Raw genomic sequence first — 70,378 nt, 5'->3', positions numbered from 1 at the left:
TTCATGGACTAAATGGAATCATTGAACATTTTATGGACATTTCATTAAGTAGGCCCATTGTGGTGTAAATGCCTGAAGTAACTAGGAAAATAAAACTAACATTCACGTTTTGAACGGAAAGGTACAGCACTGAAGAGGCTTTCAGGGTAGGGCATAACTGCATTATCTGAGCATTCCCTAGGCTCCCAACCTTAGATGCTATCGCGCTGGGGAAACTTGGTGTGCCAGCTCTAAGGAACACCACGGAGCGTAGAGTGGAGTGGAGACACCACGGCTAGGCTCTGTAATCAGGTGGGGCCTCAATTGTTCTTGTGCACAAAGCTGCACTTTTTGCTACCCTAAGCCAAAGACCTGTCATGTTTTGACAAATGCTGTACCCTAGTGTACTTTTTGCTCATTATAATATCATTATAATACCAAAACACACCTCCATCCCAAAAGCTACCCGCCTCCAAGGTGCGACCACCCCTCACTGAGCATGCGCTCTGAATTTCTCGGAGCCTATTACTTTAAACGGAGACGGGAAAACTTTACACCAATCATAACTAAGATATGCTTGACTAGAGCCACTCAAGCTCCACCTAAAAGATAGAAAATAATATAAATTGGCCCAAGAGAGAGGGGATGTTGGGGAAGATACCACCGTCAGGGTAGATAATAACCCGAGGAAATACAACATCCTTAGGACCTCTTGACATCTGGTATCAGTCGACGGGCTGAGCCTCTCTTCCCCCCCCATTGGGACGCCTTTGGGTGAGATCTGAATATTTGCTTATAAATCTCTATAGAGTCTTTGATCCTTTTAGCGCGTTTATTTCTAGGCTGCGCACCTGTAACACCTGTAACACCTGTAACACCTATAACATCTGTAACACTTATAACATCTATAACATCTATAACATCTATAACATCTGTAACAACTGTAACACCTATAACACCTGTAACATCTGTAACACCTATAACACCTGTGTATTTCATGCATACTAGCTTGCTTTTGCAGATAGTCACTATCACCGGCAATCCAAAAGAACCTGATTATCTGTTGCTGTAATAAACCATACTTGATTGCATTGTGATAGCTCTCATTAATGCGACTAGGGTGAGGGTGGTTATTCGTGATAGTTCAGTGTTCTGAATCTAACCAGACCCCCAGACGGTTATGCATTGTTGGTGAATGTCTGAACGGACCCCCAGGTGGTTAATACGTTTTTGGTGAATGTCTGAGCGGACCCCCAGGCGGTTATTACGTTTTTGGTGAATGTCCGAATGGACCCCCAGTTTTGGTGAATGTCCGACTGGTTCAGTACTCTGAATCCAACCGGGCCCGTAACGGTTAATCAGCTACATCCCTTTAACGCGACACCCATAGACTAAGGGAATGATATCTGTGTCTTAATTGCAGGGTGTTGATTAATGAAGACTTATTGGAAAGTCTTGAACCTGTCATTGTATATACGGTAGAGAATAAGAGGTGGATATTTTCCTGGTTACATCTTGGGTGACTTTTTAGGCTCTGAACCCAGCTCAGAGAGGTGGTTTGTTCCCCCCCAGAAGGACACTGAATGGCTAAGTCAGAAGTCCGTATGTGTGCCCTGTATAGATGAGGCTTCAGTGTGTACATTTTGTTCATGTACTGAGGCAAACCTGAGTGAGCACAAATGCCTTCAGCCTGTGTCCATTCCTCCCTCATGCCATACAGTATCTCAGATGAGTGCAGAGCAGGGCAATGCACTGCAGGGCTGGGGTGCCTCCCAGCATCTGGGAGAGGAAGCAGGAGCCAGCGGGACACCACAACCACTGCAATGCCCTGCCTTTGGGTGTGCAAGAGAAAGACTTGTGTGTTCTTGCCTGTCTCCTGCATCACCTTCCCCTGCCTTCCTGGACTATGTCAGCAAATGTGCCAGAGGGATCGGAGAACTTTCTGGAGACTTAGAAGGACTTCAAATCTGTCTTCCAGAAGAAGAGAAAATAGGGTGGGAAGAATTAAGGCTGGTGAGCCTCACCTCAGTCCCTGGGAAGGTGATGGGGCAAGCTTTTCCACAGCCACCTCCAGGCACTTGAAGGACAAAAACAGGATTGCTGAACCCATAGGGGAGGGGAACGAAAGGGACACTGTCTACCTGCACCTTGGCCTGTGTCTTTGTCTCCCAGAGACTCCTCATAGCCTGATTGGTGCTATGTGGACTTATCAAATGGATGAGGCTGTGGGTGGGAATTCTGCTGGACAACCTGGCCCACTTGTCATTTGTACTGCAAAGTTCTCCTGGAGGAGGAAATGTCACTGAAAGGGTAGTGCTGTGGTGCCTGACATCACCCAGAAGGAGTCTGTGGTCAGCTCATACTAGTGTGTTTCAAGCAACTGCCATGGAGGGTGGGGAGACATCAGTGAAAGTAAGGAAATATCTGGATGAGAGCAAGGTGGAGAAGCAAGGTGGGTGCCTACAGCCTGCAGGGAAAAGTGGGAAGGGATAGGACAGTGCAGGACAGCCTTTGGTGGAAAAGACCGAGAGCACTGGCAAGGCTGGAAGGCCCCAGCAGCACCAAGGTCTTTGTCCCCCTGGCTATGGCAGTTGTCTCTGCTACTGAGGCTCACGAGGACACATGCTGTGCTCATGACACTGAGGCCTTGTTGCCTCCTTGCAACCCAGTGGGGAGGCCAGCAGGTGTCATAGCATTGTCCTTCACACAACATCACACACCCCACATCCCACTGCCCCAGGAAGAGCCCTGAGCCATGGGTGAGGGACAGGACCTCCCTGCCCAGGGGCTGGGGGACAGGGCTTGGCCTTTCTGCTTCACCAAACAAACCAAGGCCTTTACTCAGCATCAGAATCTCCTGCCCAGTGCTTTTGCCTACCTGCAATCATGGCCTCCAATTGTCTGCTCTAACAAGTCCATGGGGAGGCTTTGTCAGTAATGACCCTCACTGGGGCCCATTAATACTCCTAGACACTTCAAAGTTTCCTTCTGACTTTGACTTCTCCTGCAGTTACATCATTCTCTTCTCACTACCTGAGGTCCATGGGCTCAGCACCAAATGCACCATGGGGCTCATTACAATTCAGCCATTTTCATCCAGTCTTCCAGACTTCTACAGTTAATTAATAAGTTTTCAAGAGTGTTGCTAAAGAGGAAGTTTTCAATGACCACTTTACAAAATAACATTTTCATATGTAAGCTCATTTAACTTAGTAGCATTCAGTAGTTGACGTGGATCCAAAGTGTCTCCTAAGGAGGTCTGGATGGATAGGAAAAGCAGTCCCTTGAAGTCCTAGACTGTATGGACAACCTTGCTGCTCAGCTCTCCATCCCCACCACTTCTCACATCAGCCAGCGTGACTTGCATCACTTTTAATTACATCAGACTTCTCCACTGACATCTGCAGGTGGATGTTACAGTCTCTTTCCACCAGCTGCTGCCTCCTTCTCTGAGAAAAGCAGATGCAAACATTTTTTTCTTGTTATGTATGTGTGTGTCTTTGCTATTAATACTTAACAAAAAAAAAAAAATCAGCAAAGAAACACACGTTAAAAAAAAAAAAAAAAGTAAAAAAAGTCCACAGCAATGAGCCATTTCCAAGTTGAACCATGCACAGGGGATAAGTGTACAGAAAAACATCTGACTCAAATAGATGGGAAATGGTAATTGAGAAATACAGCTACAGAGTTGTGTACATGGATGACAAGAGAGGCTACCAAAGGACGGGCAAGTTGAATTCCCCTCAAGTCCCAAGAAGCAACTCGATGTATCAGAAGGATCTGAATGACCAAAGAGCAAGTGGAAGAAAACTCTGCAGAACAACAGAAACTGCACATGTCCAGATAGTCTGCTGGAAAGGTGACTTCTGATATGGTCTCTTTAATCAGAGTCCTGCCTGACCAGCATCATCTCCTTCTATGACCAGTGACCTGCCTGGGGGATGAGGGAAAGCCTGTTGATGTAGTCTACCTAGCCTTCAGCAAGGCCTTTGACACAGTCTCCCACAGTATTCTCCTGGAGAAGCTGGCAGCCCATGGCTTGGACAGGTACATTCTATGCTGGGTTAAAAGCTGGCTGGATGGCCAGGCCCAGAGAGTAGTGGTGAATGAAGTGAAATCCAGCTGACGAGCAGTCACCAGTGGTGTTCCCCAAGGGTTGGTGTTGGAGCCCATCTTCTTTAATATCTTTATGGATGATTTGGATGTGGGAATTGAGTGCACCCTCAGTAAGTTTGCAGGTGACACCAAGTTGGGGGGAAGTGTCAAACTGCCAGAGGGTAGGAAGGCCCAGTAGAGGGACCTGGACAGGTTGGATCAATGGGCAGAAGCCAGTGGGATGAGGTTCACCATGGCTAAGTGCCAGGTCCTGCCCTTTGCTCACAATAACTCCAATGCAAGGCTACAGGCTTGGGGCAGAGTGGCTCAAAAGCTGTGCAGAGGAAAAGGATCTGGGGGTGTGGTCAAAGCTTGCCTGAACATGAGGCAACAAAGTGCCAAGGTGGACAAGAAGGCCAACAGCATCCTGGCTTGTATCAGTAGTGTAACCAGCAGGACCAGGGAGGTGATCATCCCCCTGTACTCTGCTCTGGTGAGGCCGTACCTCATGTACTCTGTTTAGTTTTGGGCCCCTCACTTCCAGAAGGACATCCAGGTGCTGGAGCGTGTCCAGAGAAAGGCTACAAACCTGGTGAAGGGCCTGGAAAGCAAGTGCTATGAGGAGCAGCTGAGGGAACTTAGGTTGTTTAGTCTGGTGAAGAGGAGGCTCAGAAGAGACCTTGTTGCTCTCTACAGCTAACTGAAAGGAAGTGATGGGGAGCTGAGTGTTGGCCTCTTCTTACAGGAAACTAGTGATAGGACTAGAGGGAAGGGCCTTACATTTCACTGGGGCTGGGGATTAGATTAGAAATTAGGAGACATTTCTTCTCAGAAAGAGTAGTCAGGCATTGGGATGGGTTGCCCAGGGAAGTGGTGGAGTCACTGTCCCTGGGGCTGTTTAAGGAAAAGCTGGACATGGTGCTTAGGAACACGGTTTAGTGGGTGACATTGGCAGTAGGGCATCAGTTAGACCAGCTGATCTTGGAGGCATTTTCCAATGTTGACTTACGATTCTATGATTCTCTGATGGGGAAGATGAAATGCGGTGCTCAAGAGACAGAGTTCTGGCAATGCGACTACAGAGGAAGATCAGTATTTTTTCTCATGCTGTAATAATCATCATATGATCATTTTGATTTCATGGGGCACGTCAAATATTGTATTAGAAGTGTTCGATCATTTCAGCTAATTGAAGTGAAATTTTTGAAATTCTTAAAAAATGCGTAGGCAATCTTCAGGCTTACACCAATAAAATGACAATTTTCTGTTGTGCATGGAGCCCTGATGTCACAAAACCCTCACTGCCCAACCCTTGCTGATGGGCAGAGGAGCAGGGGCACCTTACAGAGGAGTTGTGGTTGAGGAGCCAGGGCGGGCATCCCTTGTCCTGAGCTGAGGGCCAGCAGCATGAAGGGTTCCTGGAGAGTGACCATTACTTCCACCCTTACTGCCGTGTTCTCAGGGCTCCTGCAGCTCTCCTCGAAAGGTAAGGATGTTGGGAGCTGCTTCTCAAGGGGTGACAAAGGGGCTGTCAGCTGTCCAAAGATGCAAGTCCTGGGCTGTGGGGCAGGCTGGACAGGGCTGGTGGCTGCTGTGGGAGCCCAGCCTGAGAGTCCCGCTGGACTTAGGGAACAATGCGGCAGTCAGGACTCCTGGGTCGTCATGCTAGGGCTTTCCTGAGCCCTAGGGCTTGTCTGGGCATGGCTCAATGTGTCCTCATGATGGGGGACAAATCAGGGCCATGTTTCCCTGGGAGCTGGTGCCTCTTTGGGATCTGGATCTTGGTGGAAAGTTGTCTAGTGTCTCAGAGACTGGTGTGGCTTGCAGCTCCCACAGGCCTCTCAGGAGTGTGCCAGAAACCCTTCCCCTTGTACTGCTCTCCTTCAGGGGAACTCTGTTCCTTCGGTGATGAGACACTGGAAAGCAGCCCTGCAGAGAGGGATCTGGGGGTTTTGTTTGATAGCAAGCTGAATATGAGCCAGAAGTGTGCCCTGGCAGCCAGGAGGGCCAACCATATCCTGGGGTGCATCAAGCATGGCATTGCTAGTCAGTTGAGGGAGATGATTGTCCCGCTCTACCTTGCACGGCTGGGGCCTCACCTTGAGTAGTGGAGGGGAAGTGGTGGAGTCACCATCCCTGGAAGTCTTCAAAAGACGTTTAGATGTAGAGCTTAGGGATATGATTTAGTGGGGACTGTTAGTGTTAGGTCAGAGGTTGTAATCGATGATCTTGAGGTCTCTTCCAACCTAGAAATTCTGTGATTCTGTGATTCTGTGAGCCTTATGAGTCCTGCCCAGCTTGGGATATACTATGATTCTATGATTTTTGCACCAACTCCCACCTCTCTTCCTCAGACATCTGGCTGCACATAGTTTTTTGTTGTTATTTATGTGTGTGGGTGTCTTTTTCTTTTAATATTTACAAAAAATGTATATTAAAAATAAACACCAACAAAAATAAAAGAAGCAACCAAACAAAAACCACAGTCCACAACTGTGAGTCAACTCTAACTTGCCTCCAATGAGGTGCACCATCCACAAGGGATGACTGTACATGAAATTTTTGACACAGAGAGATAGGAAACGGTAAAAGAGAAATATAGAATTGGCTACAGGGATGATGAAAGGGACTACTGAAATACAGGCAAGCTCAACCTCCCCAAACTCCCTAGAAGCAACTGTGTATATGAGAAGTATCTGAATGACCAAAGAGCAAGAGCAAGTGGAGGGCAACTCTGCAGAATAGCGGAAAATGTACATGCACACACTGTGCTGGAAAGGGGATTTCCAGCATGGTCTGTTTCGTAAGGCCAGGTGGAAATACCTCAAATACTGAGGAGATGAAGTGCAGTGCATAGGAGAAATTCTGGCAATGCAAATACAGGGGAAAATATATATACATACATACATACATACATACATACATATATATATATATATATACATATTTGTATTATCTGCCTTTCTTGATGGGAATATTCACATCTTTCTGTCTGTATAGTGAAATATCACAGAATCACAGAATCACAGAATTTCTAGGTTGGAAGAGACCTCAAGATCATCGTGTCCAACCTCTGACCTAACACTAACAAGTCCTCCACTAAACCATATCACTAAGTTCAACATCTAAATGTCTTTTAAAGACTTCCAGGGATGGTGACTCCACCACCTCCCTGGGTAACCTGTTCCAGTGTCTAACAACCCTTTCGCTAAAGTAGTTCTTCCTAACATCTAACCTAAAACTCCCCTGGCGCAACTTTAGCCCATTCCCCCTCGTCCTGTCACCAGGCACGTGGGAGAACAGGCCAACCCCCACCTCACTACAGCCTCCTTTAAGGTATCTGTAGAGAGCGATAAGGTCGCCCCTGAGCCTCCTCTTCTCCAGGCTGAACAAGCCCAGCTCCTTCAGCCGCTCCTCGTAGGACTTGTTCTCCAGGCCCCTCACCAGCTTCGTCGCCCTTCTTTGGACCAGCTCAAGCACTTCGATGTCCTTCTTGCAGCGAGGGGCCCAAAACTGAACACAGTACTCGAGGTGCGGCCTCACCAGAGCCGAGTACAGGGGGACGATCACCTCCCTAGCCCTGCTGGTCACACTGTTTCTTATGCAAGCCAGGATGCCGTTGGCCTTCTTGGCCACCTGAGCACACTGCTGGATCATATTCAGCCGACTGTCCACCATCACTCCCAGGTCCTTCTCTGCCTGGCAGCTCTCCAACCACTCATCTCCAAGCCTGTAGCTCTGCTTGGGGTTATTGCGCCCCAGGTGCAGGACCCAGCACTTGGCCTTGTTCAACTTCATGCAGTTGACCTCAGCCCATCGGTGCAGCCTATCCAGATCCTCCTGCAGAGCCTTCCTACCCTCGAGCAGATCGACACATGCGCATAGCTTGGTGTCATCTGCAAACTTACTGAGGGTGCACTCAATGCCCTCGTCCAGATCATCGATGAACATATTAAAGAGGACCGGCCCCAGCACCGAGCCCTGGGGGACACCACTAGTGACTGGCCTCCAACTGGACTTGACTCCATTTACCACGACTCTTTGGGCCCGGCTATCCAGCCAGTTTCTAACCCAATGAAGCGTGCACCAGTCCAAGCCAAGAGCAGCCAGTTTCTTGAGGAGAATGCTGTGGGAAACGGTGTCAAATGCCTTGCTGAAGTCAAGGTAGACCACATCCACAGCCTTTCCCTCATCCACCCAGCGCGTCACTTTGTCATAGAAGGAGATCAGGTTCGTCAAGCAGGATCTGCCTTCCATAAACCCATGCTGACTGGGCCTGATCGCCTGCTTGCCCTGCAAGTGCTGCATGATGACTCTCAAGAGGATCTGCTCCATGAGCTTCCCTGGTACTGAGGTCAAACTGACAGGCCTGTAGTTTCCTGGGTCTGCCCTCCGGCCCTTCTCATGTGATGGGCGTCACATTTGTTAGCCGCCAGTCAGCTGGGACCTCCCCCGATAGCCAGGACTGCTGATAAATGATGGATAGGGGCTTGGCAAGCTCTTCTGCCAGTTCTCTCAGTACCCTTGGGTGGATCCCATTCGGCCCCATCGATTTGTGCACATGCAAGTGCCGTAGCAGGTCACAAACCATTTCTTTGTGGATATATTTGTATAGCTACAGATGTAACTACAGCTATATGTGCAAGTAAAGGTAAATTTATATACACAGTTACATGTGTACACACAGATAACTGGGAGAGAGATGGGCGAGTGGCTGGGATTCTAGGATTTTACATCACCTGAACTATCAGGAAACCAACCCAGAAGTGTTGGGAGCTGGGGAGAGGGGAGAGGTGGAGGAAGGTCCCAGTGACACGGCTGGGAGGTGGGTTGTGATGCCATTCCTACTGCAGTGACCTGACTGCCGGGTGGCAGGCAGGCAGGCACAGCGATGTCATCGAGTGCATCACAAACCCCACGGGACACGGGGCAGCTCAGGCAGGGGACAGCTCTGTCCACCATGGCTGGGCTGCTGCTGCTGAAGTCACCTCCTCACAACACTGTGATGGGCCAGGAGCAGGCAGGCCTCAGGAGGCCATCAAGAGCAGCAGCTGTGGAAGCTGCAGGCAGATGCCTGGGCCCTGGGGAGGGCTGCCCTGCAGTGATGCCATCTGGACATGGGGTGGGAGCCTGTGTGACTAGGCATGGGAAAATGCTGGATATGACAGAGCACAGTGTGAGAAGGGAGAGATTACAGGCAGGGCTGTGAGGGACAACAGCCTCTCATATGCCCTTGGTGGGCAGAGATGTGAGCAATGGCCAAACGGCTATTCCAGACTTTCCCAGCTTCCCCCCAATTCTCCCACTTCCCTATCCCCTGGCCACCTCCCTGCCCTCATCCCAGCCCAGCACAGCAGCCCAGGCTGGGGTGACCCCAAGACAGTGCCCACAGCAGGTTGCTGCAGGGCTCTGGGCACTGCCACCACAGCCACAGCCCCTGTGAAGGGCACAGCAGCTCCTGGGAGCACAGAGGGCTCAGCACCACAGAGGGGAACATCCGAGGCAGAAGCATACAGAGGTCAGTGTCCCCTGCTGTGTCCCCTGCTCTCTTCAGCAGCAGATCCTCAGAGGCCTGCAGCCCCTTCGTGCCATCCCTGGGGTTTCTCAGGCAGCTCCTGCTGCGCCAGGGCCAGGGCAGCCAGGCCCGGGCTGCTGCAGCCAGAAAGGGTTTGCCAGTCCCATTACTTCCTGATCAACTGAGAGTGGGTCTCAGACAAAGAAGTTGTGGCTTCATCTATTTTGTTTAAATACACAGAGAGTCTGGCTCCTCATTTATGCAAAGCCTCAGGGTCACAAAAGATATATTGGTACAAGGGGATGAAGAACAGCATTTCTTTGTGGAAAACAATATCACAAGGGGAAATTAAAAACAAAACAAATTAAATCCATCCAGAAGTTAAGACAGCTTGCCCTATCATTACATAAACTGCAATTTACCTGAAAAAGAAAAGAAGCAGTTTATAGCTGCAAAAAGGTCCAGTCAGTTTCCTCAGCACATCCTTAAATATCTCCATGACATCACTTTCCTAATGGCATTCATGAGCTCCTGGTTCCTCATGCTGTAGATGAGGGGGTTCACTGCTGGGGGCATCACCGAGTACAGGACAGTCATCACCAGGTTCAGGGATGGTGAGGAGATGGAGGGGGGCTTCAGGTAGGCAAACATGCCTGTGCTGAGAAACAGGGAGACCACAGCCAGGTGAGGGAGGCATGTGGAAAAGGCTTTGTGCCGGCCTTGCTTAGAGGGCATTCTCAGCACAGCCCTGAGGATCTGCACATAGGAGAAAAGAATGAAAACAAAACACCCTAAAAACAGAAAACCACTAAATGTGAGAAGCCCAATTTCCCTGAGGTAGGAGTCTGTGCAGGAGAGCTTGAGGATGGAGGGGATTTCACAGAAGAACTGGTCCACAGCATTGCCTTGGCAGAGGGGCAGGGAAAATGTATTGGCAGTGTGCAGCAGAGCATAAAGAACCCCACTACCCCAGGCAGCTGCTGCCATCTGGGCACAAGCTCTGCTGCCCAGGAGGCACCCGTAGTGCAGGGGCTTGCAGATGGCAACGTAGCGGTCATAGGACATGAGAGTAAGAAGAGAATACTCTGCTGAAAAGAAAAAGAAGAAGAAAAAGACCTGTGCAACGCATCCTGCATAGGAAATCGCCGTGGTGTTCCAGAGGGCATTGGCCATGGCTTTGGGCAGCGTGGTGGAGATGCAGCCCAGGTCAAGGAGGGCGAGGTTGAGGAGGAAGAAGTACATGGGGGTGTGGAGGTGGTGGTCGCAGGCTATAGCAGTGAGGATGAGGCCGTTGCCCAGGAGGGCAGCCAGGTAGATGCCCAGGAAGAGCGCAAAGTGCAGGAGCTGCAGCTCCCTTGTGTCTGCAAATGGCAGGAGGAGGAACTCGGTGCTGGAGCTGCTGTTGGTCATCTGATGCCTCTTGGACTCAGGGTCTATCGAAAGACCAAGGGACATGAACTTGGTACCTATGAAAGGTCTTAACATGTTCTGAAATCCATAATTTAGTGCACATTCAATACACCTGTAAGACAGTGGGGTCTGTTTATCATCCTCCAGCAAAATTGTAAGAAACAAAGTTGTGTTTTTGCAGTAGTGAATTACTTTTCTGTATTCCAAGGTAGTTGTGTAGTCATAATAAGGAGGAATGCTAAGTAGAGAAGTGGACAGTAGAAGGCCTCACTGATCCAAAATACGGTAGAAGCTTGAGAAAAAACAGGATGAGCAGTGATAGAACAGTAAAACAAAGATCACAAGTTCTCAAAACATAAGAAAGGAGAAATTAAAGGGTTGAAAAAAAGGAAAAATGTACATATATGGTATAGAGGATCGTCAAGTAGCTTGTGGACCTGTAGTACTCAGCCAATGAAGAAACAGGGGAGATGATCAGGGATCAAGGAATAGGGAATAAAAGGTTAGGATTTGTTTAGTAAAATATGCTCCTAATTGACAAGATGCCCGCCATTGCAATCCAGAATAAAACAGCTTCACAAAAGATCCTGTCTGAAGAAAGTTATTTGAGATGTTTCTCAGAGAATAACCCAGGGACAGCACTGGCTGTCCTTAAAACAGAGTGACCTGAACAAAGCTAGCTCATTTCCCAGCCCTACGCACCACAGTGTCCAAAGCCATTTTGGCTAGAACAGATGGTCACTTTGCTCCCAGGGATGCACCTTCACAGCAGGACTCAGTATTCTGGTGTTTGAGATTTTGGCTTTACTCCCACTGCCAAGAGAGTATGGGGGGAATACTAAGGGCAGGATGGATGGGAGGGGAAACACAGAGAAATGCCCCAGTGTTCCAGCTTTTGGAGGCAAGAATGGGAGTGAGAGATGGGCACCTGGGGGTTCTCTTCCTCTGAGGGTCCTGCTGCTAAGGGACAACACAGTCAGAGACCCAATGATTTGGGGGCAGAGGCTCTGCTGGATTTGAGCAGAGACCACGCAGTTGCTCTGGGTAAGTCATCTGCACTACGTGGATGTAAGGAAGGTGCCGAAATCTCCCCTACCATGAAATTCCTGCGAGCAGCTACCTCTCACTCCCTGCCCATGGCTCTGCTGCCTGCAACTGTCCCTGCCTGCAGCTGGGTCTCTGTCCCCACGCCTCCTGCCTGCAGCTCACAGCCCCCATCCCACCCGCTGGGTGCTCAGCTCTGCCCTGCAGACACCTCCTGGCAACAGGGCTCTGCCCAGGGGCAGCTTGCTGGGGGCACGTCCTAGAGCTCAGGTCACACAGACCCTGCTGACACTGCACGGGTAGTGGTGGAGTTTTCTATGGGCTGAGGCACAGGAAAGGGATTTCTTGAAGTCCTTGTAGTGCGCCTCGTGGAGTCTTAGTACTGTTAGACTTCTCTTTGACATAACAGCATTGATTTCTATTCCCACTAAGACAAACAAACAAACAAACAAAAGAATGCAGAAACTCAGCAGAAATGCTGAGCCTGAAGCAGCTAACTCCTACCTTAACTTTCCTCTTGCAAAGTCCCCTTGGATACACCCTAGCTGTGCTGTGGAGCTGTGAGCAGGCTGCCCCAGGTAACAGCCTCCCACCAGCAGCAGGACCCTGCCCTGCCGGGGGGCTCCTTCCACCCACAGCTTCTCCCCGCAGCGCCCTGGGCAGCTCCCCGGGCAGGCTGAGTGCTGAGCCTGGCAGGCGGCAGAGGCCCTGCCCCGCCACACAGCCCCTGGGCCACAGCAGGGACCCTGCTCTGCACCACAGCCCTGGACACCCCTGCCTGCACCCCCGGCTTCTCCTGCCTCCACGAACTGCGGCTGCATTGCCCTCCAGCCAGAGACTTACCGGGTGCAGGGCTGGGAAGTCTTCTCCCGCAGGGAGCTCTGGGCATGCTGCCACTTCTGCCTGCCTTTAAGCACTGTGTCTCTGCAGGCAGTGCCCCCAGCCCTGCTGCGCTGTGCACAGGAGCTGCTCCTGGGCAGAGCTGTGTCTCTGCAGCGCTGCCCGCTTGCCAGGAGCTCCCCTTGGGCCCAGGAGCCCGGCCCAGCTCAGCAGCAGAGGCCCAGCCCAAGGCCTCCCTTGCTCTGCCCCCCACCAGGCTCCCTGCACATGGCCCTGGGGCTGCAGGGGAACCTGCTGGGAAACAGCCTGAAGGGATCCCTGGGCTTCCCTCCCTCCCCTGGGCACACACATTTCTCACCAGCAGTGTTGTTTCTCCTAGCAGAGGATGAATTAGCTGTAACAATAACTTCTTTATGCCCCAGTATCAGTTTGGACATGAAGTCATGGTGGGGGACATTTCTTCCTCCTTGTGGCCACTTCCAACCTTCCAGGATGCGCCAGAAGGGACAAGAGAACACATATCCGGGCCTTCTTTCTGTCTGGGTCCTCCTGGGTATGTAGGCAGAGGGGATCCCACAGTCAGCATGCCAACCAGGTGCCTTCTGCTTGCCTAGCAGGGCCACTGGCAGATGTCAGCCCAAAGGCACAGATCCCAGGGAAAAGTCAAGGGTGACCTGTCAGCTACTTCAGGCAGAAGTGACCTCACAGTCCCTTTCCGTGACACATTCCTGCTGCTGCCCTATCAACTGCAGGGACAGAAGTGACCTCACAGTCACTGCCACAGTCACATTGCTCCTGCTGGGGCAGGAGATCCTGAGGCAGAGCTGAGCTGATCAGAGCATTCCCACCCATCTCCTCCTTGTGGCCCACAAGCTGATCAGATCCATGGCCCGTCGCGTTCATCTTTGAATGCCATGTGACTGCACAGCAACATAACGGTTCCTGCCCTGACCCAAAGGGCCAGGCACCTCAAGTTAAGGGTTGGGAGAGGGGTTGAAGGAATGGAGAGGGGCACAGGAATAGGGGCTTTGGGTGTTAGGTGTTCGTGTATGGGATTAGGGACTAGAGCTCACCTTTCTGGGTTAAAGATTAAGCAAAGGTTTAGTGGGAGGGTTTGGTCTTTTGCTTGTGGTGGCAGGTCTGTGTTTTTTTAGGTATGGGCAAGTATTTTGGTTTAGGGTTTTGTTTAAGGCTGTCAGGAAGTTGTGTAGAGTTAAGCAGAGCATTTTACTGCTAATATTAAGGGCAGGGATCAGGGTTATCAAGAGAGTAAAGGTAAGGACAATGGTCTATTGGCTGAGTTTGGGCTTCAGGGGATACTTTGAGGTCAGGCACTAGAGCAGTGGATTCCTGTCATGGTGTGGAGTAGCATTTAGGTTTAGGGAGTAATGTCACTGCTAGAAATAGGGAAAGGGTTTATGTGACTGTTTTTAGTTAGTGTTACAGCAGAAACACTACCTGAACCTTCTAACATCTCTGAAACTATTTCTTTTTCCTGGCCAAGCTCCTCTTCCCTCTCACATATCTCACATCTCTCCTGGCCAGGCTTCCTCTGATTTCCCCATATCAGTCATCTCCTTAGGGGCAGTTTTCTGATGGCTTTCATGATCTCGGAGTCACTGTCTCACCTCTGTTGGCTTCTCCATTCCTGAGACAGACACGGCACCTAAGCCAGGATGGAAAAGGACACAAAGGTCTGTAGGAGCACCCTGCACAATGTGCCCAGCATCTCTGCACCACACTGAAATGGTGCTTCCTGCCTACAACTTTTGGATCTAGAATGGCTGCTATGGATCCAGGGTAGCTTTTCCCAGGCCCTCATACATGCTTCGGTTTGTTACGGGCGTCTTGGAGGCAGTGGCAGTTTCTTTATAGAAAACTGAAAGCAACCCTGAAGGATGGCTTTAGGTAAAAGCTGAAACCTCAGATGTGAACACCCCTCTTCCTCTATGGGGTTTACCAGGCCCTTGGGAAGAGAGGATCTCACAAACTACGTGCAAAGCAGGTGCCTTCTGCTTGCCTTTCAGGTGCATTCGCAGATGTGAGCCTAAAGGCACAGATCCTAGCCAGGAGTCAAGGGATGACCCGTTGGCTACTTCAGAAAGGAGTTAGTTCACAGCAGTTTAACAGCCATTCACTTCCTGCTGGACTTAGAGTTTCCGAGGCACCACTGACCTCATAATACCACACCTACATAACACCTCCTTTTTGTCCCAGGACCTGTCCAGGTAGAAGTGAGCTGGTTGTGATCCTTCCAGCCCATGGCACTGCTGCTGGACTCCCAGCCTCTCTGACGCACAGGAGCCAGTTCCATGCCAGTCCTGGGAGGTGCCAGGGCAGGAGGGACCTTGCAGGCAGTGTCTAAGCCCTGTGCCTGTTGGTGGTCTCTCAACTCCTTGCACAAAGTGAAGATCACACTGGCGTCCAGAAGCCATGTGCCTGCAGCTGGCCTAGAAGACACTAAGGGGAAGTGCCCTTAGTGTCATCCCCACCCCTAGCCCCAGCCCCAGTCCCATCCCCAGCTGACGATGTTGCTTTTCACATCGATATTGCGAGGGGGTTGTGGTGCCTTGTGGGATTATTTTGGGTTGTGCCTGCGTGCACAAAAGGAGGGGTCTGGGGTGCCTGTGAGCACAGTGGAAGGGGTCCTGGGTTCCTGGGTGGGACGCTTTGACACTATATAAGATAATGTCACGCAGTAATAAATTGGCTTATGGCACAGAACGCTGGTCCTTGTGTCCATTTGTCCCGGGGCTTTCGGTCGGGTTATCCTACAGTACCTGGGGAACAGGGGCACTCTGCAGAACCAAGCTGGGCAGACCCAGCTCATTGGGTCTCTGCCATTGCCCCAGGGCTGCAAGAAATTACTCGCCAGACTCCTTTGCTGGGCTGCTGTATGCCCTGGAGCTGCAGAGCTGTCTCTGCCAGCTCACACCAGATTTACCACTTGAGCTCTGGTCAGTCCACCTGGAACAGCCTCACACTCTGTGATTGTCTCCCAGGCTCATATTACCCCTGCAGATCACCTGGGCTCTTCTGGAGTCCATTCTGGGACTCCGCTTTCGCTACACCAAGCCCATGTGGAAAGCAGTAAAGCATGGAGCCTCTTTGGAGTTTCTTCCTTGGGCTTGTTCTTAACAGCAGCTTTGCAAGAAGGGCTCAGCCTTCAGGCAGTGCCCCGAGGAGATCCCCTCTTAAGCAGGAAGTGCTGCAGTGGAGGCCAGCTCTGCCACTGCTGTGCCCACCACCTGTCCCTGCCTGCAGTCCCAGCACAGCCCCACAGCAGCACTGGCACCAAGCTACGGGAGCAGCCACGCCTGACCCCACCAGCAGGGCCCGGCAGGAGAGGGTGGCAGTGGAAAGACAGAAGCTCTGCATGCACCAAGCACTGGTGCTCCCAGGCCGTGCTGCTGGGATGGGACTCTTTTCCTCTGCACAAAGGCACTGTCCCTGCAGAGCCAGACCAGGTCTCAGAGGAAGGACACCAGACAAAGAAGGCAGTGCAGGCTCCCTTATTTTGTTTCAATTCACAGAGAGCCCAGCTCCTCATGTATAGAGTCTTTGAGCTACACTTGACAAGTAGACACTGAAATGGAAATGTCACGAACTATATTATTTTAATGGGCAAAATAAGCCAAATTAAAACTATGAAAAACCTCTAATAAAAATGCTTCCAAGCACACAAACAAACAAAAGGATATTGCCTACAGGAGTAGTAATTCACATTATGAGTCAGATGCAGAAGCAGATTGGAAATATACCGTGTCTTAAACACATCCAGTCAACAATTTCCACAGGGCAGTCTTGAGGTCCTTGTTCCTCATGCTGTAGATGAGGGGGTTCAGTGCTGGAGGCACCACCGAGTACAGAACTGTTACCACCAGGTCCAGGGATGGGGAGGAGATAGAGGGGTGCTTTAAGTAGGCAAATAAGGCAGTGCTGATAGACAGAGAGACCACGGTCAGGTGAGGGAGGCACATGGAAAAGGCTTTGTGCTATCCCTGCTCAGAGGGGATCCTCAGCACTGCCCTGAAGATCTGCACGTAGGAAATAACAATGAAAACAAAACAACCAAACAGACACTAAAAACAAGTTCCCCAACTTCCCTGAGGTAGTCATCTGGGCAGGAGAGCTTGAGGATCTTGGGGATTTCACAGAAGAACTGGTCCAAAGCATTGTCATGACAGAGGGGCAGGGAAAATGTATTGGCAGTGTGCAGCACAGCATTGAGAAAGCCACTGCCCCAGGCAGCTGCTGCCATCTGGGCACAAGCTCTGCTGCCCAGGAGGGTCCCATAGTGCAGGGGCTTGCCACAGCCCTTGCTCCTCTCCACACCTGGCTGTCCTAAGGACTCCCAGACCTGCACCTCTTTCCTTGCTGGCTGCAGACCCTTGTGCCTGTGGTGTCACTCCGGATCTGAGCTGAGTGTGATAACTCAGACCACCCAGCCAGGATGATGACACCAATGAATTATTCTTTGAAGAGCTAAGAAATACCTCAAGATCAGTTGCCCTTGTCCTGATGGGGAATTCAACTTGCCAGTTGTCAACTGTGACTACCACATGGTTAACACAAGCAGGTCCAGGAGGTTCCTAAAGCACCTTGAAGATAACTTTTTGGTTCAGGTGCTAAGGGAGCCTACTAGGAAAGGTGCCCTACTAGATCTGTTGCTGGAGAACAGAGAGGGTCTTGTAGGGGACGTGGCAATTGGCAGCCATCTTGGTCATAATGACCATGAAGTTGTTGAGTTTGAAATTTTTGGTGACAGGAGGAAAACTGCCACCAAAACTTCAGTCCTGGATATGGGGAGAGCAGACTTCAGGCTGCCTGGGGAACTAGTTAGCAAGGTCCCCTGGGAAACTGCTTTTGAAGTCATTGGCGTCCATCAGTGCTGGTCAGTCTTAAGCGGTGCCTCCTAAAAGCACAGAATCAGGCAATTCCAAAATATCAGCAATGAGACTGTGGTGCTCTAATGATGAGCTGTCTCCTCATAGACCTCAGTGGCAGAGACAGCCATAGCCATAGGGATAAGTATCTTGGTCTTGTTGGGACTTTCAGCCTTGCTAAGTCCTTGTTCCTCTCCAGACCAGGATATCCTAGGGACTCCCAGACATACACCTCTTTCCCTGCTGGCTGTAGAACCTTGTCCGTGTCATGTCACACCAGATCCAAGCTGAGAAAGACAACTCATATTTTCTTGGTGGCCGTGTTCCTTGTAAGGCAGCTCTGTAGGAAGCTGGCCTGGTTCCTGGTGAGCAGGCACCACTGCTTGTATGGCATCCCTCATGGTGCCCAGGCCCTCTTCCTTTTCTCCTTCAAAATGTCAAGAGGTTTCTGTAGGCAAAATCCTGATGTTTCTCCAGGTTCCCCTGGACAGATGCTCCACTGTGTCAGCTGTTAATGTCTATAGGCAGATGGCTCACCCTGACTGTGCTGTCTCTCACAAGATAGCAGCATTGGCAGTTGCAGGAGAGTTTGGACAACACGGGAGTAACTAGTTGAATGGAGCTGCAGCACAGACTCACAGAGGCTCGAGCATGGAAGGCTGCCAGAGTCCACCTTTTCTGTGCTTCCTTCTCATGCCTTCTGTCATTTCGTTTGGAGCTTTGTCTTAAATCTTGGAAGGCTTTGCAAGGACAAAAATAGAAGGGCCAAAGCCTAACTGGAGATCAGTCTGGCTGTTACCATCAAAGACAATAAAAATGGTTTTAGAAATACACAAGAAGGGGAGGATTAAGGAGAATCTTCATACTTTATTGGATGTGGAGGGAAACATTTTGACAATAGATGAGAAAAAGACTGAGGTATTTAATTCCTTCTTTGCCTCAGTCTTTAGCAGCAAGACCAGTTGTTCCCCTGGTACTCAGCCCCTGAGCTGGTAGATAGGGACAGGGAGCTGACAAAGGGGTGACACTTTTCACAACTTCTTCACTCTCCCTTTCTCCTTCTCCTCCCCTTTCTCTTCCAGGCTAGTTACAAGAGCTTCAAAGCTTTCAGTATCCTAGGGATGGTCAAACCAGCCTGTTCCTATTGTGATGTCTCCTGAATGTGCTTCATCTTTTGTTTAAGGTTAAACAAGTACTTGAGAGTGCCATCCAGAAGTCTGCCTCAAGGCAGGAGATTTAGTGGAGGCTAGGAGTATGGGGGGATATTGGCAGGCACCTAGAGCAGCGGGCACATTCAATGCTTTGGAACTTCACCCCTGAGCAAGTGCAGAATCCTAAAAAAAATGGTGAAATGCATGAAAAAGGGTTGTGAAAAGACACAAATCGCTGCCAAGAGCTGGGGCTTTTCCTATGTATAGAAGACACAGTCAATGCTACTCCAAGTCCAGTGACAGGCCCTCCCGCAACTCCACCCTGTGTGATGGTCCCTGCTGCCACTCCAATTCCTCCAAAAGGCCCTGCAGCCACAGCAAATCCTGCGATGGGCCCTGCAGACATTCCAACCCCTGTGACAGGCCCTGCAGCCACTCCAGCCCCTCTGATCCTCTGATGGGCCCCATAGCTGGGCCAGAGAACCAACCTGTGCCACTATTGGTTACACCTATATGCAAGAGAAAAAAATGGATGAAAAAAAAACTTTTTTTTTTTTTAAATATCCTTTTTTTAAAAAAAAATCTTTAAAAAAAAAAAAAAAATGAAAGAAACTCCTATGCAGATAAGAAAGGAGGAAGAAGACAAGGAATGCTTCGACAAAGTTGGGCCATCAAGGAAGAAGGAGGACAAAGAGGAAGAGATCAGAACAGCATCAGTAACCACAAGACCCCTATCCCAGATTTGTAAAAAAATGTCAGTCATCATCTAGATGAGCACATTGTCACTTGGCTGCTCCAGCGCTGGGACAACAGGGCCAATAGCCTGGAATTAGAGGGCAGAGAAGCCAAGCAGTTGGGATCCCCCTCTAGGGAAGGGGTGATTGACAAAGCAATTGGCCCTACCATTTACCATGGACTGACCCAGACTGCCCTGCAATGGGGGAAGCTCCTGAACACCTGCAGTACCTTGGTGACATCATCATGTGGGGCAACAGAGCAGAAGTATTTGAGAAAGGGAAGGAAAGAATCCAAATCCTTCTGAAAGCTGGTTTTACCCTAAAACAAATGTCAAAGGACCGCAACACTTGATTCCCATGCAGGCTGGCCAGGGTTGAGGGGACCACTGATCGAGGACAGGCTGGGCATCGATCATTGGGTGATGAGCAATTGTATTGTGCATCACTTGCTTTGTACACCTAATTATTATTGTTGCTATTGTTGCTGTTATTATTAATCTCTTCCTTTTCTGTCCTTTTAAACTGTCTTCATATCAACCCATGAGCTTTACAGTTGTGGAGCTGTAGGGGCTGTGAGCTAACACCTGTGTGGTGCTGAGCTGCCGGCTGGGTTAAACCACAACATATTGACAACTGTACATCAATAGCACAAATCACTCTTCTAACATCAGTCTCTCCCATGTTGAGCAAGGAACAGTCGCTGATGACTTCAGTCTGCTTCAAACACCACACCCCAGGAGAGACCCCGATGACTTCAGGAGCTGTCAGCCCTGAGGCCATGGGGACACCTCAAGGGAGCCCAATGGCACAGAGCAAGTGATGCCATGGTCAGGTGCTGTGCTGCTGAGCTGGGCCGGGCTCCTGGGCCCAAGGGGAGCTGCTGGCAAGCGGGCAGTGTGGCAAAGAGACAGCTCAGCCCAGGAGCAGCTCATCTGCACAGCGCAGGCTCTGACCGCAGGTGGCACGGGGAGAGAAGGAGAGAGGGCTTGGAGGCAGCGAGGAGTGCAAGAACAGAGGGCAGCGTGTGGCAGGACAGATCTGCAGGATCTTGACACCGTGAGTCTCTGGCAACAGGGAAATGCAGATGGGGTTTCCAGATGGGTCTTCTCCAGCTGGCACATCTGATGGCTGATACCTTCTCTCAGAATGGCTCTTTCTATTTCTCCAGCACAGAGCAGAAGATGCTGTAGAGAAGGGCATTGATGATTGGATTTTTCAAGGTGAAGACCAAAGCAGGGGCTAGCCAAAGGGTAAGAATTTTTCTGCAGTCTGTGCTTGCAGATTTTTGCAGTGGAAGACAGGCAGGCTTCATGGTAATGGGTTGTCAGGTAATGTCATGGTAATGCCTGTCCCTCCCTAGCCTTGCCTCCTCTGACAGCACCATGGTGCCGTTCCTTCTGGCTTCTCCACGTGGCTGTGCTGCTGCTGTTCTGCTTTCCAGGCTGGTTGGGGATGAGGGTTTCACATGCACATGGAATGAGCTCTCAGTGTGCTTGGGGGAAGGGGAATACGGGGACAGGCTGAAGGGGCTGGAGATGTTCATTTTGTGCATGGATTCAGCAGTGCCCTGCTATTTTTCAGGTGAACATGTGAGTGTAATTATTCCACAGCTCATAGAAATGCCAGCAGAAGAGAGCAGCCTTTATGGACAGACTGGCTGTCCCCTCTGAAGGAACACTCTGCACTAAAGGCACAGTTCATTTGTCTCTGTGGAGCCACAAGGTTTCACTTGGAGTGCAGCAGGAATGACAGTATACAGAAAAGAAATCCAGAGAGCCCTGCTCTGCAGTTGGGTGAATTTGGAAAGGCAACGTGGATAATAACCTGATATGAGGAGTGAATTTTATTTGTGATTATCACGTTTCCCTTTCCGTATTATTATAGGTGTGGACTGAATACAACATTGAATGCAGTAGAATATCCTACTCCCAGGGACACCCTCAGGCAGAATGAGTCAAAACTCAAGAAAGGGATCTGCAAAATATATGATTAATGCTCCAAAATTGAATTAGTTCTTATCAGATAATTCTGTTGTACTTCCTTACTGCCTTTTTCCTCTGTGGTGAGGACCTCCTGCCTAAAATTAGCAAATGCCCAACAACAGCTCCATCACTGAGTTCCTCCTGCTGGCATTCGCCGACACACGGGAGCTGCAGCTCCTGCGCTTCGCGTTCTTCCTGGGCATCTACCTGGCTGCCCTCCTGGGCAACGGCCTCATCCTCACCGCCATAGCCTGCGACCACCGCCTCCACACCCCCATGTACTTCTTCCTCCTCAACCTCGCCCTCCTCGACCTAGGCTGCATCTCCACCACTGTCCCCAAAGCCATGGCCAATTCTCTGTGGGACACCAGGGCCATCTCCTATGCAGGATGTACTGCACAGGTCTTTCTCATTGTCTTCTTGTTTTCAGCAGAGTATTCCCTTCTCACCATCATGGCCTATGACCGCTACGTTGCCATCTGCAAGCCCCTGCACTACAGGACCCTCCTGGGTAGCAGCGCTTGTGCCCAGATGGCAGCAGCTGCCTGGGGCAGTGGGGTTCTCTATGCTCTGCTGCACACTGCCAATACATTTTCACTGCCTCTCTGCCAAGGCAATGCTGTGGACCAGTTCTTCTGTGAAATCCCCTCCATCCTCAAGCTCTCCTGCTCAGACTCCTACCTCAGGGAAATTGGGCTTCTCACATTTAGTGTTTTTCTCTTTCTGGGGTGTTTTGTTTTCATTCTTTTCTCCTATGTGCAGATTTTCAGGGCTGTGCTGAGGATACCCTCTGAGCAGGGACAGCACAAAACCTTTTCCACATGCCTCCCTCACCTGGCTGTGGTCTTCCTGTTTCTTAGCACAGGCATGTTTGCCTACCTGAAGCCCCCCTCCATCTCCTTGACATCCCTGAACCTGGTGATGACTGTCCTGTACTCAGTGGTTCCTCCAGCTGTGAACCCCCTCATCTACAGCATGAGGAACCAGGAGCTGAAGAATGCCATTAGGACAGTGATGTCATGGAGGGTTTTCAGGATGTGCTGTGGAAACTGACTGGACCTCTCCACAGCTAGAAACTGCTTCTTTTCTTCTTCCTCAGATGAATTAGAGTCTATGTAATGATAGAGCAAGCTGTCTTAACTTCTGGATGGATTTAATTTCTTTTGTTTTTAATTTCCCCTTGTGATATTGTTTTCCACAAAGAAATGCTGTTCTTCATCCCCTTGTATCAATACATCTTTTGTGACCCTGAGGCTTTGCATAAACGAGGAGCCAGACTCTCTGTGTATTTAAACAAAATAAATGAAGCCACAACTACTTTGTCTGAGACCCACTCTCAATTGATCAGGAAGTAATGGAACCAGAAAACCTTTTCTGGCTGCAGCAGCTCAGGCCTGGCTGCCCTGGCCCTGGTGCAGCAGGAGCTGCCTGAGAAACCCCAGGGATGGCACGGAGGGGCTGCAGGCCTCTGAGGATCTGCTGCTGAAGAGAGCAGGGGACACAGCAGGGGACACTGACCTCTGTATGCTTCTGCCTTGGATGCTCCCCTCTGTGGCACTGAGCCCTCCGTGCCCCCAGGAGCTGCTGTGCCCTTTAGAGGGGCTGGGGTGTGGTGGCAGTGCCCAGAGCCCCGCAGCAACCTGCTGTGGGCACTGTCTTGGGGTCACCCCAGCCTGGCCTGCTGTGCTGGGCTGGGCAGAGGGCAGGGAGGTGGGCAGAGAGCAGGGAGTTCGGAGAATTAGGGGGAAGCTGGGAAAGTCTGGAATAGCCGTTTGGCCATTGCTCACATCTCTGCCCACCAAGGGCACGTGAGGTGCTGCTGTCCCTCACAGCCCTGCCTGTACTCTTTCCCTTCTCACACTGTGCTCTGTCATATCCAGCATTTTCCCATGCCTTGTCCCACAGGCTCCCACCCCATGTCCAGCTGGCATCACTGCAGGGCAGCCCTCCCCAGGGGCCCAGGCATCTGCCTACATCTTCCACAGCTGCTGCTCTTGATGGCCTCCTGAGGCCTGCCTGCTCCTGGCCCATCACAGTGTTGTGAGGAGGTGACCTCAGCAGCAGCAGCCCAGCCATGGTGGACAGAGCTGTCCCCTGTCAGATCTGCCCCCTGTGTCCCATGGGGTTTGTGATGCACTCAATGACATCGCCGTGTCTGCCTGCCTGCCACCAGGCAGTCAGGTCACTGCAGTAGGAATGGCATCACAACCCACCTCCCAGCCATATCACTGGGACCTTCCTCCACGTGTCCCCTTTCCCCAGCTCCCAGCACTGCTGGGTTGGTTTCTTGATAGTTCAGGTGATGTAAACTCCTAGAATCCCAGACACTTGCCCGTCTCTCTCCCAGTTATCTATGTGTACATGTGTAACTCTGTATATACATTTACCTTTACTTGCACATATAACTGTAGTTATAGCTGTAGCTACACAAATATTTTTCACTATACAGACAGAAAGATGTGAATATTCCCACCAAGAAAGGCAGATAATACAAATATGTATATATATATGTGTATATATATATATATATATATATATATATATATGTATGTATATATGTATGTATGTATGTATATCTTCCCCTGTACTTGCATTGCCAGAATTTCTCTTATGCACTGCACTTCATCTCCTCAGTCTTTGAGGTATTTCCACCTGGCCTTACGAAACAGACCATGCTGGAAATCCCCTTTCCAGCAGAGTGTGTGCACGTGCATTTTCCGCTCTTCTGCAGAGTTCCCCTCCACTTGCTCTTGCTCTTTGGTCATTCAGATACTTCTCATTTACACAGTTGTTTCTAGGGATTTCAGGGAGGTTGAGCTTGCCTGTATTTCAGTAGCCCCTCTCATCATCCCTGTAGCCAACTCTGTATTTCTCTTTTACCATTTCCTATCTCTCTGTGTCAAAAATTTCATGTACAGTCATCAGTGGTGGATGGTGCACCTCATTGGAGGCAAGTTAGAGTTGACTAACAGTTGTGGACTGTGGTTTTTGTTTGGTTGCTTCTTTTATTTTTGTTGGTGTTTGTTTATTTTTAATATACTTTTTTTGTAAATATTCAAAGAAAAAGATACCCACACACAAAAATAACAACAAAAAACTATGTGCAGCCAGATGTCTGAGGAAGGGAGGTGGGAGTTGGTGCAAAAATCATAGAATCATAGTATATCCCTAGTTGGGCAGGACTCATAAGGATCACAGAATCACAGAATCACAGAATTTCTAGTTTGGAAGAGACCTCAAGATCATCGAGTCCAACTTCTGACCTAACACTAACAGTCCCCACTAAACCATATCCCTAAGCTCTACATCTAAACGCCTTTTAAAGACTTCAAGGGATGGTGAATCCACCACTTCCCCTCAACTACTCAAGGTGAGGCCCCAACAGTGCAAGGTAGAGTGGGACAATCACCTCCCTTGACCGACTAGCAATGCCGTGCTTGATGCATCCCAGGATACGGTTGGCCCTCCTGGCTGCCAGGTCACACTGCTGGCTCATATTCATCTTGCTATCAACCAAAACCCCCAGATCCCTCTCTGCAGGGCTGCTTTCCAGTGTCTCGTCACCCAAGGAACAGAGTTCCCCTGAAGGAGAGCAGTACAAGGGGAAGGGTTTCTGGCACACTCCTGAGAGGCCTGTGGGAGCTGCAGGCCACAGCAGTCTCTGGGACACTAGACAACTATCCACCAAGATCCAGATCCCAAAGAGGCACCAGCTCCCAGGGAAACATGGCCCTGATTTGTGCCCCATCATGAGGACACATTGAACCATGCCCAGATGAGCCCTAGGGCTCAGGGCAGCCCTAGCATGAGGACCCAGGAGTCATGACTGCTGCATTGTTCCCTAAGTCCAGCGGAACTCTCAGGTTGGGCTCCCACAGCAGCCACCAGCCCTGTCCAGCCTCCCCCACAGTGCAGGACTTGCAGCTTTGGACAGCTGACAGCCCCTGTGTCACCCCTTGAGAAGGAGCTCCTGACAACCTTACCTTTTGAGGTGAGCTGCAGGAGCCCTGAGAACACGGCAGTAAGGGTGGAAGTAATGGTCACTCTCCAGGAACCCTTCATGCTGCTGGCCCTCAGCTCAGGACAAGGGATGCCCACCCTGGCTCCTCAACCACAACTCCTCTGCAAGGTGCCCCTGCTCCTCTGCCCATCAGCAAGGGTTGGGCAGGGAGGGTTTTGTGACATCAGGGCTCCATGCACAACAGAAAATTGTCATTTTATTGGTGTAAGCCTGAAGATTGCCTACATTTTTTTTAAGAATTGATGTAAGTCACGCTGGCTGATGTGAGAAGTGGTGGGGATGGAGAGCTGAGCAGCAAGGTTGTCCATACAGTCTAGGACTTCAAGGGACTGCTTTTCCACCCATACAGACCTCCTTAGGAGACACTTTGGATCAATGTCAACTGGTGAATACTACTAAGTTAAATAAGCTTACATATGAAAATGTTGTTTTGTAAAGTGGTCATTGAAAACTTCCTCTTTAACAACACTCTTGAAAACTCATTAATTAACTGTACAAGTGTGAAAGACTGAATGAAAATGGCTGAATTGTAATTAGCCCCATGGTGCATTTGGTGCTGAGTCCATGAACCTCAGGTAGTGAGAAGAGAATGATGTAACTGCAGGAGAAGTTAAAGTCAGAAGGAAACTTTGAAGTGTCTAGGAGTATTAATGAGCCCAGTGAGGGTCATTACTGACAAAGCCTCCCCATGGACTTGTTAGAGCACACAATTGGAGGCCATGATTGCAGGTAGGCAAAGGCACTGGGCAGGAGATTCTGATGCTGAGTAAAGGCCTTGGTTTGTTTGGTGAAGCAGAAAGGCCAAGCCCTGGCCCCCAGCCCCTGGGCAGGGAGGTCCTGTTCCTCACCCATGGCTCAGGGCTCTTCCTGGGGCAGTGGGATGTGGGGTGTGTAATGTTGTGAGAAGGACAATGCTATGACACCTGCTGGCCTCCCCACTGGGTTGCAAGGAGGCAACAAGGCCTCAGTGTCATGAGCACAGCATTTGTCCTCGTCAGCCTCAGTAGCAGAGACAACTGCCATAGCCAGGGGGACAAAAACCTTGGTGCTACTGGGGCCTTCCTGCCTTGCCAGTGCTCTCGGTCTTCTCCACCAAAGGCTGTCCTGCACTGTCCTATCCCTTCCCACTTTTCCCTGCAGGCTGTAGGCACCCACCTTGCTTTTCCACCTTGCTCTCATTCAGATTTTTCCTTACTTTCACTGATGTTTCCCCACCCTCCATGGCAGTTGCTTGAAACACACTAGTATGAGCTGACCACAGACTCCTTCTGGGTGATGTCAGGCACCACAGCACTACCCTTTCAGTGACATTTCCTCCTCCAGGAGAACTTTGCAGTACGAATGACAAGTGGGCCAGATTGTCCAGCAGAATTCCCACCCACAGCCTCATCCATTTGATAAGTCCACATAGCACCAATCAGGCTATGAGGAGTCTCTGGGAGACAAAGACACAGGCCAAGGTGCAGGTAGACAGTGTCCCTTTCGTTCCCCTCCCCTATGGGTTCAGCAATCCTGTTTTTGTCCTTCAAGTGCCTGGAGGTGGCTGTGGAAAAGCTTGCCCCATCACCTTCCCAGGGACTGAGGTGAGGCTCACCAGCCTTAATTCTTCCCACCCTATTTTCTCTTCTTCTGGAAGACAGGTTTGATGTCCTTCTAAGTCTCCAGAAAGTTCTCTGATCCCTCTGGCATGTTTGCTGACATAGTCCAGGAAGGCAGGGGAAGGTGATGCAGGAGACAGGCAAGAACACACAAGTCTTTGCCTTGCACATCCAAAGGCAGGGCATTGCAGTGGTCGTGGTGTCCCGCTGGCTCCTGCTGCCTCTCCCAGATGCTGGGAGGCACCTCAGCCCTGCAGTGCATTGCCCTGCTCTGCACTCATCTGAGATACTGTATGGCATGAGGAATGGACACAGGCTGAAGGCATTTGTGCTCACTCAGGTTTGCCTCAGTACATGAACAAAATGTACACACTGAAGCCTCATCTATACAGGGCACACATACAGACTTCTGACTTAGCCATTCAGTGTCCCTCTGGGGGGGAACAAACCACCTCTCTGAGCTGGGTTCAGAGCCTAAAAAGTCACCCAAGATGTAACCAGGACAATATCCACCTCTTATTCTCTACCGTATATACAGTGACAGGTTCAAGACTTTCCAATAAGTCTTCATTAATCAACACCCTGCAATTAAAACACAAATATAATTCCCTTAGTCTATGGGCCTTCTTAATGAAATGTCCATAAAATGTTCAATGATTCCATTTAGTCCATGAATTGGGTTCTATCTGTTGTTGTGACCCCAAAGGACAGGAGAAGACATATGTTACATGGAGTGAGAGGGCACCAATGCCAGCTCAGGTTAGGTCACTGCTGCACTTGCACTGCTCCTTGTGAGGCTCCTCTGCCATTGGTTCGAGTGGTACCTCCTACAGAACATGGCTGTGTGGTGCTTATCTGCCTGCTGGGTTAAACCACAGCACAGACCAGGCCGCAGAATCTGACATTGCAATGAGCTCCTCCCCTCACCCCTGCTCCAGCCTGGGCTCATCCACAGGCCACAGCCCTTTAGAGGTGTACCTGTTCCAACACAGCCTTATTCATGAGTCTTACTCCCTTCAGAGCTTTACCTACTGTGTCATGGAATTACCAGCGGCCATGGATGCTTGCAGGTATACCTTCTGTGTTGTGCACTTATCCATGTGCCACACTCTCTTCAGAGGTGTACCTGCTCTAGTGTGGCCTTTTCCATCGCAGAAGGATGATGAGGAGTTCTGTGCTGCAACGTAGAGATTCAGTGCAGAGATGATTCAGGCGAATATAGGTCTGGGACATATTGGCTGATAGAGGACCAACAGGGTCAGGCTTTGGAAGAAGCCTGATTAGTTGTGGGGAAACCACTGGTATTGGTAAATCCTCAGAAAAACACAGGGATGTATTTCAAGCCACAGCCAGTAAGGATGGAGAGAAGTTAGGACAGCTTTGGCAGTCATCAGGCCAGACTGAACTGAGAATGTGAGTGTATGGTAAAAGTCTGCAGGGATGCAAGCACAGGTAGAGGAAAATGTAGGACAGGCTGTGGAGGGGGATGACAACAGGCCATTTGGGGCTGGAGCCCCCCCAGTGGAATAGATGACCTCAGGGCTACAGCTGCAGCCTCTTCCACTAAGGCCCACCAGAGGACACTGGTCCCTTACAGCCCCAGGGCCTTGTTACCTCCTCAATCCCACAGAGCCTGGCAAGTGTCCTACCAGTGTCCTACACTCAGAATTGCACACCCCACATCACACTGCCCCTGCCAGAGCCCCGAGCAGCCCAGGACATGCAGGATCCCCCTTCCCAGGGGATGTGCTCAGGCCTTGTCCATCCCCCTTGGTTGAACACATCAAGGGCTTTCAGATCCACCTCCCCACTTGATTTTCCACCTGTAAGCAGTGCCTCTGATTTCCTTCTCCACCGTCTCCCAGGGACGGGCACCTTGTCTCCTTGTTGCCCTCGCAGCCTCTTCTGGGATGGCCCTCAGTGGGGCTGGCCAAGACCCTTAGACGTTTGCAGGCTTGCTTCTGTCTTTTACTTCTTGAGAGTCTTGCTCAAGCTTTCAGGTTCTGCAGTTCAGGAACCTGGCAGCAGAGGGCGAATGTACATGCAAAACCCGCTCACAAGCCAAGGCTCTGGGCATAATTATTCCAAGTCTTCAATACTTATGGGGTTCATTAGGGAGGTGCCAGGAGTCTCCTTAAAGGGACAGACTTCAAGAATAATACAAACTATAGGAAAGGATTTCTTCTTTCTGCTATTTCTTTAGTTGTCTGCCTACAGTTAAAGTGATATCAACAATCTCCAACTGGTATTGATCCTGAATGTCTGCTAAGGGACTCTGAGCATGCAGGGAAATCAAGACCTTTTCTGCCAGGCACTCTATGCACAGTCTTCATCCCTACTCCTCAGCCTCACCCTTTCTCTCATCAGCCTCCTGGGACTGACACAGCTGCGATAAGCTCAGATTTTTCCACTAGCATTGCATCGGAATGTTTTCCAGCCCCTTGGCACCAATTCCCATTTGCTTTCCTCAGAGAATGAGCTACATGCAGGCCCTAAAGGTAATGTCTTAATTGACAGCATTGAAAAATAAAAGACACAGTCCAGTAAAAAATAAAAGACACTCTTCAGCTCTATATTAAGCCCTCTATTCAGCTCTGTTGATTTACAGAAGGAAGCCAAGAGACAAAACAAACGAAATGCATTAGTTTTCAGAATTTTTAGGCTTGTCTATGAATTCTCACCCAAATTTGCACACATTTTCCCAAACACGTTCCTTCCCAAAACCTTAAATAGTGAAACTGTGTTCCCAGGATATGCGTGTATTGGCACATTGCACATCTCCACCTCAGATCTAAATGGAGCAGAGAGCAATGAATCTTAGAGGGGTTGGATAGGTCCTGCCTTTAGCTCTTTGCTGTCAACCCATGGCCACACCTGCTAGGACTTTCCTTTCATCCTTCCTCTTTATGAGCTGGCCAAATCTTTATGGGGTTTACAGTTGCATAGCACCATGGCTCTCCATGTGCCAGACTCCAAGCAATACCCAGAAACCCCAAGCACAGCCTTAGAAAGAGGCCCAGAGCACAACTGAGGAAGGCAAATGTGACTCCTATCTTGCACTAAGGCAAGACAGAGGTCCCAGGGAACTAGAGGCCAGAAAGCCTTTCCTCAGATTTTGGTAAGGTGATAGAGCAGATAATCCTGGAAAGCATTTCCAAGCACATGGAGGATAACAAAGTGATCAGGAGTGGTCAGCATGGATTCACCAAGGGTTTGTTGAGACTTAACCACTTGATAACCTTCTCCAATGAAAAGACTGCCTTGGTAAATGAGGGGAGAGCAGGGGATGCTGTCTGCCTTGTCTTCAGAAAGGTTTTTCATGTTTCCCATAAGATCCTGATAGAGAAGCTGATGAAGTCCAGGCAGAATGAGGAGGCAGTGAGGTGGACTGGAAAGTTCCTGCACAGCTGGGCTCATAGTCCTGTGGCATGTAGTCTAGTTGGAGGTCAGTCACAAGCAGGACACTGTAGGGGCAATATTGGGACCTATCCTGTCCATTCAAACCTCAGCCATTCTTTAATGTTGTGATCCTGTGTGGATGATATGGACTGGAATTTTGATAAACATCTGGGTTCAGAGGGTAGTTACCAGATATACACACTCTAGCTGGAGGTCTTTCAGTACTGTGCAAACAGGGAGTCAATACTAGACCAATATTATTTAACAAGTTTATTAATGACTTGTACAATGGGGCAAGTTGGCAGATGATATGAATCTGAGAGCAGTGGCCAACACACAAGATGGTTTTGCTGTCATTATGAGGGACCTCGCAGGCTAGAGAACTGGGCAAAGATGAATCACATGAAATTCAACAAAGTGAAATGCTCCTGCAGGAATAACATTATTCACCAAGACATTGCTTGGGGCCAACCAGCCAGAAATCAGCTTGGTAGAGAAGGACCTGGGTTTTCTGGTGGTCAGTGAGATGGACGCGTGCCAGCCATGTGGAATTACATCAAAGAAGGCCACCAGCACCTTGGGCTTCATTATTACAAACCTTGCCAGTACATTCAGGGAGTTGGTCCTTCCTCTCTACTGACCTCTGCTGAGACCAAACCCAGTGTGCAGTGTCCAGTTCTGGGCTTCCCTGTGCATGAAAGACCTGGATGTAGTGCAGTAAGTCCAGTAAATGACACAAAGATCGTTAAGAGACTGGAGAGTCTTCAGATGAGGAGAGGCTGAGAGAGCTGGAGTGTTGAGCCTGGAGAAGAGAAGGCAAGGGGGAGGTTTTTATCAAAGAATCACAGAATGGCTGAGGTTGGAAGGGACCTCTGAAGATTGTTTAGTCTAATCTCCCTGCCAAGCAGGATCACCTAGAGCATATTGTGCAGGATGGCATCCAGGCAGATTCTGAATATCTCCAGCAAAGGAGACTCCACATCCTCTGTGGGCGCGAAGTGCAGGAGCTGCAGCTCCCACAAATTGCAGGAGGAGGAACTCAGTGATGGAGCTGCTGTTGGACATTTGGTCCTCCTTGGTATGGGGACCTGTACAGGAAGGAAAACACAGTGACGACATAAGACATGCTTCTCTGAGTGAAACCTATACCATTACTCAGACTCTCCCTCTGCCATACTTCCTAGTATTTTCTTCCTATGAAGGAAACATTCATTCACCTCCATGATTTGAGCTTTATTTCATGAAGTTCAATATTCCATGAGGAACAGGAGCATTTGCCCATGGGCTGTCAAGGAAGCATTTCCCAAGGAAGTCGTGGGTACATGGGAATTTCCCGGGGGGGAGCTGGATTTTATTTTCAGATATATTATATATATACTGCTTTTTCAGTATTTTCAGTTCCAATGCAAAAGAATATGGGTGGCAAAAAGGACTCTTAGGATTTTTTTTTCTACATACCCTCCTCCTCCTCATCACGCCTAAAAAGTCTTCTCTGCAGTCAGAAATCCTGAGCATTTCTGCTGCACTCATAGTGACTTGCAGAAGTCACATAGAGACCTGAGAGGCAAAGTGTTTCATTGTGCAGGGTGAGGGGAGCTGGCTGTGTTTGTCCCCAGCTGCCTGGCACTTGCAGCTTTTGGACACTGAGGGCGATCACATTCATGTTACACGGAAAGAAGCCAGATGCTACTGAGAGCAGAGGCCAGTCCATGTCTACCCTCTGCCAATTAACCTGAACATGGCCACTGCAGCAGCCTGATTGGCCCTCAGAAGGGCTGGCCGGCAGGCACTGTGACATCATCCCGTGCATCAGAGAGCCCCCTGGGCAGCAATGACGTCACTGCAGAGGGGAGGGCGAGGGGCTGGCAGAGCCCCATCGAGAGGCTGGCTGGGGGTCCCCTCTGCTACAGCCACCTGACGGCATGGGGCAGGCAGGAGGGCAGGCAGGGCTCGTGGCTGCCTTGCTCAGGACGAGCCCTGGGCGAGCTGGGTGAGAAATCTGAGCCTTAGCTCCAGCAGCAACTCTTCTCTTTGCTCTTGACTTTTCTTGGTAACATCACTTCCAGGTGAGCTCTGCCCTTGCTAAAACCATCCCTCCATCTGCGCCATAAATTTCTGATTTGGAGCCTGTCCTTGCTGAGACCCCCTGCCAGCTCCTTTGTGGCTCCTTTCAGTGCCCTGTCCCTGCATCGTCCCAGCCCCACTGCCCCACACATGGTCCCACAGCCGTGCTGCCAAGGCGCTGCACATGGCAGTGCACATTCAGGGCTTGGTCAAGCTCCCCCCATTACAATCCTAATGGCATCGTCAGGGTCCCCTCCTGCCATGGCCCTCCTGCCTTTGCAACCTCCTCCAGCCCCTGGCACCTGCCCTTTCCCAGCCACATCCCATGGGGGCCTCTGCAGACAGCCCGGATCCAGGTCTGCAGGGCTCTGGGCCAGGACAGACCGGCATGGCTGGCCATTCCCCTGAGACAGGTTTTGAGTGCCAGCTCTTGACCTTCCTGCCCTCTGTCCACCTCCCTGCCCTCTGCTCAGCTCCCTGCCTTTTGTCCCAGCCCAGTGGCACTGGCCCCATGGTAGTGCCCACCATAGGTTGCTGTGGGGCTCTGGGCACTGCCACTACAGCCACAGCCCCTCTGAAGGGCACAGCAGCTCCTGGGGGCACAGAGGGCTCAGCCCCACAGATGTGGACATCCATATCACCAGCGTACAGAGGTCAGTGTCCCCTGCAGTGCCCCTGCCTTCCTCAGATCCTTGAGAGACCTGTAGCCCCTCGGTGCCATCCACGGGACTCCTCAGGCATTTCCTGCAGCCCCGGGGCCAGGGCTGCCTGCCCCGACCAGCTGCTGCCAGAAAGGGGTTTGTGGTTCCCATTAGTTCCTCATCAGCTCAGGGTGGGTCTCAAACAAAGCGATTTCAGTAAGTTCATTTATTTTGTTTATATACACAAAGAACCTGGTTCCTCATTTACATGAACATTCACGCAAGATGTGTTGGTACTTATGTACAAAGGGATGAATAAAGACATTTGTAGAAAACAGTTCCACAAGAAGAAAAAAATAACAAATCAAAACAAAGTGAAAACAAAGAGTCACCTCTGAAGTAAAACCAGGCTTTGACTGACATGACATAAAATACACTAGATGTGTAGAAGAAGAAAAGAAGCAGTCCATAATTGCTGAAGAGTCAGTCAGTTTCCTCAGTACATAGAATCATAGAATCATAGAATCATAGAATATCCTGAGTTGGAAGGGACCCTTAAGGATCATCAAGTCCAACTCTTGACACCGCACAGGTCTACCCAAAAGTTTAGATCATGTGACTAAGTGCACAGTCCAATCTCTTCTTAAATTCAGACAGGCTCGGTGCAGTGACCACTTCCCTGGGGAACCTGTTCCAGTGTGCAACCACCCTCTCTGTGAAGAACCCCCTCCTGATGTCAAGCCTAAATTTCCCCTGCCTCAGCTTAACCCCGTTCCCGCGGGTCCTGTCACTGGTGTTAATGGAGAAAAGGTCTCCTGCCTCTCAACACCCCCTTACGAGGAAGTTGTAGACTGCGATGAGGTCTCCCCTCAGCCTCCTCTTCTCCAGGCTGAACAGGCCCAGTGCCCTCAGCCGGTCCTCGTACGTCTTCCCCTCCAGGCCTTTCACCATCTTCGTAGCCCTCCTCTGGACACTCTCCAACACTTTCATGTCCTTTTTATACTGTGGTGCCCAGAACTGCACACAGTACTCGAGGTGAGGCCGCACCAGCGCAGAGTAGAGCGGGACAATCACCTCCCTCGACCTACTAGCGATGCCGTGCTTGATGCACCCCTGGACATGGTTGGCCCTCCTGGCTGCCAGGGCACACTGCTGGCTCATATTCAACTTGCTGTCTACCATGACCCCCAGATCCCTCTCTTCTAGGCTGCTCTCCAGCGTCTCATCGCCCAGTCTGTACGTGCAGCCAGGGTTTCCCCGTCCCAGGTGCAGGACCCGGCACTTGCTCTTATTGAACTTCATATGGTTGGTGATGGCCCAGCTCTCCAGCCTATCCAGATCTCTCTGCAAGGCCTTTCCACCCTCATCCAAGTCCACAACTCCTCCAAGTTTGGTGTCATCAGCAAACTTGCTCAAAATACCTTCTATTCCTACGTCCAGATCATTTATAAAAATATTGAAAAGTACCGGCCCTAAAATGGAGCCTTGAGGGACCCCACTGGTGACCGCCCACCAGCCTGACGCAGCCCCATTCACCATAACCCTTTGGGCCCTGCCCATTAGCCAATTGCTCACCCATCGTATGATGTTTTTATTTAGCTGTATGGTGGACATTTTGTCCAGTAGGATCCTATGGGAAACCATGTCAAAAGCCTTGCTGAAGTCCAAAAAAATCACGTCAGCTGGTTTCCCTTGGTCCACCATACGGGTGATCTTATCATAAAAGGAAATCAGGTTAGTTAGGCAGGACCTACCCTTCACAAACCCATGCTGGCTGGGACCAAGGACTGCTTTGTCCCCCAGGTGCGCCTCAATAAGTTCGAGAACCATCTTCTCCATGATTTTACCAGGCACTGACGTGAGACTGACAGGCCTGTAATTGCTAGGGTCTTCTTTCTGACCCTTCTTGAAAATCGGCACAACATTTGCCAGCTTCCAGTCTACCGGGACCTCTCCAGATTCCCAGGATCATTGAAACGATCCTTGTACTCCACAGAATCCCACAGGAATTATGACATTCTTCTTTGGTGACAAGATCTTGGGCATTTTCTCTCTTTTTTGGCCTCCAGTCACTGCCTGCCCTGGGCACATGCTGCCCATGGAGAACACCTGGGCTCTCCACACAGCTCAACGTTCGTGTCCTGGAGGCTGTCCTCTGCCCTGCCACATTTGGGACGGTCATGGCTCTGTATCTCAGTGACCTTTCACCATCTCCACTTTCATCAGACACCAACAGGCTGCTCCTAAATCCTACCTGTGGTCTCTCACAGCTCACACAATGACCTATTTCTCTCCCAGATCCATGCAGCAACAGGCCTTCCAGGGAGCAGCTACACAGCCCTGATCTTGGCACCAGCTTTGAAAGACTAGCCAAATCTTCAGGCAGTGCACTGGGGACACCCCATTTTATTACACAGATGAGTCAGTGATGGTGTGCTTTTAGACAGACTTTTACAGAACCTCAACAGTAAACAGAGCAGTGTTTACTGTACATCCTCAGTAAAAAGATGTACAAAAAGGAAGTACAGAAAAAGGATGTACAAAAAGGAAGTACCTCCTCAGTAAAAGGATGATGAATGACTTCTTTTTTTTTTTTTTAGAACATTATAAATGCAAGTGGTACTGAAGATAACAATAGCTATAATGATAATAATACAAGGATCAAGACTGCAAGAGGATATGCAGAAAGTCATTTCTGGAGAAAGAAGGGAAAATAATCATTCTTAAGAAACATCTGTGAAATTGCTCTCCTAACAGCAACCTTGAGCTCCTGGTTCCTCATGCTGTAGATTAGAGGGTTCACTGCTGGAGGAATCACTGAGTACAGAACTGCCACCAACACATTCAAGGATGGGGTAGAGATGGAGGGAGGCTTCAGGTAGGCAAACATGGCAGTATTGAGAAAAAGGGAGACCACAAACAGGTGGGGGAGGCACATGGAAAAGGCTTTGTGCCGGCTATGCTCAGAAGGCATCCTCAGCACGGCCCTGAAGATCTGCACATAGGAAAGCATGATGAAAAAAAAAACACCCGGATGCTAAAGAGAAACCAACCAGAAGAACCCAAATTTTCCTGAAGTAGGAGTGTGAGCAAGAGATTTTGAGGATCTGGGGGATTTCACAGAAGAACTGGTCCACAGCATTGCCTTGGCAGAGGGGCAGGGAAAATGTATTGGCAGTGTGCAGCAGAGCATAAAGAACCCCACTGCCCCAGGCAGCTGCTGCCATCTGGGCACAAGCTCTGCTGCTCAGGAGGGTCCCGTAGTGCAGGGGCTTGCAGATGGCAATGTAGCGGTCATAGGCCATGATGGTGAGAATTGAAAACTCTGCTGATATCAGGAAGGGATAAAGAAAGACCTGTGCAGCACATCCTGCATAGGAAATGGTCCTGGTGTCCCAGAGGGAATTGGCCATGGCTTTGGGTAGAGTGGTGGAAATGCAGCCCAGGTCGAGGAGGGCGAGGTTGAGGAGGAAGAAGTACATGGGGGTGTGGAGGCGGTGGTCACAGGCTACAGCGGTGAGGATGAGGCCGTTGCCCAGGAGGGCAGCCAGGTAGATGCCCAGGAAGAGCACGAAGTGCAGGAGCTGCAGCTCCCGTGTGTCTGCAAATGGCAGGAGGAGGAACTTGGTGATGGAGCTGCTGTTGGACATTTGATGCCTCTGGGTATAGAGGGCAGTCTGAAGAGAGAAAATCAGGACAACATTAGGACAGAACTCTGTGATCAAACCTACTCAATTTCTTATACAATCCTCCCTCCTGCCTCTCCCTTTTCAGGAAGATCTTTGCAGGTCCATTTCACAAGAGCTTGTTTGTGCTAGTTGATGCTGATTCCAGTGCCACTGGGATAAGTAGGGCGCTGGAGGAGGCAGTCCTGACCCACGCAGTTATGTAAATGAGGACATGGGCTGTTGTTGTATTAAATACAGATGAGGTATCAAACTAATTTCAGAATGCTTGCTGAAAATTCAAAAAAACTCAACATTTTTGTGAAAACCCATTGTCCAGGCTTTGGGGGTATTTTCTAGTTTCTCCACCTCATCTGAGGGGTGCATTTATGCATACAACCTTGGTGTTTGTACTCCCCAATAAGGTAGTTTTGGGGGTCCTGCGAGGCAAAGGGACTGTTCCTCAGGACAGAGTGAGGACAGCTGTTTTATCAGCCAGTCCTGGTCTCAGCTGCCCTTTGCAGGCATTTCTGGAGGATGGTTGCACTTAGGTGATCCCCTAAAAAGAACCATAATGCTGCTGGGAAGAGATGAAGACAGATTCAAAGGGCAGATCTCCAAACCCCTCACCCATCTCACCAAACCTGAGGAGGATCTCAGCTCCCTGCTTTTCACCGCGGACACAGAGGGATCGTAGCAGCTGCCCACATGCAGCCAACCAGCTGCATTTGTATGGCCTATGTACTGAAGGGAGAGTCAGCTCCTTCCCCACATAGCATTTCTCTGAGACCCAACACTTCGGAGAAAATATGGATGATTTTTATTTAAGGACAGAACTAACACTTAGGAACATCATCATCAGATTTTGAGCTCCAGATGAATTTTCACCCCCCAAAATCTAGGGATTCCAAAGAAACTCGTGTTAAAATTTCCATGACATGGCTGGATGAGAAAAGTAGCCAAGAAGTTTGTGAGAAGGCGTTGGCACTTCAGGGATGGGAGGGAAGTACACAAATCCCCCCTGCCATAAATTTTCTTGGAGCAGCTCCCTCTCACTCCCTGACCAGGGCTCTGCTGCCTGCAGCTGTCCCTGCCTGCAGCTGGGTCTCTGTCCCCACGCCTCCTGCCTGCAGCTCACAGCCCCCATCCCACCCGCTGGGTGCTCAGCTCTGCCCTGCAGACACCTCCTGGCAGCAGGGCTCTGCCCAGGGGCAGCTCGGTGGGGGCAGGTCCAAGAGCCCAGGTCACACAGACCCTGCTGACACTGCACGAGTGGTGGTGGAGCTTTCTATGGGCTGAGAGGCAGGAAAGAGTTTCTGGAGATTCTTCTAAACCTCCTTCTGGTGGTGTATGAGTCTTAGGCTCTTCCAGGAAATAACAGCTTCTATTTCTATTCCTAGTGAGCCAAAAGAAGAGAAAACTGAAAGCAGAGGCTAAGGAAAGATGAGAGTGAAGTTCCCTTTGAAATTGCCTTGGTGTGCTGTGGAGCTGTGAGCAGGCTACCCCAGGCAGCAGCCTCCCAGCAGCAGCAGGACCCTGCCCTGCCGGGGGGGCTCCTTCCACCCGCAGCTTCTCCCCGCAGCGCCCTGGGCAGCTCCCCGGGCAGGCTGAGTGCTGAGCCTGGCAGGCGGCAGAGGCCCTGCCCCGCCACACAGCCCCTGGGCCACAGCAGGGACCCTGCTCTGCACCACAGCCCTGGACACCCCTGCCTGCACCCCCGGCTTCTCCTGCCTCCACGAACTGCGGCTGCATTGCCCTCCAGCCAGAGACTTACCGGGTGCAGGGCTGGGAAGTCTTCTCCCGCAGGGAGCTCTGGGCATGCTGCCACTTCTGCCTGCCTTTAAGCACTGTGTCTCTGCAGGCAGGGCTCACAACTCCTGGAAGGCAGTAGGATCTCTCCTGGGGAACACACTTGGATGCAGATCACACAAAATCTAATTGGCCCTCTCTGAACACTGTATTGACTGATTCCTTAGGCAGCAATTGCCCTACTTCGGTGTGCAGATCTACAGGATGTGCCAAATTTCCTCTTTCTTGTTCAAATTATTCATCAATGAAGTGGATGATATGCACCCTCACAAACTTTGCTGATGACACAAAGCTGGGAGGAGTGGCTGATACCCCAGAGGACTGTGCTGCCATTCAGAGGGACCTTGGCAGGGTGGAGAGATCACAGAATCACAGAATTTCTAGGTTGGAAGAGACGTCAAGATCATCGAGTCCAACCTCTGACCTAACACTAACAAGTCCTCCACTAAACCATATCACTAAGCTCTACATCTAGACGTCTTTTAAAGACCTCGAGGGATGGTGACTCAACCACTTCCCTGGGCAGCCCATTCCAATGCCTAAGAACACTTTTGGTAAAGAAGTTCTTCCTAACATCCAACCAAAAACTGCCCTGGCACAATTTTCGAAGTTGAGGCTGGGGACTAACCAGCAGGAGAGCAACTCTGCAGAGAGAGACCTGGGAGACCTGGTGGACAGTACGCTGAGCATGAGCCAGCAATGTGCCCTTGTGGCCAAGAAGGCCAACGGGATCCTGGACTGCATTTGGAAAAGTGTTGCCAGCAGGCTGAAGAGAGGTGATCCTCCCCCTCTCCTCAGCCTGTATTGGTGCTCGGAGTTATTCCTCCCTAGGAAGGAGACACCACCTTTTCTTTGTGATGTCAAATGCATGAGAAGCCTGACAGGGTCAGAAAAGTGGCCATTTATTTGCAGAAGAAGCAATAGGGATGGATTCTCCAGAAATGCAACTTGGTGCTTGACAGAGCGGCACACTGCCACAGTCATGGTGACAGCCTGGCAGCCTTGTGTCTGGGTATTCCTGTGAGATCAGCCAAATGGGATGAAGGATTTGTTCCCTGACCCTTCTGTTGTGAGAGGGGTTTTGCCTCTCAGCAAAGCATATCGCTGTTGCCTGGACTCCTTCTGTGAGTGGCATCTGCCATTGGGGCCCAGAGATGTGCAAAGTCTTGGTTCTCTTGCTTTCCAACATCCTCTGGCATTCAGTCAACACAAAGCAACCCACGGTCTTCACCACAGCTGGTCATCATGGAAAGGCACCTCTGGGACTCCTTGCAACTGGCTTCAGTAATTCTGCCTTTGCTTATGTCAATCGTGATTGCCTACATTATTACGGACTCTTCTAGAGGTGACTTTGGAGTATGGGAATTCTCTATACAAATACAAAAGAGCTTTGATATTTTAGCTTGTGCTCAATGACTTTGGTCCTAGAACATTGCAGGTTATTGAATCAAAGCCTGGAATATCTTAGAGCCAATCACACACTGGCCTATAGTGTGTTGGTTATGGAAAATACTCTGGTGGGGGACTTCAACTTCCCAAATGTCTGGAGGAAAGACAACACAGACAACACCCGAAAATTTGTGTTGGGCCACGTGTGATAAACTCAGGTGGAAAGACTCAAGAACAGGTAACTCTGAATGGCTGTGGCACAGCCCAGAAGCTTGCCCCAGTCTGGGAATATGCCCCTGTCCAACTATGGAAATTATAAGGCATTAATATGAACAGACCCATCAGGTCAGTCAGCATAGTAAGGGGAAGTAATAGTTATTGTGCTGTAGGTGCAGAAGGCAATAAGCCTTGGATTGAGCCTCAGAAGACTCAAGGACATCTAATGCAGTTCATCCATGAGCTAAGACAAACACTGTGAGCAGAGTGAAGGACACTTCGAGCAGAGGAGATGGGCAACTGGCATGGCTGAGCAAGGACCTGCTGCTTAAACTGAGGGAAAAATAGGAAAAAGTACAAGAAGTGGAAGGAGGGTTGTATTGCTTGGGAGGAATACGGGGTGTCAACTAGATGTGTAGAGACGGGACCAGGAAAGCCAAGCCACAGACGGAGCTGAACTTGGCAAGGGATGTGAAGAAGAACAAGAAGGGGTTCTACGGATACATAGGCAGGAGGAGACAGCCCAAGGAGAGTGTTCCCCCTCTGATAAACAAGGTGGGAGAACTGGCTTCCTCAGACATGGAAAAAGCTGAGGTACTCAATAAGTGCTTTGCCTCAGTCTTCACTCGTGGTCAAGTTTCCTGTGTCTGTCAGGACCCTGAAACTCGAGGAGAGGGTGAGAGGAGCAGATTTTGTCCCACTGTGACAGTGGAACAAGTCCAGGACTGCCTAATGAAACTGGATGTATACAAGTCTATGGGACCAGAGGGTATACATCCCAGGATGCTGAGAGAGATGGCTGATGCGGTTGCTGAGCCGCTCTCCATCATATTCGAAAAATCATGGCTGTTGGGTGAAGCCCCCAGTGACTGGAAAAAGGGAAACATGACTCTCATTTTTAAGAAAGGGAGAACAGAAGAGCTGGGGAACTATAGGCTGGTGATCCTCACCTCTGTGCCTGAGATGATCACAGAGCAGTCCCTCCTGGAACACATCTTAAGGCATGCATGAGATAAAGAGGTGATTTGAGACAGCCAGTATGGCTTCACCAAAGGCAGATCTTGCCTAACCAATCTGGTGGCCTTCTATGATGGAGTGATGGCATCAGTGGACAAAGGAAGGGCTACGAATATCATCTACCTGGACTTGAGCAAAGCCTTTGATATGGTCCCTCACCACATTTGTCTCTCTAAATTGGAGAAGTATGGATTTGAAGGATGGCCTGTTAGGTGGATCAAGAATTGGTTGGCTGGTCGCAGCCAAAGTGTTGTGGTCAATGGTTCTATGTCTGGGTGGAGTCTGGTCACAAGTGGTGTCCCTCAGGGGTCAGTATTTGGACGGGTACTCTTCAACATCTTTATCAATGACATAGGTGATGGAATCCAGTGAATCCTCAGCAAGTTTGGAGATGACACCAGGCTGAGTGGTGCAGTCGATACAATAGAGGGAAGGGATGCCATCCAGAGGGACCTGGACAGGCTGGAGTACTGGGTCCATGAGAACCTAATGAGGCTCAACAAGGCCAAGTGCAAGACGTTGCACTTGGACTTGGGCAATCCCACATATTTATACAGACTGGACAAAGAAGAAATTGAGAGTAGCCTTGTGGAGCAGGACTTTGGGGTCCTGCTGGGCGAGAAGCTGCACATGAGCCAGCAGCATGCGCTTGTTGCCTGGAAGGCCAACTGTGTCCTGGGCTGCATTAAAAAGGAGTGGCCAGGAGGGATATGGCTGTGACTGTCCCCCTCTATTCTGTTCTTGTGAGACCCCACCTGGAATACTGTGTACAGGCCTGAAGCCCCCAGCACAAGAAGGATGTGGAGCTCTTGGAACGGATCCAGAGGAGGGCCACTCAGATGATCAGAGGGCTAAAGCATCTCCCCTTTGCAGAAAGGTTGAAGGAACTGGTCTTGTTTAGCTTGGAGAAGAGAAGGCTCTGCCGAGACCTCATTGTGGCCTTCCAGTACTTGAAGGGAGTGTATAAACAGGACGGGGAAATGCCTGTTCATATGTGTTGGTAGTAACTGAACAAGGGGGAATGGTTTTAAAGTAAGACAGGGAAGGTTTAGACTAGAAATTAGGAGAGCTTTTTTCCCTCAGAGAGTGGTGAGGCACTGGAACATGTTGCCCGGAGAGGTTGTGGATGCCCCATCCCTGGAGGCATTCAAGGCCACCTGGATGCAGCTCTGGGCATCCTGCTCTAGTGGTTGGCAACCCTGCCCAGAGCAGGGGGATTGAAAGTAGATGGTTTTTAAGGTCCTGTTCAACCCAGGACATCCCATGATACTATAATGCTTTTCCTCCCAGCGTCACATCCCAGAGAGGCGTCAGCTTCCAGGGACAGCTGGCCCTGGATTGTCCCCCATAGCAAGGAGGCATGCCTGGAGAAGCCCTAGGGATAAGGGCATCCCTAGCATCAGGACCCAGGAGTCCTTACTGCCACATTATCCCCTGAGCTCAGAGGGACACTCAGGCAGGGCTCTCACAGCAGCCAACAGCCTTGTCCAACCTCCCTCCAAAGCCCAGGACTTGCAGCTTTGGACAGCTGACAGCCCCTGTGATACGTCTTGGGAAGGAGCTCCTGACACCCTCACCTTTGGAGGAGAGCTGAAAGAGCACTGGAAACAGGGAAGTAAGGCCAGAGGTGATGGTCACCCTCCAGCAGCACTCTATCTCGTTTGCTGCTGGCCCTCAGCTCAGGACAAGGGATGCCTGCCCTGGCTCCTCAACCTCAGCTCCTCTGCAAGGTGCCCCTGCTCCTCCGCCCGTCAGCGAGGGTCGCCCAGTGCAAGCTTGCTGCCTGCTGACCCCACTCCTGGCCACACAAGGACAGCGCTGGGGAGCACCCAAGCAGTGCCCAGCAGGGACCAGGCCTTGCAGGGAAGGGGAGCACTGCCGCTGCTCCAGTGACGATATCCTGGTGATGCAGTGCCCCCTCTGTGACATCAGCCTGTGACATTTGAAGGCCTGTGAGGTCAGCAGCATGGAGATGGCACAGCTCAGGAGAGAGATAAGAGATGCACTTCCCTTCTGCCCAGTTCTTTTCGGGATCAGGAACAGATCAGGGACATCTCCAAATGGTGGCAAAGGCCATGGAATAAAGGCAGTGGAGCCCTGGAGATACCACTACTGCCCCCTTTTACCAACATGCTTCTGCTGTTGGGAGCCCTCCCACACTGGTTGGGTTTGAGGCTTGTCCTGGGGCTTGGCTTTTTCAAAAGATGGGAGCAAAGGCACCTGGGATGGAACAGCCCCTCGGTGTGCCTGAACTCTTCACTGCATGTAACTCACTTCTGAAAGAAGGGTGGGTTTTACAGAGTGAATTGGAGTACATACCAGGGCCTCAGCACCATCCCCCAGTCTGCCATGCAGGAGGCAGAGGTGATACATGAGTGAGGGGCAGATGTACCCTCAACATGTCATGATGAGAGAGAGGAATAGGGCAGACAAAAAGGGGAGTGGGGAGAATGGTCTAGGATGGATGCCAGGCTCTCCTGTAGGCTGCCACAGCCTCCCCACGGTGCACAGCTTTGGGCCTTCAGAGGAGGTGGAGACCACAGAAGAGGCTGAGGTGGGGGGGCAGCCTGCCCCTTGCAGCTGGGCTGCCAGATCTGCCTGCAGGAGACCACTTGTGTCTCTGTGTCCACAATGGAGGAGGAAGCCATCCTGATTTAGGATCTAAGCTCTCTCATTTCAGGAGACCTGTGGCATGCTGAAGGCAGGACTACAGCCCCTGACTGTACTGCACACAGATGTACCTGGTCCCGTGTCAGCTGGACCATGTCAAGTGGGCTGCAGGGAAACATAAGGCTGAGCCTGTGCAATGCTGGGTATAGGTCTGTCCCCTAAACCTCATCTCTTTCCATGTGCTGAAAAGCAGCTGGACTACATCATGCCTTGTGCAAGAGGAGTGTCAAGACACAGGTTTTCCTGTTTGCAAGTGCCAGATCCTGGTGAACATCACCTAGGTTGGCCCATCTGACACCTGTGCACAGAAGCTCTCTGCAAGAACCCACAGAAAACATGGGGAATGTTTGAACCCTGCAGTGTCCCTTTCCTGTGGTTGGCAGAGTGAATAAATTCCCTCACAGTGACATGGAGTCATTGAACTCAACTTACTCCAATGCTTTCCACAAGACTTTGCCCACTTCTTCAGCCTGGCTGCAGACATTTACCTCCTGCCATGCTGTCACCCTGACTGGCTTTTGTCCCTAAACCATAAGGGCTCCCCCAGTCTGCTGCCCAGTGCATAGAAGAGATCCATGCATCCAGACAGATTCTTCACATTGAGCAACCTCTCCATGTGAAGAATTGGATCGTGCCCAATTGTCTCTTCTGAAGAAGCTGCACCCATTCAGCATGATCATGCTGTGCCCCTGACTGGCTCTCCTCTGACCTTCACCCACAAGGGCCCTCCCAGCCTGCTGCCAATTCCGTGGACAGGACAAAGGAAGGTGAATCTTATACAGATTTTTATTAACTTTATTTTTATTTTAGGAGAGGTGATTCTGCTGTCAAGAAATGTGTCTGCCCAGGGGAGGGAGGGAAGCCCAGGGATTCCTTCAGGCTGTTTCCCAGCAGGTTCCCCTGCAGCCCCAGGGCCGTGTGCAGGGAGCCTGGTGGGGGGCAGAGCAAGGGAGGCCTTGCGCTGGGCCTCTGCTGCTGAGCTGGGCCGGGCTCCTGGGCCCAAGGGGAGCTCCTGGCAAGCGGGCAGCACTGCAGAGAGACAGCTCTGCCCAGGAGCAGCTCCTCTGCACAGCGCAGCAGGGCTGGGGGCTCTGACTGCAGGTGGCAGTGGGAGAGGAGAGAAAGGAGAAAGAAATTATGGGCTGAGTGGAATATGTGTATGCTGAGAGCTCAGAAGAGGAGAGATCTTCTTAGCACATAACACGGTAAATCTCTTTCTGCAGTGCAATTCACAGGAGTATCATGGAGGGTTTTCCACTAGCCAGAACTTCCCACAGATCAGGCCAGATACACTTGTTTTTCCTTTAGTGTGGAGAAACACAATCACCAGAGGAGGGGTTCCCTGCAGGGTCAATGTCCAAGTCCCAACGGCTCCCATTTTGCAGGCCATCTGCGGGCTGTGAAGCCGGGGGTGCAGGCAGGGGTGTCCAGGGCTGTGGTGCAGAGCAGGGTCCCTGCTGTGGCCCAGGGGCTGTGTGCCGGGGCAGGGCCTCTGCCGCCTGCCAGGCTCAGCACTCAGCCTGCCCGGGGAGCTGCCCAGGGCGCTGCGGGGAGAAGCTGCGGGTGGAAGGAGCCCTTCCAGTAGGGCAGGGTCCTGCTGGTGGTGGGAGGCTGCTGCCTGGGGCAGCCTGCTCACAGCTCCACAGAATACTAAGAGAATTTCACTCTCATCTTTCCTTAGCCTCTCCTTTCAGTTTCTGTTTTAGGCTCAGTGGAAACAGAAATATATGATGTTATTTTCTAGAAAAGCCTGACAGTCCTAAGGCATCCTAAGGAGGTTACAAGGACCCCCAGTAAATCTTATCCAGAAATCTCCACCACCCCTTGCACAGTGTCAGCAGGGTCTGTGTGACCTGGGCTCTAGGACGTGCCCCCAGTGAGCTGCCCCTGGGCAGAGCCCTGCTGCCAGGAGGTGTCTGCAGGGCAGAGCTGAGCACCCAGCGGGTGGAATGGGGGCTGTGAGCTGCAGGCAGAAGGCGTGGGGACAGAGACCCAGCTGCAGGTTGGGACAGCTGCAGACAACAGAGCCATGGGCAGGGAATGGCAGGACAGTGCTAGCAGAGTAGTCTGGTACCTCTCTGTCTGCCCTCTAGCTCATAGGATTCAGGACGTGACTCATAACCTCAGTACCAGGACCTCACTCACAGCAGGCCCTTCTGAGTTCCTGTTGGTGCCTCGCGTTGCCTCCCCTGGCAGAAGCCCTGTGCTATTCCGCTCTCTTCTTAGACCTGCAGCTGCTGTTCTTGCTTTATGGCTCCCTGCAATTGGGGAGATGGGGCTTTCAGCTGCAGCTCATGCACTGACCCTCTGGGTCCCACCATGCAGATGTGTCCATAGCAGGAAGGTGCCCAGAGTTCCCCTTCTAACCTATGGGGCTCTCGGCATTGCAGTCTGTGGGGCATGGACAAAGCTGTATCACCTTCCAGGGACTTTCTGAGGCCACAATCATTGGGCAGCCCAATGTAGGTAACTCGACTGAGCCCTGGAGTTTGGCTGAGACCAGGGTAGATGGACAGACTGGCTATCCTCACTGCACTAAGGACAGTCACTTTACCTTCCGGGACTCACAAAAGCTCACCTGGTATTTCTTACAACTGCCAGGGTTTTCTACCCTCTAAAAATGCTCCTGAGTGTGATGTAGATAGAACAAAGTAAATCACAAGTACATCAGTAAAGAGTGTTGAGAGTGGTAATGCTGTGAAGTCCAATACATCAGAGGTAGATTTAATCAGCGATCACTCCTGGTTTCTTTTCATGTAGAGCTGTAGGACAGGTCTGAATCCTCCAGCACACACAGCAGAGACCGCTGCTCCCAGGGGCACATTCCTCCAACACCAACCAGACCTCAGGCAAGGGAGCAAAAGAAACGCCTCAGAAAGGGGAAAGTCACTGTAGGGGTGTTTGGATGCGAAGAGAAATAGGTTTTCTCTCCTAATGATCACTATCTTTTCTTCCTTGGGTATTCCCCTTTGTCCAGGAGGATCAGATGTCCAACAGCAGCTCCATCACCGAGTTCCTCCTCCTGGCATTTGCAGACACAAGGGAGCTGCAGCTCCTGCACTTCGCGCTCTTCCTGGGCATCTACCTGGCTGCCCTCCTGGGCAACGGCCTCATCCTTACCGCCGTAGCTTGCGACCACCGCCTTCACACTCCAATGTATTTCTTCCTCCTCAACCTCGCCCTCCTCGACCTGGGCTGCATCTCCACCACTGTCCCCAAAGCCATGGCCAATTCCCTTCATGATACTAGGGCCATCTCCTATGCAGGATGTGCTGCACAGGTCTTTCTTTTTTCCTTTCTGATATCAGCAGAGTATTTTATTCTCACCATCATGTCCTACGATCGCTATGTTGCCATCTGCAAGCCCCTGCACTACGGGACCCTCCTGGGCAGCAGAGCTTGTGCCCAGATGGCAGCAGCTGCCTGGGGCAGTGGGGTTCTCTATGCTCTGCTGCTCACTGCCAATACATTTTCACTGCCATTGTGCAGAGGCAATGCTGTGGACCAGTTCTTCTGTGAGATCCCCCAGATCCTGAAGATCTCCTGCTCACGCTCCTACCTGAGGAGTTTTTGGGTGCTTGTGATTGGTGTCTGGTTAACGTCCGTGTGCTTTGTTTTCATTCTTTTTTCTTATGTGCAGATCTTCAGGGCTGTGCTGCGGATGCCTTCAGACCAGGGGCGACACAAAGCCTTTTCCACATGCCTCCCTCACCTGTTTGTGGTTTCCCTGTTTATCAGCACTGCCCTTTTTGCTTACCTGAAGCCCCCCTCCATCTCCTCTCCATCCCTAAACCTGGTGGTGACAGCTCTGTACTCAGTGATGCCTCCAACATTGAACCCCCTCATCTACAGCATGAGAAACAGGGAGCTCAAGTGGGCTATTAGGAAAGTGATTTCACGAATGTTTCTAAATAGAGACAAATTTCCCCTCTTTTTCCAGAATTGACTTAACTTGGTACCTCCCCTCAGGCCTGGTCCTTCTTTCATTGTCAATATTGTTATTGTTCTCTTTGGTATCATTTGATTTATTGTGCTCTTAGAGTAATATCTCTTTTTCACCCTACTTCTGCTGAGGATTGACACTTCTCTGTTTGCTCTTGAGGCTATACAAATATGTGTCCAACAGAAGGTCAGAGCTGACTCTTACCTTCAAAATAAAATGGGATCTCCACAGTGCACTGTCTGAAGGCTTGGCTGTTTTTTCAAGGTTGTTACCAAGCTTTCCAGAAGCTTGTGTCACTTTCCACCACCTATCAGACGCTTTCCAGCATCTGTCAGTGGTCATGATCCTCCAAAGATGTCCTGGGTGAGTAGAGACTTGCTAATGTGATGCCCATCTTTAAGAAAGGTCATAAAGAAGGACTAGGGAACTGCAGGTCTGTCAGCCTGACCTCGGTGCCAGGAAAGGTGATGGGACAGGTCATCTTGAATGCAATTATGCAGCATATACAGGACTACCAGAGGATCAGGCCCAGTCAGTATGGGTTCAAGAAAGGCAAGTTCTGCCTGACCAACCTCATCTCCTTCTATGACCAGTGACCTGCCTGGAGAATGAAGGAAAGCCTGATGACATAGTCTACCTAGACTTCAGCAAGGCCTTTGCCATGATCTCCCACAGTATTCTCCTGGAGAAGCTGGCAGCCCATGGCTTGGACAGGCACACACTTTGCTGGCTTAAAAACTGGCTGGGTGGCCGGGCCCAGACAGTAGTGGTGGCCAGACTGAAATCCAGCTGGTGACCAGTCACGAGTGGTGTTCCCCAGGGGTTGGTGTTGAGGCCCATCCTGTTTAACATTTTTATTGATGATTTGGATGAGGCAATTGAGTGCACCCCCAGTACGTTTGCAGATGACACCAAGGTGGAGGGAAGTGTCAATCTGCCAGTGGGTAGGAAGGCCCAGTAGAGGGACCTGGACAGGCTGGATTGATGGGCAGAGGGCTGTGGGATGAGGTTCACCATGGGTAAGTGCTACTTCCTCCTCTTTGGCCACAACAACCCCATGCAATTCTACAGGCTTGGGGAAGACTGGCTGGAAAGCTGTGCACAGGAAAGGGATCTGGGTGTGTGCTCAAAGCTTTCCTGAACATGAGCTGGCAGGTTGATAGCAAGCTGAATATGAGTCAGTAGTGTGCCCTGGCAGCCAGGAGGGCCAACCGTATCCTGGGGTGCATCAAGCACGGCATTGCTAGTCAGTTGATGGAGGTGAATATCCTGCTCTACCTTGCACTGTTGGGGCCTCACCTTGGGTACTGTGTGCAGTTCTGGGCACCACAGTACTGAAAGGATATGAAACTATTGGAGAGAGTCCAGTGAAGGACTACAAAAATGGTGAAGGGCCTAGAGGGGAGGCACAGCTGAGGTCACTTGGCCTGTTCAACCTGGAAAAGGAGAGGCTGAGGGGAGACCTCATCATGGTCTAGTCTCCCTCACGAGGGAGAGTGGAGCGGCAGGCACCCCTCTATTCTCTTTAGTGACCAGTGATAGGACCAGAGGGAATGGTGTCAAGCTGCGACAGGTGAGGTTCAGGCTGGATATCAGGAAGATAACTCTTCACTGAGAGGTAGTTACACACTGGAACAGGCTCCCCAGATACAGAGTCATGGCACCAAGCTTATCAGAGTTTAAGAAGCAATTGGACTGTGCACTTAGTCACATGGTCTAAAATTTTGGGCAGACCTGTGTGGTGCCAGGAGCTTGACTCTATGATCCTTATGAGTCCTGTCCAACTTGGGATATACTATGATTCTATGATTTTTGCACCAACTCCCGCCTCCTTTCCTCAGACATCTGGCTACACACAGTTTTTTGTTGTTATTTTTGTGTGGATGTGTCTTTTTTTTTTTTAATATTTACAAAAAAAGTATATTAAAAAGAAACTAACACCAACAAAAATAAAAGAAGCAACCAAACAAAAACCACAGTCCACAGCTGTGAGTCAACTCTAACTTGCCTCCAGTGAGGTGCACCATCCACCATTGATGACTGTACAAGAAATTTTTGACACAGAGAGATAGGAAATGGTAAAAGAGAAATACAGAGTTGGCTACAGGGATGATGAAAGGGACTACTGAAACGCAGGCAAGCTTAACCTCCCTGAAACCCCTAGAAGCAACTGGGTATATGAGAAGTATCTGAATGACCAAAGAGCAAGAGCAAGTGGAGGGGAACTCTGCAGAAGAGCGGAAAATGCACATGTCCACACACTCTGCTGGAAAGATGATTTCCAGCATGGTCTGTTTCGTAAGGCCAGGTGGAAATACCTCAAAGACTGAGATGAAGTGCAGTGCATAAGAGAAATTCTGGCAATGCAAGTACAGGGGAAGATATATATACATATCTGCATTACCTGCCTTTCTTGGTGGGAATATTCACATCTTTCTGTCTGTATAGTGAAAAATATTTGTGTAGCTACAGCTGTAACTACAGCTGTATGTGCAAGTAAAGGTAAATGTATATACAGAGTTACACGTATACACATAGATAACTGGGAGAGAGATGGGCAAGTGGCTGGGATTCTAGGAGTTTACATCACCTGAACTATCAGGAAACCAACCCAGCAGTGCTGGGAGCTGGGGAGAGGGGAGATGTGGAGGAAGGTCCCAGTGACACGGCTGGGAGGTGGGTTGTGATGCCATTCCTACTGCAGTGACCTGACTGCCTGGTGGCAGGCAGGCAGACACAGCGATGTCATCGAGTGCATCACAAACCCCATGGGACACGGGGGGCAGCTCTGACAGGGGACAGCTCTGTCCACCATGGCTGGGCTGCTGCTGCTGAGGTCACCTCCTCACAACAGTGCAATGGGCTAGGAGCAGGCAGGCCTCAGGAGGCCATCAAGAGCAGCAGCTGTGGAAGCTGCAGGCAGATGCCGGGGCCCATGGGGAGGGCTGCCCTGCAGTGATGCCATCTGGACATGGGGTGGGAGCCTGTGGGAAAAGGCACAAGGAAGTGCTGGGTGTGACAAAGCACAGCGGGAGAAAGGAGCAGATTACAGGCAGGGCTGTGAGGGACAGCAGCATCTCATGTGCCCTTGGTGGGCAGAGATGTGAGCGATGGGCAAATGGCACAGAGAGATAGAGGGGAGCAGTGGAGACCAGAGGTCTGGTCCTTGCTCTAGAGACTCCAGATACCCTGTACCTGATCGCATCTCTCTGTCCTGCCTTCTTCCAGTTGCAGTTGGTCTGGGTGTGCTCAGCCATACCCGCCTTCATGTGCACATCCACATGTGTTTAAAAGATTGTGTCTTTGTGTACACATGGCTGGATATTCTTGCAGACACCAACTCTAGGTGAGCTTTGCCTTTCCTAAAAGCATATGTCCACCACAAAGGTCAGATATCTAAGTTTCTTTTTTGGAGCCTGTCCTTGCTGTCACCCCCTGGCAGATCCTTCATGGCCTCTCTTAGTGCCCTGTCCCTGCAACGGCCCAGCCCCACTGCCCCACACATGGTCCCACAGCCGTGTTGCCAAGGCAACACACATGGCAATTTACATTCAGGGTTGGGTCAAGCTCCTGCTATTACGATTTCAATGACACACTTGGGGTCCCCTCCTGCCATGGCCCTACTGCATTTGCATCCTCCTCCAGCCCCCAGCTGTGGGAGTGTGGCCATGTTTATCTCTTAACTTATGCTTCATAAATGATTTCATACCTAACTTATAGAACACTATTTTTTTAATTCAAGCTCATAAATAAAGTGGGCTAAAATCCTGCTAAATAGCTGATACAAATATTGCTAGGAAGATGTGGATCAAGTTTTCACTTCCAGGCGAATGCAACTTAACTTCTGTATTAACTTTGCTGATGTTTCTGGGATTCCCATAATAAACTATAGCTGGTACAATACCATATTTAAAGTATGCCAGAAATCTGAATTTGAGGTACATAGCAAGTTCCCAGTATATGAAGAATAAGTCACTTGCACTGTCTTATCCCCATAAAGTTACAGTAGAATCCTCTAGTAACCATGAGGTGGCTTTTGCTCTGTAAGGAAAATTGTTAGTGTAAATGACAGTATTCAGCACTGTTGCAGTGTTTTACTGTGGCTTACAGTCCATAAATATATTTGTCCTTCATGTATCTTTAAATATATAGTTACTGTTTGTTTTTTTTTTTTTTTACAAGGCCAAGTACCGGGTCCTGCACCTGGGGCGCAACAACCCCAAGCAGAGCTACAGGCTGGGAGATGAGTGGTTGGAGAGCTGCCTGGCGGAGAAGGACCTGGGAGTGATGGTGGACAGTCAGCTGAATATGAGCCAGCAGTCTGCTCAGGTGGCCAAGAAGGCCAACGGCATCCTGGCTTGTATCAGAAACACTGTGACCAGCAGGGCTAGGGAGGTGATCGTCCCCCTGTACTCAGCTCTGGTGAGGCCGCACCTCGAGTACTGTGTTCAGTTTTGGGCCCCTCGCTACAAGAAGGACATCGAGGTGCTTGAGCGGGTCCAGAGAAGGGCGACGAAGCTGGTGAGGGGCCTGGAGAACAAGTCCTATGAGGAGCGGCTGAGGGAGCTGGGCTTGTTCAGCCTGGAGAAAAGGAGGCTCAGGGGCGACCTTATCGCTCTCTACAGACACCTTAAAGGAGGCTGTAGCGAGGTGGGGGTTGGTCTATTCTCCCACATGTCTGGTGACAGGACGAAGGGGAATGGGCTTAAGTTGTGCCAGGGGAGTTTTAGGTTGGATGTTAGGAAGAACTTCTTTACTGAAAGGGTTGTGAGGCATTGGAACAGGCTGCCCAGGGAGGTGGTGGAGTCACCATCCCTGGAAGTCTTTAAAAGACGTTTAGATGTAGAGCTTAGGGATGTAGTTTAGTGGGGACTGTTAGCATTAGGTCAGAGGTTGGACTCGATGATCTTGAGGTCTCATCCAACCTAGAAATTCTGTGATTCTGTGATTCTGTAATCACACATCTCACAGCTCCCCAAGGAATGGTGATCAGGAGCTTACTGCTCCTTTTATGTTATCTCTGTCTTCATCCACCTTTTCCTGTGATGGCTCTACTTGGGAGGAGCCTGCCTCGTCTTTTTCTTCCTCCTCCCCTGTATGAGTAGGAGCTTCTTTCCTAGCTAAACAAGCTGATTTTGTCTCTCCTGTTTCTTCTCATATGTATGTATGAGTGATAGAGGCACAGGTTGCTTCTCTGGCCCAGTCGCAGGGACTGGAGTTGTGTAGATTGCAACTCGTAAGCATAGGCCAAGCCCCAGCACACTGCAGTGATTTCTCCCTCTTTGGAATCGCCAGGGTGATGACACTCCTTTTTCAAGCATTCTGCCTTTTTATTTATTTATTTATTTATTTTATTTTTTTTATTTTTATGATTCTGCACTTCTTCAGGGGTGAAGTTAGAAAGCATTGGAGGTGCCCACAGTTCTAGGTGCCTGCCCAAATCCTCCCACACACCCTGCCCCTCATAATTATCCTGCCTCAGGGCAGATCATTGTGTGGCATTCTGAAATAGTTTACTCTGACCTTAAACAAAACCTGAAACACATTCAGGACACATAACAATAGGTACAGGCTGGTTTGAACATTCCAAGGATTCCAAGTTTCAAAGAGCTATTGTAACTAGCTGTGGGAAGAAGAAGTGTCCCCTCTCATCCCTTCCATAGATTGGCTCCCCGAGGAGAAAAGTGAAGACTGTTAATTATAAATAGTTTCTGAGAGAAAGTTCCTCGAGCATGGAGGTGACAGCAATGCTGAGTACAACTACCAGATTTGTCTCATGACCAGTAATTTTATCACAACATAAGGTAGTGTTAGGCCATAGAGTAAACTAATAACCATAAACGAGCACGCACAAAGGATAAACAGCACAACAGGGAACACACACAATATGTAATGTGCTACCCAACACAGTTCTGAGACCAAACAGGACTACTACACCAACAAAAAATGAACATTGTGGTCAGCAACTATGAAGCTGATATATTGCTTCTAACAACTTTATTTTAACATGATCCAGTCATATCTGTCATTATCTGAGCCCTTTATGGTCCCACGCAGGATTCATTTGGGAAGGAGGGCATCCCACAGGAGGGACGCAGAGAGGGCAGAGATTGACCATCAAGGAGCAGTGGAAACAATGTCACAGACTGACAGCAATTCCCAATTCTCCTGTTCCACCCAGGACAAGGAGTTACAGGAGGCTTGATGAGGGGAATGGTGTTTTTAGTTTGCTTGTATTTCCTCAAGGTTGTAGTCCGCCACTGATAGTCAATACGCTATATTAATCTGCCTATGCTAAGTCTGTCTTGCCTGTGATGATAATTGGTACCCATGAGGATATTTGGTGGGTGACCTCCTGTTCTACCTCAAGCCTTGAGCTCTTTTCATCGTATTTTTTCCCCCTTTTCCTTGTAGGTGGGGAAGTAAAAGAGCGGTGGCCATGGAGTTCACCTGTGTACCTGTGTAAACCCACCACAGTAGGGAGATTGGAAGGGTCCAGCACCAGGGCTGTGGCCATCCAGGGATGGCATCTCAGCACCCAGAACACGCTCTGCCAGCCTGGTGGCACAAGAGGGGCTGGTTCCCCTGAAGGAGATCAGTACAAGGGGAAGGCTTGATTTCCAACACAGGCATTTTTGGCACATTCCTGAGAGGCCTGTGGGAACTGGAGGACACACCAGTATCTGGGACACCGGTCGTCTTTCCTCCCAGAGACAGATCCCAAAGAGACACCAGCTCCCAGGGAAACCTGTCCCTGGACTGTCCCCATCACAAGGAGGCTGAGCCATGCCCAGAGAAGCCCTGGGGCTTAGGGCACCCCTAGCATCAGGACCCAGGAATCCTGGCTACCGCATACTCCCCTGAGCCCAGAGGGACACTCAGGCAAGGCTCTTGCAGCAGCCACCAGCCATTTCCAGCCCCCCGCAAAGCTTTGGACAGCTGCCAGCCCCTGTGACACATGTTGGGAAGGGGCTGCTGACACCCTCACCTTTGGGGGAGAGCTGCAGGAGCACTGGGAACATGGAAGTCAGGACAGAGGTGATGGTCGTGCTCCAGCAGCCCTCCATCTCGCTTGCTGCTGGCCCTCAGCTCAGGACAAGGGATGCCAGCCCTGGCTCCTCAACCACAGCTCCTCTGCAAGGTGCCCCTGCTCCTCTGCCTGTCAGCGAGGGTCGCCCAGTGCAAGCTTGCTGCCTGCTGACCCCACTCCTGGCCACAGAAGGACAGCGGTGGGGAGCACCCAAGCAGTGCCCAGCAGGGACCAGGCCTTGCAGGGAAGGGGAGCACTGCCGCTGCTCCAGTGATCATATCCCAGTGATGCAGGGCTTCCCCCTGTGACATCAGACCGTGTCATTTGAAGGCCTGTGAGGTCAGTAGCAAGGAGACATATTTTGTGGCATTTCTTGACAAATCCACCAGGAACATCTCCAAATGGTGGCAAAGCCCACGGAATAAAGGAAGTGGAGCACTGGAGTAGTCCCTGCTGTGTTCTTGTACTAAGATACCTCTGCTTTTGGGAGCTCTCCCAGGAAGGTCCGGTTTGAGTCTTTTCCTGGGGATGGGCTTTTTTCAAACGATGGGAGCGAAGGCGCCTGGAATGCATTATATGTGTTAGGATGCATTAGGATGTGTTATATGGAGGGAATTGCAGCACATTCCTGGGCCTTCCTCCCCTCATGTCCCACAAGGCTCTGTGCTCAGAGAAGGCCTCAGCACCCTCGCCCAGGACATCCCCGCTGCCATGCCACAGGCAGAGGTGGCACACGAGGGAATGGCAAACTTACCTTCAGCACCTCATGGTAAGGGAGAGGGGTAGTGCAGCACTGCAGATGAAGGGGAGAGTAGGGAGAACAGCTTGGGACAGATGCAGTGCACTCCTTAATGCTGACACAGCTTCCTTGCAGTCAAGATTCAGCTCCTCCCGTCTGTGCCCCAGGCTGAGGGCATTGGGGCACATCTGGACTGCAGCACCTCAGCTGTGGCACAAGGGCCAAACTCAAACTAGTCCCAGACCTTCTGCCCAAGACCCAAGACATGCAAAGGCTTTCCAGCAGGGCAGAGACCTGCTGCCGTGGATGGCTGATGGCCATAGGAGGATGAAATGAGGGACCCGAAGGAGGGCAAGCCCTGGTGTTCCTGAGGCCAGAAGGAAACAGGCCTGGGCTGTGCCGCCCTGACAGCAGAGGGCCTTTGTGGTGTTGGTGCAGCCCTGAGGGCCAGTGCTGGAGATGAGGCCGATCTCCAGGCAGGGGAAGGGGCTGCTGAAAATGTCCTTGGTATGGGCAACCTGTGATTCAGGGACACAGACAAAAAATCATTGGGTTGTGTCTGGATGGTACAATCAAAGAGGTGAATGAAGGATGGAGGTGATAAGCAGCAGAAATGTTTGCGAGCTGAACAACACAAGTGGAAACTCTTGTGTGATGTGCCTCATATCCATGCGTTGCCTGCCTCTACCGAATAGAGGTGGGACAGACCTTGGCTCTCTGAGAAGCAGTCACTTGCTCATAAGCACCAGGTCTGTCAGAGATGCTCTCAGGAGTGCCTGTTAAGTACCAGCTATAAATGGCCAGAGCTGTCCTGTTGGTCCTGTGCTGTCCATGTCAGCTGCATGCTCCAGTGGTGCTGGGCAGCGTTGGCATCTCAGGTGGAACTGCAGGCCTGGAATTGGCTATTAAATAGAGCAGCTGCCCCGAATTTCATTAGGCAATGTAGGGATGTCCATGAGACAAGTGCCGTTACAGTCCCTGGAGATGGAGGGAAAACCAGATGGAGAAGAGGGAGAGAGAGACTCAGCTCTCCCCGTGGCACAGTTCTCCATTTGGTCAGGTGGATGCCTCTACAGGCTGCCCTGAGCCTACTGAGGAGGGACAGGTTTACTTGTCCTAAATGGGTGCATTTGCTGTCATTTCAGCTGGCCAAAGGCATTCCTCACCAGCCTCCAATGGGATGCCCCCGGGTGCTGCCCTGTCCCTCAGGGTACCTCCATGAGAGCTTGCAGATGCCTGCACGTACCTCTGCCCCCTGACCTGTCACCAGGTGTTTGCAGCCCCCTGATTTCCTCAATCTCCATTAATGATCCTGGAGATGAAAAAAGGAGCACACCTGCAGGTGCCCATGTGGTGCACACCTGAAGTGAGGGCAGGCGAATCCCAGTTCCTATGTGCCTTGGGCAGGCATGGGTGTGAGCTGAGTGCCCTCCTAGCCACAGGATTAAAATCCAGCATGAGATGTCTTAACGGACTCTGCTGCCTGACTTTTTGGAGAAATGATCCTGCTGTCAAGAAGCGTGTGTGCCCAGGGGAGGGAGGGAAGCCCAGGGATCCCTTCAGGCTGTTTCCCAGCAGGTTCCCCTGCAGCCCCAGGGCCATGTGCAGGGAGCCTGGTGGGGGGCAGAGCAAGGGAGGCCTTGGGCTGGGCCTCTGCTGCTGAGCTGGGCCGGGCTCCTGGGCCCAAGGGGAGCTCCAGGCAAGCGGGCAGCGCTGCACAGAGACAGCTCTGCCCAGGAGCAGCTCCTCTGCACAGCGCAGCAGGGCTGGGGGCACTGCCTGCAGAGACACAGTGCTTAAAGGCAGGCAGAAGTAGCAGCATGCCCAGAGCTCACCGGGGGAGAAGACTTCCCAGCCCTGCACCCGGTAAGTGTCTGGCTGGAGGGCAATGCAGCCGAAATTCGTGGAGGCAGGAGAAGCTGGGGGTGCAGGCAGGGGTGTCCAGGGCTGTGGTGCAGAGCAGGGTCCCTGCTGTGGCCCAGGGGCTGTGTGGCGGGGCAGGGCCTCTGCCGCCTGCCAGGCTCAGCACTCAGCCTGCCCGGGGAGCTGCCCAGGGCGCTGCGGGGAGAAGCTGTGGGTGGAAAGAGCCCCCCCGGCAGGGCAGGGTCCTGCTGGTGGTGGGAGGCTGCTGCCTGGGGCAGCCTGCTCACAGCTCCACAGTGCAAGCAGGATGTATCCACGGGGACTTTGAAAGAGCAGGGATAAAGGTGAGAATTCCTGTTCACTCTTAGCTTTCCAGACTCTCTGCTTACGTTTTTCTCTTCTTTGCCTCAGTGAGAAGAGAAATATAGTCTGCTGTTTCAGGATAGGGGCTTTTACGTCTAAGACTTCACAAGCAGCATTACAAGGACCACAGCAAGTCCCTTTCCTGCCTCTCAACCCCTAGAATGCTCCACCACCACTTACGCAGTGTCAGCAGGATCTGTGTGCCCTGGGCTCTAGGACACGCTCCCAGCGAGCTGCCCCTGGGCAGAGCCCTGTTGCCAGGAGGTGTCTGCAGGGCAGAGCTGAGCACCCAGCGGGTGGGATGGGGGCTGTGAGCTGCAGGCAGGAGGCGTGGGGACAGAGACCCAGCTGCAGGCAGGGACAGCTGCAGGCAGCACAGCCATGGGCAGGGAATGGTAGGACAGTGCTAACAGAGTAGTCTGGCACCTCTCTGCCCTCTAGGTCACAGGATTGAGAACGCGACTCATAACATCAGCAGCAGAACCTCCAGCAGAGCAGAGTCTCCTGAGTTCTTGTCAGTCCCTCCCTGGCCTTGCCTCCCCTGGCAGAAGCCTTGTGCTATTTCTCTCTGTTCCTACACCTAGTGTTGCTGTTGTTGCTTTATGGCTCCCTGCAGATCTGGCTTTCAGCTGCAGCTCAAGCTCTGACCCTCTTGGTCCCACCACGCAGATCTGCCCTTAGAGGAAAGGTGCCCAAACCCCCTTCTAAACTCTGGGGCTTGGGGCAATGCAGTCTGTAGGGAAGGAAAAAGCTGAATCATTTTCCCAGACATTCTGGAGGCCACAATCATTGAGCAGTTCACTGTGGGCAACTCGACTGAGCCCTAAAGGAGTCTGGCTGAGACCAGGGTAGATGGACAGACTGGTTATCCTCACTGCGCTTCACAAAATCCTCACAGGACATTCACAAAATCTCACCTGGAATGTAGGAAAAATGCCAGGGTTTTCTACCCTCAAAAGACTCCTCTGAGTGTCACAGATGCAGTTGGAACAAATTAAACCACAAATGCTGTTTGGCAGTCAAGAGTGTTGAGAATGGTAATGCTGGGAAGTCCACATATATCAGAGGTAGATTTAATCAGAGGTCTCTCCTGATTTCTTTATGTTTAGACCTGTAGGACAGGCGTGACTCCTCCAAAGTCCATAGCAGTGTCCCTACTCCCAGTAGCACTTGACTGTAGCACCATCCAAAGCTCAAACAACAGAGCAGGAGAAAAGTCCCAGAAATGGGAAAGTCACTGTAGGGGGTTTCAGTGAGACATGGATTAAGTTTTTCTCAGAGATCCCTCTCCTCATTATCACTGTCTTTCCTTCCTTGGATCATCCCTGTGTCTAGGATGTCTCAGATGTCCAACAGCAGCTCCATCACTGAGTTCCTCCTCCTGCCGTTCGCAGACACACGGGAGCTGCAGCTCCTGCACTTCGCGCTCTTCCTGGGCATCTACCTGGCTGCCCTCCTGGGCAACGGCCTCATCCTCACAGCCACAGCCTGCGACCACCGCCTCCACACCCCCATGTACTTCTTCCTCCTCAACCTCGCCCTCCTCGACCTGGGCTGCATCTCCACCACTCTCCCCAAAGCCATGGCCAATTCCCTCTGGGATACGAGGGCCATTTCCTATGCAGGATGTGTTGCACAGGTCTTTTCATTTATCTTCTTGATATCAGCAGAGTATTTTCTTCTCACTGTCATGTCCTATGACTGCTACGTTGCCATCTGCAAGCCCCTGCACTACAGGAGCCTCCTGGGCAGCAGAGCTTGTGCCCAGATGGCAGCAGCTGCCTGGGGCAGTGGCTTTCTCTATGCTCTGCTGCACACTGCCAATACATTTTCCCTGCCCCTCTGCCAAGGCAATGCTGTGGACCAGTTCTTCTGTGAAATCCCCCAGGTCCTCAAGCTCTCTTGCACAGACTCCTACCTCAGGGAAGCTGGGCTTCTCACATTCACTTCCTTTTTGGGTTTTGGATGCTTTGTTTTCATTGTTCTGTCCTATGTGCAGATCTTCAGGGCTGTGCTGAGGATCCCCTCTGAGCAGGGCCGGCACAAATCCTTTTCCACATGCATCCCTCACCTCTCTGTTGTCTCACTCTTTTTCAGCACTGTCATATTTGCCTACCTGAAGCCCCCTTCCATCTCCTCCCCAAACCTGAACCTCATTGTGGCAGTTCTGTACTCAGTGCTGCCTCCAGTATTGAACCCCTTCATCTACAGCATGAGGAACCAGGATTTCAGGGATTCAATATGGAAACTGTTGATTGGGTTTTTATCTGTGGCCACAGACTGTCTACCTTTTTCTGCAAATTACTCCCAGCGTATGTCACGACAGGCACTCTTGCCTTTCTGTTTGGTGTTTGTTGATTTATTTGGTTGTTTTTCCTTTGTGTCCTTGTTGTAATGTTGTCTACACAGAAAAGCCCTTCACTTCCTTCTACCTGAGTATTCCCTTGTCTGTGTGACCTATGGTTTCAGTGAAAAAAGGCTCTCTGTGTATTTTATCAAAATAAATGAAGCTGGAGCAATTTCTTTCTCTGAGATCTATTTTCAGTGGATTAATAAACAGGAATAGTAAACCTTTTTCTCTCTGCAGCAGGTCAGGGCAGGCTGCCCTGGTCCTGGGTGGAAGGAGATGCCTGAAGACCCCCAGGAATGCTACGGAGGGGCTGAAGGCCTCTGAGGGTCTGATGCAGAGGAGAACGGGACACAGCAGGGGACACTGACCTCTGTATGCTTGTGCCATGGTACCAAGATGAACTATTCCTGCTGAAGTTACAGTTAAAGAGGAAACAAAAGGAACACAAGGCCACTGCCGAATTTATCAGGAAGAGCTGTATAAAGATCAGAGTTTGTTAGCTTGTCGTCTTTGGCCTGACCCAAATGATGTGGCAGGTCTTTCCCAACCTACATGGCACTATGGTTCTATGTTTCTATGAGTCTAACATAAGTCACAATCATTGCAAGGCAGCCACTGCAGTCTGGGAACTTGAGACTGTGGCCTAGATAAAACCATAGGTTCTGTGAGGGATTCCTGCGGGAATGCACCATGCATCCTGGCACACTTGCCAGTGGATTGCTGGAGTTAACTACACTTGAAATGGCCATTGAGACCCTGAGAAACTCGTCTTGAGTCACGTGTGACAACCTGAGGCTGAAAGACTCAATAGCAGGTGACTGTGAGTGGCTGTGGCAGAGCTCAGCAGCTTGTCCCAGTCTGGGAATATGTCCCCTTCCAACTAGGGAAATTAAAAGCAATTAATATGAACAGACTCATCAGGTCAATCAGCGTAGTATGGGGAAGTAATAGTTATTGCGCGGTAGGTGCATGTCCTGGTTTCAGTTAGAACAGAATTATTTTTCTTCCTAGTTGCTGGTGGAATGCTGTGTTTTGGCTTAGGATGAGAAGAGTGCTGATAACACCCCGATGCTTTAATTGTTGCAGAGCAGTGCTTACACCAAGCCAAGGACGTCTCAGTTTCTTGCTCTGTCCTGCCAATGAGCAGGCTGGGGGTGCAGCAAGAGCTGGGAGGGGACAGACCCAGGACAGGTGACCCAAACTAGCCAAAGGGGTATTCCATACCATCTGACGTCATGCTAAACAATATATAGGGGTGGCTAGCCAGGGGGAGGGGGCCGGACTGCTCGGGGTGAGGCTGGGCATCGGTCAGCGAGTGGTGAGCAATTGCATTGTGCATCACTTGTTTGTACATATTATTAGTAGTAGTACTATTGTCATCATTGTATTATTATTATTATTATTATTATTGTTATTATTATTTTCCTGTTTTATTAAACTGTCTTTATCTCAACTCACGGGCTTCACTTTCCATTTCTCTCCCCTGTCCCAGAGAGGGAGGGGGGAGGGTGAGCGAACGGCTTCGTGGTGTTTAGCTGCCGGCCGGGTTAAACTACGACAGTGCAGCAGGCAATAGGCCTTGGATTGGGACTCAGAAGACTCAAGCAGATTAAATCCGGTTCATCCGTGAGCTAAGACAAACACTGTGAGCACAGAGAAGGACACGGAGTGGTGCCCTCCCATGAAGGAGGATGCAGAGCGCAGCTGTAAGAGGCGTCTTGCTTGTGCCACAACCAACACAGGTTCAGCTGAAGTGAAAGCCCCAGCCCAGGACCAATGGAGTGAAGGTCCCTGGGCACAACTGCAGAAAGACTTTGCAAGACCTCTGCCAGTGACAGCTCAAAGCACCAAATGCATCTTGGTGGTAGTAGGTCCTTTTGGCACATGGGCAGATGTCCTCCCTGGCAAAACCACCACGGAGGCCACCACTGCAAAGCTGCTGCATAACACCGACTTTTGTCCCTGGGGTCCAGACAGGGGAGAGGGAAGGGGAGAGGCAGGCCGTGGGGAGGGGGCTGGAGTGAGGTCACTGCCAGTGCAGCAGCCTGATTGGCCCTCAGAAGGGCTGGCCGGCAGGCACTGTGACATCATCCCGCGCATCAGAGAGCCCCCTGGGCAGCAATGACGTCACTGCAGAGGGGAGGGCGAGGGGCTGGCAGAGCCCCATCGAGGGGCTGGCTGGGGGTCCCCTCTGCTACAGCCACCTGGCAGCGTGGGGCAGGCTGGAGGGCAGGAAGGGTTCGTGGCCGCCTTGCTCAGGGCGAGCCCTGGGTGAGCTGGGTGAGAAATCTGAGCCTTAGCTCCAGCAGAAGCTCTTCTCTTTGCTCTTGACTTTTCTCGATAACACCACTTCCAGGTGAGCTCTGCCCTTGCTAAAACCATACCTCCATCTCCACCATAAATTTCTGTTTTTGGAGCCTGTCCTTGCTGTCATGCCCTGACAGATCCTTCATGGCCCCTCTCAGAGCCCTGTCCCTGCATCATCCCAGCCCCACTGCCCCACACATGGTCCCACAGCCGTGCTGCCAAGGCACCACATATGGCAGTGCACATTCAAGGCTGGGTGGATCTCTCCCCATTACAATCCCAATGGAACCATCAGGGTCCCTTTCCACCATGGCCCTCCTGTCTTTGCAGCCTCCTCCATCCCATGGCCCCTGCCCTGACCTAGCCATGTCCCATGAGGGCTCTGCAGACAGCCCTGCTCCAGGTCTGCAGGGCTCTGGGCCAAGACAGAGGCTGGCAGGGCTGGCCATTGCCCTGACACAGGCCTTGAGCCCGGCTCCCCACCTTCCTGACCTCTGCCCGCCTCCCTGCCCTCTGCCCAGCCCAGTGGCAGTGGCTCCAGGGCAATGCCCACTGCAGGCTGCTGCAGGGCTCTGGGCACTGCCACCACAGCCCCGGCCCCTCTGAAGGGAACACTAGCTCCTGGGGCATAGAGGGCTCAGCTCCACAGATGGAAACATCCATGGCAGAAGCATACAGAGATCAGCGTACCCTGCTGTGGTGTCCCCTGCTCTTCTCTGCAGCAGATCATCAGAGGCCTGCAGTCCCTCCGTGCCATCCCTGTGGGTCTGCAGGCAGCTCCTGCAGCCCGTGGGCCAGGGCAGCCAGAAGGGGGTTCGCTGGTCCCATTATGTCTCTGCTCTGCTGAGAGTGGGATCCAGAAAAAGAATTTGCTGTAGGTTCATTTATTTTGTTTAAATACACAGAGAGACTGGCTCCTTGTTTATGCAGAGCCTGAGGGTCACATAAGATATGTTGGTACTTAAGTGCAAGGGGATGAAGAATGGCATTTCTTTGTGGAAAATAGTATCACAAGGGGAAAATGGAAAAAAAAAAGTCTTCTAGAAGTAAAACCAGGCTTAGCCTGTCATGACATAAACCACAATTCATGTGTAGAAGAAGCAAAAGAAGCAGTCTATAGCTGCTGAAGGGTCCAATTAATTTCCTGAGCAAATCCTGATAAACATCCATGACATCACTTTCCTAATGGCATTCTTGAGCTCCTGGTTTCTCATGCTGTAGATGAGGGGGTTCACTGCTGGGGGCATCACTGCATATAGAACAGCCATTATCATGTCCAGGGATGAAGAGGAGATAGTGGGAGGCTTCAGGTAGGCAGATACACCAGTGCTAACTAGCAGGGAGACCACAACCAGGTGAGGGAGGCACGTGGAAAAGGCTTTGTGGCGTCCCTGCTCAGAGGGGATCCTCAGCACAGCCCTGAAGATCTGCACATAGGACAGCACAATGAATACAAAACACCCCAAAACCAGAATGCCACTGAATGCGAGAAGTCCAACTTCCCTCAGGTAGGAGTCTGAGCAGGAGATTTTTAGGATCTGTGTGATTTCACAGAAGAACTGGTCCACAGCATTGCCTTGGCAGAGGGGCAGGGAAAATGTATTGGCAGTGTGCAGTAGAGCATAGAGAAATCCACTGCCCCACGCAGCTGCTGCCATCTGGGCACAAACTCTGCTGCCCAGAAGGGTCCCATAGTGCAGGGGCTTGCAGATGGCAACGTAGCGGTCATAGGCCATGACAGTGAGAAGAAACAAATCTGCCGACATGAGAAAAGGAAAAAGAAAGACCTGTGCAGCACATCCTGCATAGGAGATGGCCCTGGTATCATGAAGAGAATTGGCCATGGCTTTGGGGACAGTGGTGGAGATGCAGCCCATGTCGAGGAGGGCGAGGTTGAGGAGGAAGAAGTACATGGGGGTGTGGAGGTGGTGGTTGCAGGCTATGGTGGTGAGGATGAGGCCGTTGCCCAGGAGGGCAGCCAGGTAGATGCCCAGGAAGAGTGCGAAGTGCAGGAGCTGCAGCTCCCGTGTGTCTGCAAATGGCAGGAGGAGGAACTCAGTGATGAAGCTGCTGTTGGACATCTGATCCTCCTGGACAACGGGGACTACCCAAGGAAGAAAAGACCACGATAATTAAGAGAGACATCTCTGAGAAAAACCTACTCCACTTCTCACTGAAAAACCCACACAGTGACTTTACCATTTCTGAGACTTTCCTGCTGCTCTGTTGCTTGAGCTTTGGATGTTGCTGGAGGAAGGTGTCACTGGGAGCAGGGGACACTGCTGTGGACTGTGGAGGAGTCACGCCTGCTTACAAGTCTAAACATAAAGAAATCAGGAGTGACCTCTAATTAAATCTACCTCTGATGTATGTAGAATTCCCAGCATTACCATTCTCAACACTCTTGACTGCCAAACAGCATTTATGTTTTAATTTGTTTCAACTGCATCTGTGACACTCTTCTGAGTTTTTTGAGGGTAGAAAACCCTGGCATTTTTCCTACATTCCAGGTGAGATTTTGTGAATGTCCTATGAGGATTTTGTGAAGTGCAGTGAGGATAGCCAGTCTGTCCATCTACCCTGGTCTCAGCCAGATTCCTCTAGGGCTCAGTCAAGTTACCCACATTGAGCTGCTCAATGATTGTGGCCTCCAGAATGTCTGGGAAAATGATTCAGCTTTTTCCTTCCCTCCAGACTGCATTGCCCCAAGCCCCAGAGTTTAGAAGGGGGTTTGGGCACTTCTCCTCTAAGGGCGGATCTGCATGGTGGGACCAAGAGGGTCAGAGCTTGAGCTGCAGCTGAATGCCAGATCTGCAGGGAGCCATAAAACAACACTAGGTGTAGGAGCAGAGAGAAACAGCACAAGGCTTCTGCCAGGGGAGGCAAGGCCAGGGAGGGACTGACAAGAACTCAGGAGACTCTGCTCTGCTGGAGGTTCTGCTGCTGATGTTATGAGTCACGTCCTCAATCCTGTGAGCTAGGGGACAGACAGACAGGTAGCAGAGTACTCTGCTAACACTGTCCTACCATTCCCTGCCCATGGCTGTGCTGCCTGCAGCTGTCCCTGCCTGCAGCTGGGTCTCTGTCCCCACGCCTCCTGCCTGCAGCTCACAGCCCCCATCCCACCTGCTGGGTGCTCAGCTCTGCCCTGCAGACACCTCCTGGCAGCAGGGCTCTGCCCAGGGGCAGCTCGCTGGGGACACGTCCTAGAGCCCAGGTCACGCAGACCCTGCTGACAGTGCATGTGAGGTGGTGGAGCTTTCTAGGGGCTGAGGGGAAAGAAAAGATCCTTGTAACCTCTCAGCCATCATGGAGTCTCAGGCACTTCTTGGAACTAACAGCATATATTTCTATTACATCTGAGGCAAGTAGAGAAGATTGAAAGTTCAGGAGGCTCACAAAAGCTGTGACTGAAGCTTAAATCCTCTACCTTATCCCGGCTGTTGCAAAGCCCCCTTGGATACACCCTGGTTGTGCTGTGTTTTTGTGAGCAGGCTGCCCCAGGTAGCAGCCTCCCACCAGAAGCAGGACCCTGCCCTACTGGAAGGGCTCCTTCCACCCGCAGCTTCTCCCCGCAGCGCCCTGGGCAGCTCCCCGGGCAGGCTGAGTGCTGAGCCTGGCAGGCGGCAGAGGCCCTGCCCTGGCACAGAGCCCCTGGGGCACAGCAGGGACCCTGCTCTGCACCACAGCCCTGGACACCCCTACCTGCACCCCCGGCTTCACAGCTTGCAGCTGGCCCACGAGAAGGGAGCCCTCAGGGCCTGGACAATGACCATATGTCAGGGAACCCCTGTGCTGGAGCATGTCCTTCTCTCGAAGAAATAAACACTCTCTGTCTACAGCCTCATCTGCTCTGGAATAATCCCGGTCTAGGGCACATCCAGGATACTCCAGTGCATTGCAATGCACTCAGACTTACCGTGTTAAGGGTTGCAAGCATTGCTTTTCCAGTGTACTCTCAGCTTTCTAACAATCCATGCAGTCTTTAACAACTCTCCCTTCTCTGTCCTCACAGTGCCAGCTGCAGGCAGTGCCCCCAGCCCTGCTGCGCTGTGCAGAGGAGCTGCTCCTGGGCAGAGCTGTCTCTCTGCAGCGCTGCCCGCTTGCCACGAGCTCTCCTTGGGCCCAGCTCAGCAGCAGAGGCCCAGCCCAAGGCCTCCCTTGCTCTGCTCCCCACCAGGCTCCCTCCACATGGCTCTGGGGCTGCAGGGAAACCTTCCGGGAAACAGCCTGAAGGAATCCCTTGGGCTCCCTCCTGGGCACACACACTTCTTCACACCAGGCTCATTTTTCCTAACAGAAAACCAATTAAGTGTAACAATCACATCTTGTCCCAGTGTCAGTTTGGACATCGAGTCATGGTCAGGATCTGACCTTCATCCGCACTTGAGGAAAGAATTCAGCAGAGTCAGTTGAGGTATCTCATGATGGCTGTAATTCTTGGGGTTGGAAGGCGTCTCAGCTCCCTCCCCTGTCTGGCACAGACCCATAGGAGCTGGGATTCCTCTTACCCCCAGTTCAGGTGTCCCCAACATAGGCACCTTAATGTGAATTACTGGGCCACAATAGCTCCTTAGTGGAGATGGAGGACAGGCAGGAGCTGTTCAGATGGAAATACCTGCTGAAATTTGAGGTTGATCCTCTGTGAGTCAGGTGGAGGCATTCCTTTGGGTAACTAAAGGCAGCAGATGCCAATATGTAGGACAACTGAACCTGTCCCTACTCCTTATGTGCAGGGCAGCCTGCAGAGGCTTTCAGCAGAGCAAAAGGAGTCATGTGTCACAGGCAGAGCTAAACCTACTCTGTTCTCTTTTAAATGTTCTCTTTTTTCCTTTCTTTTCTACATGCCCCTTGACTGTAATGGCTGTTGTGTCTCGGACATCTCCATAGGGCCTCAGCTCTCACCAGCCAGGTCTCCCTGCCCTTTGTGCCTTGAGGCAGGACTCTGCAGGGCTACAAGAGGTGGTGGGTGGGGATAAAATCCGTGGTTACTTTGCAAACTACACCCTTAACAGTCCATGGGACCTAGGGGACTGCATCCAAGGGTACAGGGAGAGTGTTCTGGCCTGAAGGTACTGGCTCCTTATGATCCCAGGAAGGGATCAGACAACAGCATTCAGGTGCTGTAAGAGATCATTTAAATGCTCTTAGAGCTAGGACTATAAGGAGAGAAGACTATAGACGATCTGTTGAATTTGGTGTGACTTCATTCTAGACACAATACTCCACCGTTAGTCTCAGATCTCCATTACATGTTTGCACTGACCCTATGGGATTATTAAAGGTGAACAAATTTTGCTGATCAGTCCTTGGCTCTCCAGTTGATGAATCTGCATATATATGGGAATCAGGGAATCTTGGATGGTGCCATAATGCCACTGGTGCACCATTTGGGTAGCTACTGGCACGTCGACCCTCAGCAACCCCACAATTGAAGGATCCTGTGAGGCACCGGGCAAGGTAGAAAACTGTTGAATGTGCATAAATCACCATAAATCACCTCCAGCATGGCCAATTCCATCAGATACGGGCTGCCTCTCTCCCTGGTTGTCCATTTGCCTGGGTGACATACAACATCTTCCTTGAAGGGATACCTTTCCTTTACACCTGACAGGAGTTATCTCAAGAGAGGGAGGATTTGTGCCCCCTTTGCAATTGCTTTGTCAATGCCCCCTTCCCTGGGGAAGGATCCCAGCTGCTTGGCTTCCCTGCCCTCTAATTCCAGGCGACCAGCCCTGTTATCCCAGTATCGGAGCAGCCAGGTGACAATGTGCTGGCCTAGATGATGGCTGAAATCTAATCACACATCCCACGGCTCCCCAAGGAATAGTGATCTGGAGCTTACTGCTCCTTTTATGTTATCTTTGTTTTCATCTACTTTTTCCTGTGATGGCTCTACTTGTGAGTAGCCTGCCTCATCTTCCTATTCCTCCTTCCCTGTATGAGTAGGAGCTTCTTTCCTAGCTAAACAAGCTGATTTTGTCTCTCCTGTTTCTTCTCATGTATATGTATGACTGATAGAGGCACAGGTTGCTTCTCTGGCCCAGTCGCAGGGATTGGAGTTGTGTAGATTTCAACTCAGTAAGCATAGGCCAAGCCCCAGCACATTGCTGTGATTTCTGTCACTTTGGAATTGCCAGGGTGATGACACTCCCTATTCAAGCACTTTAGCTCTTTTTATTTTTTATTTATTTATTTTTTTTAGGATTCTGCACTTCTTCAGGGGTGAAGTTAGAAAGCATTGGAGGTGCCCACAGTTCTAGGTGCCTGCCCATATCCTCCCACACACCCTGCCCCTCATAATTATCCTGCCTCAGGGCAGATCATTGTTTGGCATTCTGAAATAGTTTACTCTGACCTTAAACAAAACCTGAAACACCTTCAGGACACATAACAATAGGTACAGGCTGGTTTGAACATTCCAAGGATTCCAAGTTTCAAAGAGCTATTGTAACTAGCTGTGGGAAGAAGAAGTGTCCCCTCTCATCCCTTCCATAGATTGGCTCCCCGGGGAGAAAAGTGAAGACTGTTAATTATAAATAGTTTCTGAGAGAAAGTTCCTCAAGCATGGAGGTGACAGCAATGCTGAGTACAACTACCAGATTTGTCTCATGACCAGTAATTTTATCACAACATAAGGCAGTGTTAGGCCGTAGAGTAAACTAATAACCATAAACCAGCCCCCACAAAGGATAAACAGCACAACAGGGAACACACACAATATGTATTGTGTTACCCAACAGAGTTCTGAGACCAAACACAACTACTACACCAACAAAAAATGAACATTGTGGTCAGCAACTATGAAGCTGATATATTGCTTCTAAAAACTTTATTTTAACATGATCCAGTCATATCAGTCATTATCTGAGCCCTTTATGGCCCCACGCAGGATTCATTTGAAAAGGAGGGCATCCCACAGGAGGGACCCAGAGAGGGCAGAGATTGACCATCAAGGAGCAGTGAAAACAATGTCACGGACTGACAGCAATTCCCAATTCTCCTGTTCCACCCAGGAGAAGGAGTTACAAGAGGCTTGATGAGTGGAATGGTGTTTTTAGTTTGCTTGTAGTTCCTCAAGGTTGTAGTCCGCCACTGATAGTCAATACGCTATATTAATCTGCCTATGCTAAGTCTGTCTTGCCTGTGATGATAATAGGTACCCATGAGGATATGTGCGGCCTCACCTCGAGTACTGTGTGCAGTTCTGGGCACCACAGTATAAAAAGGACATGAAACTGTTGGAGAGTGTCCAGAGGAGGGCTACGAAGATGGTGAAAGGTCTGGAGGGGAAGATGTACGAGGAACGGCTGAGGGCACTGGGCCTGTTCAGCCTGGAGAAGAGGAGGCTGAGGGGAGACCTCATCGCAGTCTACAACTTCCTCGTAAGGGGGTGTCGAGAGGCAGGAGACCTTTTCTCCATTAACACCAGTGACAGGACCCGCGGGAACGGGGTTAAGCTGAGGCAGGGGAAATTTAGGCTTGACATCAGGAGGGGGTTCTTCACAGAGAGGGTGGTTGCACACTGCAACAGGCTCCCCAGGGAAGTGGTCACTGCACCGAGCCTGACTGAATTTAAGAAGAGATTGGACTGTGCACTTAGTCACATGGTCTGAACTTGGGTAGACCTGTGCGGTGTCAAGAGTTGGACTTGA

At 50.9% G+C, this 70,378-nt stretch overlaps 5 protein-coding genes across 5 annotated transcripts; 3 read left to right on the top strand and 2 right to left on the bottom strand.

The window, feature by feature from the left end:
• Nucleotides 1-10,063: 10,063 nt before the first annotated feature.
• On the bottom strand, nt 10,064-10,999 carry LOC139999853 (olfactory receptor 14C36-like). Its single transcript, XM_072029480.1, has one exon. The coding sequence runs from the start codon at nt 10,997-10,999 to the stop codon at nt 10,064-10,066; it is 936 nt and encodes a 311-aa protein (XP_071885581.1).
• Nucleotides 11,000-16,650: 5,651 nt separating this feature from the next.
• Nucleotides 16,651-64,804, bottom strand: LOC139999852 (olfactory receptor 14A16-like). The gene is made up of 3 exons (XM_072029479.1): nt 64,062-64,804; nt 33,606-33,614; nt 16,651-16,822 (listed from the first exon to the last, which is right to left on the bottom strand). Exons 1-3 carry the CDS (start codon nt 64,802-64,804, stop codon nt 16,651-16,653), a joined length of 924 nt encoding a protein of 307 aa, XP_071885580.1.
• On the top strand, nt 21,748-22,692 carry LOC139999788 (olfactory receptor 14C36-like). Its single transcript, XM_072029412.1, has one exon. The coding sequence runs from the start codon at nt 21,748-21,750 to the stop codon at nt 22,690-22,692; it is 945 nt and encodes a 314-aa protein (XP_071885513.1).
• Nucleotides 47,115-48,074, top strand: LOC139999787 (olfactory receptor 14C36-like). Its single transcript, XM_072029411.1, has one exon. The coding sequence runs from the start codon at nt 47,115-47,117 to the stop codon at nt 48,072-48,074; it is 960 nt and encodes a 319-aa protein (XP_071885512.1).
• Nucleotides 59,388-60,461, top strand: LOC113841412 (olfactory receptor 14C36-like). Its single transcript, XM_038171740.2, has one exon. The coding sequence runs from the start codon at nt 59,403-59,405 to the stop codon at nt 60,459-60,461; it is 1,059 nt and encodes a 352-aa protein (XP_038027668.1). The 5' UTR covers nt 59,388-59,402.
• Nucleotides 64,805-70,378: the final 5,574 nt, after the last annotated feature.

Source organism: Anas platyrhynchos, chromosome 30, assembly GCF_047663525.1.
Source record: "Anas platyrhynchos isolate ZD024472 breed Pekin duck chromosome 30, IASCAAS_PekinDuck_T2T, whole genome shotgun sequence".
NCBI lineage: Eukaryota > Metazoa > Chordata > Aves > Anseriformes > Anatidae > Anas > Anas platyrhynchos.
The sequence above is the reverse complement of the archived record's forward strand: the minus strand, read 5'-3'. Positions and strand labels throughout refer to the sequence as shown.

Coding starts and splice junctions, on each gene's coding strand:
- LOC113841412 (XM_038171740.2), top strand. CDS start 59,403: ATGTCTCAGATGTCCAACAGCAGCTCCATCACTGAGTTCCTCCTCCTG.
- LOC139999787 (XM_072029411.1), top strand. CDS start 47,115: ATGTCCAACAGCAGCTCCATCACCGAGTTCCTCCTCCTGGCATTTGCA.
- LOC139999853 (XM_072029480.1), bottom strand. CDS start 10,999: ATGACCAACAGCAGCTCCAGCACCGAGTTCCTCCTCCTGCCATTTGCA.
- LOC139999788 (XM_072029412.1), top strand. CDS start 21,748: ATGCCCAACAACAGCTCCATCACTGAGTTCCTCCTGCTGGCATTCGCC.
- LOC139999852 (XM_072029479.1), bottom strand. CDS start 64,804: ATGTCCAACAGCAGCTTCATCACTGAGTTCCTCCTCCTGCCATTTGCA.